This window comes from Apodemus sylvaticus, chromosome 10 (genome assembly GCF_947179515.1).
Source record: "Apodemus sylvaticus chromosome 10, mApoSyl1.1, whole genome shotgun sequence".
Classification (NCBI taxonomy): domain Eukaryota; kingdom Metazoa; phylum Chordata; class Mammalia; order Rodentia; family Muridae; genus Apodemus; species Apodemus sylvaticus.
The window spans coordinates 21,661,474-21,725,778 of record NC_067481.1 but is presented as its reverse complement, the minus strand read 5'-3'; the positions used below and the strand labels follow the sequence as shown (position 1 = coordinate 21,725,778).

At 48.1% G+C, this 64,305-nt stretch overlaps 6 protein-coding genes across 13 annotated transcripts; 4 read left to right on the top strand and 2 right to left on the bottom strand.

Moving 5' to 3' along the window:
• The first annotated feature begins 4,273 nt into the window (after window positions 1-4,273).
• Window positions 4,274-6,147, top strand: Ramp2 (receptor activity modifying protein 2). Its single transcript, XM_052196786.1, has 4 exons — window positions 4,274-4,488; window positions 4,977-5,042; window positions 5,482-5,584; window positions 5,693-6,147. The coding sequence occupies exons 1-4, from the start codon at window positions 4,368-4,370 to the stop codon at window positions 5,946-5,948; spliced, it is 546 nt and encodes a 181-aa protein (XP_052052746.1). The 5' UTR covers window positions 4,274-4,367; the 3' UTR covers window positions 5,949-6,147.
• A 4,901-nt stretch (window positions 6,148-11,048) lies between these two features.
• On the top strand, window positions 11,049-16,780 carry Vps25 (vacuolar protein sorting 25 homolog). Of its 2 annotated transcripts, none has more exons than XM_052196420.1 (6): window positions 11,049-11,149; window positions 11,374-11,519; window positions 12,268-12,321; window positions 13,095-13,183; window positions 13,949-14,024; window positions 16,158-16,780. In XM_052196420.1, the coding sequence occupies exons 1-6, from the start codon at window positions 11,097-11,099 to the stop codon at window positions 16,268-16,270; spliced, it is 531 nt and encodes a 176-aa protein (XP_052052380.1). In that variant the 5' UTR covers window positions 11,049-11,096; the 3' UTR covers window positions 16,271-16,780. The 2 variants fall into 2 exon arrangements, with proteins under 2 accessions (XP_052052380.1, XP_052052381.1); XM_052196421.1 differs by lacking the exon at window positions 16,158-16,780 and adding an exon at window positions 16,017-16,151.
• A 986-nt stretch (window positions 16,781-17,766) lies between these two features.
• On the top strand, window positions 17,767-35,567 carry Wnk4 (WNK lysine deficient protein kinase 4). 3 transcript variants are annotated; one of them, XM_052197769.1, is made up of 19 exons: window positions 17,767-18,481; window positions 19,906-20,078; window positions 21,130-21,350; window positions 21,637-21,794; window positions 22,402-22,490; window positions 22,581-22,797; window positions 25,738-26,002; window positions 26,183-26,304; window positions 26,544-26,602; window positions 26,701-26,815; window positions 27,081-27,197; window positions 32,052-32,189; window positions 33,158-33,200; window positions 33,302-33,867; window positions 33,951-34,011; window positions 34,111-34,516; window positions 34,606-34,805; window positions 34,972-35,069; window positions 35,177-35,567. In XM_052197769.1, the coding sequence occupies exons 1-19, from the start codon at window positions 17,873-17,875 to the stop codon at window positions 35,177-35,179; spliced, it is 3,660 nt and encodes a 1,219-aa protein (XP_052053729.1). In that variant the 5' UTR covers window positions 17,767-17,872; the 3' UTR covers window positions 35,180-35,567. The 3 variants fall into 3 exon arrangements, with proteins under 3 accessions (XP_052053729.1, XP_052053728.1, XP_052053731.1); XM_052197768.1 differs by having other exon boundaries at window positions 33,299-33,867; XM_052197771.1 differs by lacking the exon at window positions 35,177-35,567 and having other exon boundaries at window positions 33,299-33,867; window positions 34,606-34,864; window positions 34,972-35,052.
• Window positions 35,568-36,110: 543 nt separating this feature from the next.
• LOC127695547 (cytochrome c oxidase assembly factor 3 homolog, mitochondrial) lies at window positions 36,111-37,122 on the bottom strand. The gene is made up of 2 exons (XM_052197778.1): window positions 36,869-37,122; window positions 36,111-36,607 (listed from the first exon to the last, which is right to left on the bottom strand). Exons 1-2 carry the CDS (start codon window positions 37,080-37,082, stop codon window positions 36,495-36,497), a joined length of 327 nt encoding a protein of 108 aa, XP_052053738.1. The 5' UTR covers window positions 37,083-37,122; the 3' UTR covers window positions 36,111-36,494.
• Window positions 37,123-37,181: 59 nt separating this feature from the next.
• On the top strand, window positions 37,182-46,095 carry Cntd1 (cyclin N-terminal domain containing 1). Of its 3 annotated transcripts, none has more exons than XM_052197777.1 (7): window positions 37,182-37,632; window positions 41,023-41,098; window positions 41,351-41,522; window positions 42,400-42,562; window positions 43,288-43,432; window positions 44,263-44,359; window positions 44,814-46,095. In XM_052197777.1, exons 1-7 carry the CDS (start codon window positions 37,464-37,466, stop codon window positions 44,979-44,981), a joined length of 990 nt encoding a protein of 329 aa, XP_052053737.1. In that variant the 5' UTR covers window positions 37,182-37,463; the 3' UTR covers window positions 44,982-46,095. The 3 variants fall into 3 exon arrangements, with proteins under 3 accessions (XP_052053737.1, XP_052053735.1, XP_052053736.1); XM_052197775.1 differs by having other exon boundaries at window positions 37,368-37,632; window positions 42,436-42,562; XM_052197776.1 differs by having other exon boundaries at window positions 37,585-37,628.
• Window positions 45,565-59,128, bottom strand: Becn1 (beclin 1). 3 transcript variants are annotated; one of them, XM_052197772.1, is made up of 12 exons: window positions 58,991-59,128; window positions 58,597-58,725; window positions 55,901-55,968; window positions 52,973-53,031; window positions 52,239-52,329; window positions 52,011-52,147; window positions 51,712-51,906; window positions 50,742-50,888; window positions 48,829-48,978; window positions 47,868-47,928; window positions 47,215-47,357; window positions 45,565-46,282 (listed from the first exon to the last, which is right to left on the bottom strand). In XM_052197772.1, the coding sequence occupies exons 2-12, from the start codon at window positions 58,721-58,723 to the stop codon at window positions 46,114-46,116; spliced, it is 1,347 nt and encodes a 448-aa protein (XP_052053732.1). In that variant the 5' UTR covers window positions 58,724-58,725; window positions 58,991-59,128; the 3' UTR covers window positions 45,565-46,113. The 3 variants fall into 3 exon arrangements, with proteins under 3 accessions (XP_052053732.1, XP_052053733.1, XP_052053734.1); XM_052197773.1 differs by lacking the exons at window positions 55,901-55,968; window positions 58,991-59,128 and having other exon boundaries at window positions 58,597-58,693; XM_052197774.1 differs by lacking the exons at window positions 52,011-52,147; window positions 52,239-52,329; window positions 52,973-53,031; ... (1 more) ...; window positions 58,597-58,725; window positions 58,991-59,128 and having other exon boundaries at window positions 51,708-51,796.
• Between the last annotated feature and the right edge of the window lie 5,177 nt (window positions 59,129-64,305).

The window sequence follows — 64,305 nt, the reverse complement described above, 5'->3', positions numbered from 1 at the left end:
ATTTCCAGGGGCTGGAGAGATGAGTCCCTGGTTTAGAGTACATGTTGCTCTTGCAGAGGACCTAGGTTCGGTTCCCAGAACCTACATGGTGAATCCCAACCATCTATACCTCAAGTTCCAAGAGTTGAGACACCCTTTTCTGCTCCTTGTGGGCACCAGTCACACATGTTGTGCACATGCATACATGTAGACAAAATTTTCTTACACACACACATATATATATATATATTTGGTTTTGGTTATTTTCAAGACAGGGTTTCTCTGTATAGCCCTGGCTGTCCTGGAACTCACTCTGTAGACCAGGCGGGCCTTGAACTCAGAAATCTGCCTACCTCTGCCTCCCAGAGTGCTGGGATTACAGGCGTGCACCACCACCACCCGGCTATAAGTTTATATTTTTAAAAAGCTTTTCTTTAATTCTTATTTTATTTTTTATGTAGTCACCATTACTCTTCAGACACACCAAGAGGGCATCAGACCCCATTACGGATGGTTGTGAGCCACCATGTGGTTGCTGGGAATTGAACTCAGGACCTCTGGAAGAGCAGTCAGTACTCTTAACCACTGAGCCATCTCTCCAGAACACATTTTTTAAAATGCTTCTCTTTGTGTGTTTTGTTCCTGTGTCACCATTTTTGAGAGAGGGTTTAGTAGCTTTGCTGGCCGGGCACGTGTAGATCAGGCTAGCCTTGAACACACAACCATCTCCTTCCTCTGCCTTCTGAGTAAAGAATAACAGGCACGCGCCACCACAGAGCTGTCTCTCCAGCCCCAGGACAATATTCATAAAACCCATTATTTTTTTATGCTACCTTAAATCTTCAATCTAAAACAACAACAACAAAAAACAAACAAACAAATGTGAATTGCAGGCTGTGGTGGCGCATGTCTTTGATCCCAGCTCTCAAGGGGGATTTCTAGGCCAGCCTGGTCTACCTAGGGAGATCCAGGACAGTCAGGGCTATGTATACAGACTCTGTCTCAAAAACAAAACCCAACAAAAATGATCTGTGGAGATATCTTAATTTCTGAATGTCAGCGAGATATTATAGGCGATAAACATCTGCTTTCCCAAACACACTAAGTGCTTAAGTCTAGAAAAAACTCAAACCATCCTTTGAAGGGTCAACATCACAATGGAGATTTAACTCCAAGTCCAGTAAAAAATTGCCCTTAATACCAAGCTACCTGTATTTTTACCCCTTTGGTTCTAAGACCATTTTACTAATGAAGATGCTGAGGTCCAGAGATAGGAAAATGATATGTCCAAGATTCCACAGAGAGACAGAGGTTGGGACTGTTGCAAGATATTTCCTATCCATTCACATTGAGGCAGTGAGAGGCCAGTGATTGGTGGGGAGAGGAGGAGGAGCTAAAAGAAGTGAGGGGCGGAGAGAGTCTGGGCCGACTGGTCGAGCAAAGAAGAGGAGACACGGATATCCACGTGGCTTCAGATGTGTTTCTGGTGTTTTGGAGAGTTTAGAAATATTGGGATAATACTTTATCATTGTAAATTGGCACCATGAAATTGGGAGTTTCTTATACATAAATATATTTGGTTAACTATTCAAGTTTAAGAGTCATGCTTTACCGGACACATGGAAGGAGTGGGTGCTGGGCAGAAGCATGGGACTCCCACCATTTAACACTACACTGGACCCAGTCTGTGCCCTCCTCGGTGTTCGTGGTTTTATCATTATACAAATATATAAGGCCACATTTGCTTTTGTCACCTTTTTTTTTCTTTTTTGGGGGGGGTGGGGTGGGGTTCGAGACAGGGTTTCTCTGTGTAGCCCTAGTTGTCCTGGAACTCACCCTGTAGACCAGGCTGGCCTCGAACTCAGAAATCTGCCTGCTTCTGCCTCCCAAGTGCTGGGATTAAAGGCATGCGCCACGCACAGTAGGCTCTGGTCCCATACAGTGGAATTGTCTTCTATTTGCTTTCCGCTTCTCCGTTCTCACCTCTCAATCTTTCTTTCTTTCCTCCTGTCTTCCTCTGAATCTCATGGCCCAGACACCTCCTCCTCCTCCTTGGCCAAGGTTCCTTCTTGAAAAGGGCAGTCCTGGGCTGGGGAGGAGCTCGGTGGATGGAGAGCTTGTCTCGCAGGCTTAAGGTTCTGTCCTCTGTCCTCAGCACAGCATCAACTGGGTGTGGCTGCGAATGCTTGTGATCCTAATACTCAGAAAGTGGAGCAGGTAGACCAGGAATTCAAGGTCTTACTTGGCTGTGTTGAGGCAAGTTGGAGCCTTATGAGATACTGATCCGGAAGGAAGGAAGGAAGTAAAGAAGGAAGGAAGAAAAGCAGTCAAGCTATGGAGATCACTTAGTGGTTAAGAACATTTTCTGCTCTTGCAGGAAGGAGGCTCAGTTCCCAGCATTCATATCAGGTAGCTCACACTCCCTTGTAACCTCAGCTCCAGAGGACCCCCAGGACTCTACTCAGGCTTCTTCAGGCATCTGCACATCCATCCATCCATACATACATACATACATACATACATGTGCACCCACACACAGAGACATACGTTAAAAAGTATTTAAAATGTAAAGAACAAGCTGGGCATGGTGGCGCATGCCTGTAATCCCATCACTTGGGAGGCAGAGGCAGGCGAATTTCTGTGTTTGAGGCCGGCCTGGTCTACAGAGTGAGTTCCAGGACAGCCAGGGCTACACAGAGAAACCCTGTCTCAAAAAACAAAACAAAACAAAACAAAACAAAAATGTAAAGAATAAAAGGGAAATGCTTTGAAGAATGCTTCCATTCTTGGTCCCCAGTTTGAAGTGGCTCTGAGGCTACCTGGCTCTCTGCACCTTTGAAAGACTGATCCTTATCAACAGAACTTTGAGGTGTTCAAAGGGCCACCTCACACCATCACACCTCTTATAGCCTAGAATTAATACCAGCTGCCTGTGGCTGTGACGCAGCAGCAGCTGGAAGTCCTGAGTTTGTTTGTTTGTTTGTTTGTTTTTTAAGGAGCGACCATAAAGGATAACTTTGGTGGACAGGGATCAGTAAATGGGGACAACAGCAACAGCTGAGTTCAAGGGTCAATGTCTGGGAGTAATTGGGAAAGTTTTGTGCTGACAGCTGTGTGCCTGGAGTTGGAAAGTGGGCCCCAGCCCCTGGGCTAATTCAGGCTAATGGCTAGCTGGCTCAGTTTACGGCAACAGCTGAGTTGTGATAGCTGGCAGGGTCCCTGGGGGCTCACACTGAGCTTTGGGGCTTCCCAGTAAAATGTGACCTTAGGCAAGTCACGCAGGAAAGGAAGAAAGAAAGCCAGCTTCTGTGGAGTGGGTGCAGTCTCCTTCCATGAAGGAGAAGGAAGCAGCAGCAGAAGGAAGGTCCTGATAGTGCACGAGAGACCGGTGGTAACCGCAGACTCCAAGGCTCTATAGTCAAGAAGTGGGAAGATAGAGTTAGGAACAGAGCTTCTCCGTTGAGTCCTGGGGGGCTCCCCTTGAACTTTAGTTGCTTACCCCCTCCCCTATAAAACTGCTGATGGTGAGAATATGTTTGCTTGCCTTGGGGCTGGGGTTCCACCCAAAGCAGCAACAGCAATCACCACCACCGCGATAACGCACCTCAAATACTAAGAGGCACACATTTAGTATGTCTCGGAAAAACCAAAAAAAAAAAGGTCGTTCTAGTATCTCCCTTCGCGCTTGCAACCTGGGTGGTCATTTTCCTGGAAATGTAGTCATCTTACTTTTTGCACTCCATTATCAGGTTTGTGGGTGAAGGACCCAGAATTTACATTGAAGGGGGCTTATTTAGACTTTACCGCTTCTCTATCCTGCTTCTCAGACCTCCTCCCTTTCCCAGTAGGGCCAGCCCCCTCTCCTATCCGGATTTTGGCAGACATCAGTGGGTGTTCCCTGGGAAAAGAAAGTGGGCCGGGCGTAGCTCTTGACGCCGCTTCCCCCAAAACTCCCCTGCCTCAGATACCCTGGCATCGGAAGCCTTTGGAACTCCCAACCGCCTTCTTCTTCCCCAGGTCTGGGACACCAGCTGGTCCCCCACGCCTCTGGTGCGAGAAGGCGGGAGCTACCGGAATCCCTCGGTTGATGCTGGGAGATTTGAGCTAGTCCGGGGCGGGAAGAGTGGATATCGGTACCGGGGTACAGGGGGAGCTGTCCAGCCCTGCAGCCCGAGCTGGAAGCGAGAGTGGGCCAGGGCACTCCAGGCCGAGCGAGGCGCGGCTGCAGCAGTGACTCCCCCTGCAGCCCGCCCCCCACGTGGCCGCCGCCGTGCCAGCCCCTCCGAGGAAGCGGCGCGGCTTCCTGCGGCTCGGGCCGGGGATATAGGCGCCCCCGCCCGGGCCAGCTCAGCTCCGCCGCCCCTCCTCGCCATCTCGCCCAAGGCGTAATGGCTCCGCTCCGGGTAGAGCGCGCCCCGGGTGGATCTCCGCTCGGTGTGGTCCGCGCCCAGCGGTCGGCAGCGTTGCGCCTCCCTCTGCTGTTGCTGCTGCTGTTGCTGCTGCTGGGCGGTGAGCTCAGCGTCCGGCCCGGGTGGGAGATGCGGGAGGTCCGGGAGGGGAAGGGGCTTGGGCCATCGAGGCCAGCGCGGGACCACCCTGAGAGTACCAATCGACGTGCGGAGCAGCTCTGACCTGCAGATGGATCCTGAACACATCTCTGAGTTGGGGCGGCCGGCTACTTCCCACTTAAGCTGCTTCCTACTTAAGGGAAGTTGGGGTGCCTGCCCGAACCAGACGGAGAGGTCTTAGGAGGCTCAGGACTGACAAAGAGGGAAAGGGCTTTGGACCAGGGTGTGACTGGGATGCAGCTGGTACCAGCCGCTCCCTTTCCTCAATAGCATAATCCCACGGGGGCGGTGGGGAGATTATTCATTTTTATGTTCCAAAGCAGTGCTGACTTTCCAGGGCCTTGGTCACTACCCATAAACAGGCACCGCTGTTCAGAGCTCTCCCCTTGTCATCCCACCCTTCCCGTTCATGTTAATTTCTTTCTACAGCTGTCTCAACCACTCCGGAGTCCCTGAATCAATCTCATCCCACTGAGGACAGCCTTGAGTCAAAAGGTGAGTGCCTAGGTCTATGGGAGAACGACCTAGTGGGAAGGATAAACGCAGCACAGGGAGGAATCCTTTCACAAGACAACCCTAGGACCAACTGATGCCTGCTAACCTCTCTGGTGTCTCTGGGGGTTCCTATGGTCTCTCTCCCTATCACAGTCTAGTGTCACCCCGCAGTTGGGTAGGAAGGGCAAGACTAGGTGTGTGTGGTTATGCTTTCGGGGCTAGGAAAGGAAATACTACGCACAAGGTTGCCATTACAGGATTCCTGAGCCACAGAGTCCTGAGAGAGAAGGCTCCTCTCAGTCACAAGTGTCCGGCTGGGGAACTTTTCAGAGGGATTCCCTTCTCTGAAGGCAGAGGACTGTACTTTGGAAATACCTGGATAGGAAGGCTTGGAGGGAGGGCCAGGGGTGTGGTCATTGTGGAATCTCTGTCCCCACAGGGAAGATGGAAGACTACGAAACAAATGTCCTACCTTGCTGGTATTATTACAAGACTTCCATGGACTCTGTCAAGGACTGGTGCAACTGGACTTTGATTAGCAGGTAGGGGCAGTGCTGAAGCTGAAGGGGTTGGACCTGTTGCTTGTGGGCGGGACATCCTTCTCGCTGTACCCACCCCTTCCCTCACTCAGATCCCCTACGGCTCCCCAGGTATTACAGCAACCTGCAGTACTGCTTGGAGTACGAGGCAGACAAGTTCGGGCTGGGCTTCCCAAACCCTTTGGCAGAAAGCATCATCCTCGAGGCTCACCTGATACACTTTGCCAACTGCTCCGTGGTGCAGCCCACCTTCTCGGATCCCCCAGAGGATGTGCTCCTGGCCATGATCATAGCCCCCATCTGCCTCATCCCATTCCTCGTCACTCTTGTGGTGTGGAGGAGTAAAGACAGTGATGCCCAGGCCTAGGGTCCATTTCTCAGTAGCCATCTTTTCCCTTCCCCCCCCCACCCTACCTCCCCGCTGGAACCAGGAGTCTCTCCTTCCCTCCCTACCCACCTGTTCTCATCCTTCCCACAGACCTTTGGATTGGTGGAAATGGCAGCAAAGGGGATTCATGGCACAATGTCTGTAGTCTTTTAAATAAAATATGTTTTTGTACAATGTTCCCTTCCTAGTGGGGCCCGTGTTGATGATAGTCCTACAGAGGGCATCATTACTGGCCAACAGAGCTTAAACAATCTAGACTGCAGCCGGGCGGTGGTGGCGCACGCCTGTAATCCCAGCACTCTGGGAGGCAGAGGCAGGTGGATTTCTGAGTTCAAGGCCAGCCTGGTCTACAGAGTGAGTTCCAGGACAGCCAGGACTACACAGAGAAACCCTGTCTCGACAAAAACCAAATCCAAAAAAAAAAAAAAAAGAATCTAGACGGCCCTGCCTCCGTTCAGTTCACCTGCCCTTCGCCTCTGCATGAAGGCCATGTTCCTATACTCTTTCCTCCCAGGGAGGGGCCTTTCCTGCAGCTCCAAACCCAGCTCCAGGAAATGAGCAGGAAGAGACTCCCTTCCGGTTTGAACAGCAGCTGGGGGCCTGTGGTTGGGAAGGTGTGGGAGGAGGGGCAAGAAACCTCTATAGTAACCCCTGCAAGGAAAAAAGGCTACCCAGGAGCCCAGGTTTGCCCTTTCTTCATGCCTCAGTTTACTCTAGAGCCAGAAAGAAGAAATCTGATTACCAACAGGAATTTGTCCATAAGAACCTTAGGTTCGAGGCCCAAGGCAATGGGGGAGAGGGCTTCCTTTACAGGATTCCACTGTTCCCCCTCTATGTTCTTGGCCTTCATCCCACATTGTCTAAGAGATCCATCGTGGCCATACACTGCCCCCTGGTGTCCACTAACACCAACAAGACAATGTATAAAATCTGGAAGACTCCCAAACAATGGACCCAGGGGTTCAGAAATGTTATCTCTGTCACAACCTAGTTCTTAGCCAGGCCCTTCTATAAGCTTCTTGAGAAATATGGATACAATACTCTATTAACACACCTACTTCTCTGCAACCCACCATTTCTGTGTATGATCAGGGTTTCCCAGACAGGGAAGACCAGTTTTCCTCACAGGGGGTCTCCCATATCCAATCCTTCCTGGGCTACACTTGACAGGTCCCCCCAAACAGAGGCAAAGCAATTCCGCTTTCCGTGAAAATACCTGATTATCTCCTGCAGCACTCTTAGCCTCCTTGGAGGCTTCTGTTCTCCCTGCTGAAATATCTGTTTCCCAAAATACGTGCCTGCCTGTCTGTTTCCTGGCACGTGCTTATCTGTTTTGTAGATATATGCCTGAGTTTCTTGGAACCTTCCTATTTGTTGTCAAAGATATACTCCTCTCAGGCCACGGCTGTCACCAAAGGACTTTTCTTTTGTTTTTTGAGACAAGGTTTCTCTGTGTAGCTCTGGCTGTCCTGGAACTCAGAGATCTGCCTGTGTCTGCCTCACGAGAATTGGGATTACATTCATGTGCCACCACCAACCAGTAACCTAAGGATGGATGGATATATATGTGTATATGTATGTGTGTGTGTGTGTGTGTATATGTGTATATGTATATGTGTGTGTATATATATATATATATATATATATGTGTGTGTGTGTGTATATATATATATATATATATATATATATTCAAGATTCACATGGTTTCCCTGGATGTTCCAGAACTCACTCTGTAGACCAGGCTGGCCCCAAATTCAGAGATCCACCTGCCTCCCAGTGCTGGGATTAAAAGTGAGCATTACCACTGCCCAGCAACCTTAGCATATTTTAAATTTTCAACTGAGATAAATATTTGCTCTATTTCCATGAATGCATATGTGTCTTTATTCTTTTACTAATATGTACCAGGGACCTGCTGGTGTAAAATACTGTGTACAGAATAGTGTTGGAAAAGGCAGGTTAGAACAATTCTGGTTTCTACCCACAATGGCTTTCATCCCCTGAGACACTTAACATATACATATAAATAAGGGGGCTGGAGAGATGGCTCAGCGGTTAATAGCACTGACTGCTCTTCCACAGATCCTGAGTTCAAATCCCAGCAACCACATGGTGGCTCACAACCATCTGTAATGGGATCTTATGCCCTCTTCTGGTGTGTCTGAAGACAGCTACAGTGCACTCACATACATAAAATAAATAAAATCTCTTAAAAACAAATAAATAAGAAGCCAGAAACAGGGGTTGGGGATTTAGCTCAGTGGTAGAGCCCTGTGGCTCTACTTGCCTAGCAAGCGAAAGGCCCTGGGCTTGGTCCTCAGCTCTGGAAAAAAACAAAAGACAAAATAAGAAGCCAGAACAGACGATGGCAGTCCCCTGGTCACCTATTACTTCCCACCAGTCTCTAACATCTAATAGTCCACTCTGCAATGGACTCGTTAATGAATTACCTCTTGATAAAGTTAGATTCCTCGGGATCTGAGCACCCGCTGGAGCCCGAGCCTTCAACATATAAAAACCTTCAGAGAGACGTTTCATATCTAAACCATACATGTAATCATAAGAGGGTGGCTGCACTTGGTCCGTGGCAAGGCCTTAGGTGGAAAGTATTCCCCTGAGTGTGAATCGGGAAGTCATTGTAAGACTCCAGAAGTAAAGTCTAGCTTTGTGGCTCACACCTTTGACCCTAGCACTTAGGGGACAGAGGTAGGTGGGTCTCCGAGTTTGAGGCCACCTTTATCTATGTAGCAAGTTCCAGGCCAGTCAGGTTTACATAGTGAGATCCTGTCTCAAACAACAACAACCAAGGTATCCAGGAATGAGAAAATCATTAGCCAAGCTGATGAGGGGGGAGGTAAAAACTAATTATAAGCAGGAGTTATGATTAAAATCAATGAAGGGAATCTATAGGATCATCCGTCGTGAGGGGGTAAAGGAGAGGTGTTAGAGATAAGTCAGACTCTGACCTTCAGAACTAACACAAGGGGAAAAAAATGTAGGAGCTGAAAACAATAGCTCAGTGGTTAAGATCAGTCACCGCTCTTGCAAAGGACCACCAAAGTTCTGTTCCAAGTATCTATGTCAGGCAACTCACAGTCACCTGTAACCCCAACTCCAGAGAATACCCTTCTCATATACATATATATACACACACAAACATACATACAAATTAATACCTTCTTTATATACATATATATACACACACAAACATACATACAAATTAATACCTTCTTTAAAAAGAAAGAAAGGATGTTACCAGGTGTGGTAGTGCACACCTCTAAACTCTGCAATCAAGAGGTGGAGGCAGGAGGATCATCATCATTGGCTACAAAGAGAATTCCAGATGAGTTTGGGATACATGAGACCCTGTCTCAAGTTTAAAAAGGAAGAATGAAGAAGAAAAGAAAGAGTTGTATGACAGGAGGTTACAATGAGACGAGTTATTATGCCCCATAGAGAAAAGGTGAACATGGAAATATCATTTGGGGCCGGGTGGTGGTGGCACACGCCTGTAATCCCAGCACTCTGGGAGGCAGAGACAGGCGGACTTCTGAGTTCCAGGCCAGCCTGGTCTACAGAGTGAGTTCCAGAACAGCCAGAGCTATACAGAGAAACCCTGCCTCGAGAAAACCAAATCCAAAAAACCAAAAAACCAAAAAAAAAAAAAAACAAAAACAAACAAACAAACAAAAAAACAACCAGGACTGGAGAGATGGCTCATCTGTTAAGACAACTGACTGCTCTTCCAGAGGCCCTGAGTTCAATTCCCAGCAACCACATGGTGGCTCACAACCATTTGTAATGGAATTCAATGCCCTCTTCTGGGGTGTCTGTAGATAGCATACAGTGTATGCATAAAATAAATAAATAAATCTTTAAAAAAAAAAAACCAGACCATGGACATGGCACACATATGTAATCTCAGTTTTCAGAAGGTTGAGGCAGTAGATTAAAGGTTGAGCTCTGGGATTAAAGGCATGCTCAGCTAACATTACTCTTACAAAGTCTTATTAAGGAAGAACAGTTTTGAGTTCAAAAGGAAAAGGGAAAAAAAAAGGAAAAGGAAGAAAAATGGTGAGGAGCTTTGGAGCTATGAATTAAACATCGTGACAGAGAGATTACGGGATTCTCATAATCATTCTGCAGAGAACAGACAGATAGACACAGGCAGACTATCTTGAATGATGATAACAGGGAATCAATGAAAACAGCCCAGCGTCCCCTCGATCTTTAAAGGTGTGCATTTCCTAGCAGCTCAAGGTCAGCCTTCTTTTCAATAAACCTTTTGTTTAGCGCTCTCATCCCTCAAATGGGTTCATATTGCATGTCAGGTCAGAAGACTCCCAAACTTGTATTTCTAGATCCAACAAGCCTCCCCTGAGAGTCCAGTAGTGAGATTAGTCAGCGAGCCTGGGACTCAGTAAACATGTTCTGGTCTTCAGCAATTTTCCACAGCTCAGCAGTGAAAGTACTGTTGGGAGAATGGAAACAGTAATTCTGGTTTGGGAACTGACTGGTAGTTTAGGCAGGCAAAGGGACAGATCTGACTAGTGTCGGCTGGGTATGAGTCAGATGAAACCCAAGGCATTCCAAGTCTGGGGTCTAGAAAGGTGAGGTTGTGGGAAGAAGTTAAGAGCTAAATGATAGTTTTGATTCTTTGAAAAAAAAAAAAGCAAAAAATTTTGATTCTTTGAAAATCGCGTATAGTGATACAAACCACACAATACGCTCCCATGGACCTACAGGAAATGTAAGAGTTGAAGTGAATTCAACCTGGGTGGGAATACAGGAGATTTCGGAATCATGAGTTTAAATTGATTGGTAATCGACACCAAGGTAAAGAAGCCTCCAGATGTGGATTCTAACTTGCACTCGGCTGACCGCACAGTTTGTAGAAGTCACTACTTTTTCCTCTGTTTAAACAAGAAGTCTCCAGAGCTCTTTCTGCGCTTCTTGTTGAAGTTTTTCTTTAGACAGCAGCAGATTGACAGGTGACAAGGACCGCTCCCATCTCACCGCGCGCCTCCCGAGAGGAGTCCGGAACCTTTCTGCTGTGCTGTCGGCCCGGACATGCTGAGGCGGAAACCGGAAGCCCCCTGTCGGTTCCGGGTTTTCTGGGCTACTACGATGGCGATGAGTTTCGAGTGGCCGTGGCAGTACCGCTTCCCGCCCTTCTTTACGTGAGGCTCAGACCCTGAGAAGCCCAGTGTAGCTTCCTCCCGTCCCCGGGGCCCAGGGCTCAGCCCTGATGATTCACTTGGGGTTCCAGGGGAGAAAGGAGCCCCCGGCCGCCCTCTGTCCAGTCAGCCCCTCACTTTCTCCCCTAATGTGCTGCTGCTGGGCTGGTGCTGCTTCTGCCCTCTTACACTCGTTAATTCTGTGTCCCGCTCCCTTCACCCGGCAGGTTACAGCCGAACGTGGACACCCGGCAGAAGCAGCTGGCCGCCTGGTGCTCTCTGGTTCTGTCCTTCTGCCGCCTGCACAAACAGTCCAGCATGACGGTAATGGAAGCCCAGGAGAGCCCGCTCTTCAACAACGTCAAGCTACAGCGTATCCTCCCTCAGGCTCTTCCATAGCCCACACACACGCACTCCCACACTTTTCTACATGCCCAGACTGCATCTCCCCGCCTCTCTTTACCCACAGTAGGCAGGCTTCTATTCAAACTGGACTTGGGAAACAGCTAAAATACATGGCAGACAGTCATTTTATATGCACTTCTGCAGGCAGTGCAAGCTCCCCTTACCCTAGTTAGTGAGTACTGGGGTCTTTGAATCCCAAGCTTTACAAACTTTAAAACTATTTGAATCTCCTCTCTTTGAAGCTCAAATCCCAAACCATCTTGAATAATTTTCTGTTCTTGCTCCACCTCTCCCAGGAAGTGAGGGTCATTTATTTTTGCTGCCTGATTCATAGGTAAAATTTGTGGAGAAAAGGGCAGAGAATGAAGGAAAGAGTAACACCCTTTATTTTCTAAAACTCTTGCCTTTTTTTTAAAGAACTGATCGCTATAGCCCAGCCCGTCCTTTTACTGGTGATTCTCCTGTGTCCTTCTTATGAAAGTTGGTATTACAGGCCTCTGTACCACACTTTGCTAGTTCTTCCTTCTCACTGGAAGCTTCTTTTTACCTCCCTTTCTAAAGTATTGAGGAAATGAAAATTTATATCCTCTTCAAAAATTGCATGTGTGTATTACAGAGAAAGGAGGGGCTAGGTGATTCTTCCTCATGGGCCTAACTCCAAAAATTTTTTATTTAACCCATTTCACATGTAGGCCATCCCCTTAACCTTAAACCAGGGAAACTTCCCGTGGAATCGATTCAGATTGTATTAGAAGAACTGAGGAAGAAAGGTGGGTTCTGTTCTTCAAATACCTGGGGTTTTTTGTTTTGTTTTTTTAAGATTTATTTATTTGATGTATATGAGTACACCATTGCTCTCTTCAGACACACCAGAAGAGGGCATCAGACCCCATTACAGATGGTTGTGAGCCATCATGTGGTTGCTGGGAATTGAACTCAAGACCTCTGGAAGAGCAGTTAGTGCTCTTAACCGCTGAGCCATCTCTCTTGCCCCCCTGTTTTGTTTTGTTTTGTTTTATTTTTGTTAACACTGTTTTTTAAATGTACAGTGGTATTTGCCTTCTTATGTCTGTGTGAAGGTGTCAGATCCCCTGGAACTAGAGTTACAGACAGTTGTAAGCTGCCATGTGAGTGCTGGGAATTGAAGCTGGGTCCTTTGGAAAAATAGTCAGTGTTCTTAACCATTGAGCCATCTATCCACCCCACCCCTTCCTTTTCTTCTTCTTACTTGGGGTTTTGTCCTGAGGGCACAGCAGGGCAACTCTTTTCCTTTTAGTGACTTTTTTTTGTCTCCGCCCCCCAGCTTGAAGCTTTAAATATTCTGAGATGGCCTAGTTCTTCCCCCCCCTCCATTAGTATACAGAATTAAAATCCCTCTCTGGCCTCAGACTAAGGAGAACAGGATGCCTTATAAATAAGAATAGTAAAATAAATATTGTATCTCTTGTTCTGGAAGCAGAGTCTGGTCCGCTCTGTCCAGTGTTGGTATTTGCCTCTGTGCCTCTTTTAGAGCATGATGCCTTCACAAGTATCTGTCTTACAGGGAACCTCGAGTGGCTGGATAAGAGTAAGTCCAGCTTCCTGATCCTGTGGCGGAGGCCAGAAGAATGGGGGAAACTCATTTACCAATGGGTGAGGCCACCCTGCTAAGCACTAGGCAATGACCCATGGCAAAGAATTGTTGCCTGTGCCCAACAGATAGCTGGCGTCCTTAGATGCAAACCTGGCAGAGTGGGGAGTGGGCGAGAGAGGAAGCATGGGCCTCGCTGGCCACTGTCCTTGAGTGATGCAATGTTTCTCCTGCACAGAATCTCTCTTTCTTTGACTGTAGGAGGCCAGAGGCTACGTGAGGCCATGTTTGGAGAATGCAGCACTGGGAACCATGAGTGCTATTGTTGGCTGGAGCCTCTGGCCACAGGAGATAAATGGGGAAAGGAAGGGAGAGAAAAAAAAACCTGGGTTCCCTCTCCCACTGTGCGTTCATGGTGTTGTCTACATGAATGAGACCTTCTGAACCAGTGTGGGTGTGACGACAGAATACTCTGTCCCTCAAATTCCTACTTACCACCAACTCCAAACATTCCCAAGAGAGGAGGGGGGAAGGAAGCACCAGCAGCCTAAATATAACAAATGCACAACACCCATTCCTGAACAGAAAATAGCCAGAAGGAGAGGTCACTTCTGAGACACGTGAAAGACTGTGGTTTAGTGGTTTCAGATGTGTGTACACACATACAAATATAGCACCTGTGGGGTTTACAGGCTTAGGACACTGCAGAGGTGACAGTTCTCATTTGGGTGTAGGTACCATTCCTGGAGAAAAAGAGGGTAGAGCTGAAGTTCACCCTCCCAGGAGACTCTCAGTCCTTGCTCAGCCCGCATTATTTGTGCCCTCAGGTTTCCAGGAGTGGCCAGAATAACTCTGTGTTTACCCTGTATGAACTGACCAGTGGGGAGGACACGGAGGATGAAGGTAAGGCCTTTGTCTTCTTCCACTTCTTGCATCAGAATCCTCTTTTCTGCAGCGGTTTTTTTTTTTGTTTGTTTGTTTGTTTCTTTCTTTCTTTCTTTTTGGTTTTTTGGATTTGGTTTTTTCGAGACAGGGTTTCTCTGTATAGCCCTGGCTGTCCTGGAACTCACTCTGTAGACCAGGCTGGCCTACAACTCAGAAATCCACCTGCCTCTGCCTCCCAAGTGTTGGGATTACAGGCGTGCGCCACCACCGCCTGGCCAGTGTTTTTTTTTTTTTTTTTTTTTTTGGTTTGTTTTGGTTTGGTTTTTTGAGACATGGTTTCTCTGTGTAGCCCTGGCTGTCCTGGAACTCACTCTGTAGACCAGGTTGGCCTCGAACTCAGAAATCCTCCTGCCTCTGCCTCCCAAGTGCTGGGATTACAGGCGTGTGTCACCATCGCCCAGCCAGTGTTTTGTTTTTTAAAGACAGGATTTCTCTGTGTTACCCTGGTTGTCTAAAACTTTCTGTGTAGACCAGGCAGTCCTTGAACTAAGAGATCTGCCTGCCTCTGCCTCCCAGGTTCTGAGATGAAAGACATGTGCCATCAACTCCCAACCAGTATTAGTTTAATGCATCTTCAGACTAACCATTTCTGTCTCTGAATCGTTCCATAATGCAAAAGTTCTAAGGTTTTTTTTTTTAATTAAGATTTATTGTGTGTGTGTGTGTGTGTGTGTGTGTGTGTGAGTGTTTACTTGGATGTTTGTATATGCACCACACAATCCCTGGTGCCCATAGGGGCCAGAAGGGGTCATTGGGTGGGTCCCTTAGAACTATCATGAGCTGTCATGTAGGTGCTGAGAACCGAACCCTTTACCTCCATAAGAGTCGTGAGTATTCTTAACCACTGAGCCATTTCTCCAGCCCAGTGCAAAACTTTTAAACTCTCATCTAAACATTTCATACCACTTGAATTCACAAACAGAACAACTCTTTGTTGGTGTGGATGTCTGTGTATTTTATAAGATTTTTCAGGGAAATGTTCAGAATCGTTGCTGTAGAAGCCAGCTGAGGAACCAGCGTGGGGGATTAAGCTTGGAATCTCATTCCTTGCTGACTCAAGCTCTTTCACTGTTCCTTCTTATAGAGAGCTCAAGATTTGTGGGTGTCAGCTGCAGGTATTGGGCCAACACCCCCAGCCCCACCCCCAACCCATTTAAAACCTTTGGGTTTGTGCCAGGCAAGGATTTGTATGGTCTTTGATTTTCGAGTAGAGTAAACACCTTCTTAGCTCTTTTTTTCTATGACTCTTTATTCTGATCCCCAGGATCACCAAAGGTTTCAGTCTTTGCCAGGGTAAGGGGGGTGGGGGTTTCTGCCAGGCTGTGACTGCTCCAGTACTTTATACCTCTTGGCTGTCTCCCCTCCCCTGCAGGCCTCTGCTTGCTCTTCCCACTAGCAAGCACCGCATGAGTTCAGCATTGCAGCCTGGCCCGGCCCACCACTCAGCCTGTGCAAAGCTGGAGGCTTCCCCAGAATGCTCACTTCCTGACCCGAGCTGGGCTCCCTCAGGGGGTGAGGTGAGCAAGCCTGTCAAGGCTTGTCTGCTGCCTCTCACATCTCCAAGAGTATCATCCCATATCAGTGGTCTAGATACTCTGCTGGCCTTTGGCGCCCTTACAGTTCGGAAAGGACAGGTGTTAGCTCTGAACTTCAGCAGTCTCCTGACTTAGGGGCTACCGACTACACTTGTATGTATTAAGGCAGATCCTCCTGGTTTGTACAGATATGTTTGGATAGGGTCCCTGTCCAGTGCATGGGCACTGGCTTAGGTCTGATTATCAGGGTTACTTTGTGGTCCTAAAGGCAAAAGGTATCCCTGGTACATCAGATATTTGATGGGAACAAAGGGAAAGAGGGCTCAGAGGGCAGGTCCTTCAGAATTGAGAAGGGTGAGATGAGCCCGATTCATTTCATGCTGACACAGGCTGCCTTCTGTTCCCTACTCCCCAGGAATGCCCAGGAAGTGTGAGGTACAGCTGCAGCTGTGCAGACAGCATACAAATGGAGGATCCTGGCTTTGGAAGGTCTCAGGTTCTAGTTCAACCACCTTGAGAACTGAGTATCCCTGACTGACCATCTCTTCCTATCTAGAGTTCCACGGGCTGGATGAGGCGACCCTGCTGCGCGCTCTGCAGGCCCTGCAGCAAGAGCACAAGGCTGAGATTATCACTGTCAGCGATGGCCGAGGAGTCAAGTTCTTCTAGCAGAGACCTGTCTCCTTTACTTCTTACCTCCCACTTTTCCAGGGCTTTCAAAAGGAGACAGACCTAGTGTCCCCACAGACGGGATCTGTCACTCCACCAGACTCAAAGGGCTCAAGTCCTGAAAGCTAGACTTAGGGATGTTTCCCATGCAACCCACCATTTTTGTCCCTGGGATAGGGTAAGCCCACAGTGCCACGGAGAAAGGATGTTTCTTGCCCTACCTCCTTTCCCATCCTATCCTGTCCCTGTGCCAGGGTCTATAAACCTGACACTTTACATGTGTTCTCACACATAAGTACACACCCGCCTACATGCGCCTGCACTAGTTCTCTCCTCCCACTCCTTTAGCTGCTGTTGCCTCCTCCTCAGGCTGGTGCTGGATCCTCCCTAGGGATGGGGAAGCCCTGGCTGCAGGCAGCCTTCCAGGCAGTGTAAGATAGGAAGCCCCAGAAGGGCCGACGGGAGAGGCGGGCCCACTCTGATTTATGATATTAAAATCTCTACTCCCACTGTCTGCCTCTTACTACTGCTGAACTGGAACAAGGGAAGGCGGTGCGGAGTTCCACCTGACTGAGTCCCAGCCAAGGGAAGAGAAGAATCCTTTGGCCTTTGTACAGAAGGGCCTGGGGGGCTCCAGTGAGCCTGTGGTTTGCCATGTGCTGGGTGGGTTGTGTGGAGGAGTGCGGGTGGAACACAGCTTGGGGACAGACTGCTTGCTTTCTAAATCGGAGTCACTTATTGCTCTCCCATGGAAGTCCTGAACTATTCTGAAGCCCCTCCCTCCACCCCTGATGGTCTGGGTGGGGTAGTTGTGGCCAAGGGGAGCTTGGGGGGGTAAACCGGATGTGGACTTTGGTTTATTGAAGACTTTGGCAAACACAAGGAGAGGAAAGAGAGCCCACAGCAAAAACAACCTTTCTGGCCAGGGCCAGGCTCAGGCCCAGGTGGGGTGGAGCTGATGGGTGACAAGCTCTTGGTTGGGGCCAGGTGGTGGGGAAGGAGGATGACCAACCCATCCTTGTGCAGGCCAGGCACTGCTGAGCCAGGAAAGCCTTACCTTTCCAATGCTGTTAGGCCTGGGGCGCTACTTCTGATTGGGACTGTAACGCTGCCTTATCAAGGGTGTGCAGGCTGGTGGTGCACCTCCCCCTCATTGAGGCATAGGAGTGGCGGTCACTTTTCATCTCCTGTTCCAGTGTTCTCCAACTCCCCCACCCCAAACATGTTTGCCCTCTTGTGCGGGAGCGTCCCTGCTGCCGCCTCCCACTCACTCCGCTCTTGCCGGGAAGAAGGTTTAAAGGCGTGGACTCTGGAAAAAGCAGGGCACACAGTCGGGGGCTGAGCAGCGGTCGAGATGAGGGGCAGTACCCGCAGCTCCACACTGCAACACGCCAGGCTCACAAGGGGGCGGCCCTGGGTGGTGAGGACCGGTCTTGGTTGGGGGCGGGTCGGGGGTGGAGTCGGGGGCGGGTCGCCGGGCAGGCCAGCGGGGGCTGGGGCCCCAGCAGCTCAGCCGGAGTGCTGCGTACCCAGCGGGTCCGCCTGTCAAGGCTGCCGCCTCCAGCCGCCAGGCTTTCTGGTCTGCGGCGCCCGGCCCTTCCTATGCTAGCACCTCGAAATACGGAGACCGGGGTCCCCATGTCTCAAACCGAGGCTGACCTGGCTCTGCGGCCACCTCCAGCTCTCACCTCCACCGGGCCGACCCGCCTGGGGCCACCTCCTCGCCGAGTGCGCCGCTTCTCTGGAAAGGCTGAGCCCCGGCCGCGCTCTTCGAGACCCAGCCGCCGCAGCTCAGTCGATTTGGGACTGCTGAGCTCCTGGTCTCAACCAGCCTCACTCCTTCCTGAACCCCCGGATCCTCCGGACTCCGCTGGCCCCACGAGGAGCCCACCTTCAAGTTCTAAAGAACCCCCCGAGGGCGCATGGACTGGAGCAGCCCCCGTGAAGGCTGCAGACTCTGCGTGTCCTGAGCTTACGGGACCTTCAGGAGGTCCAGGGTCCCGAGAGCCACCGAGGGTTCCTGATGCTGCAGCCCGGGAACGGCGGCGGGAGCAGGAAGAAAAAGAGGACACAGAAACCCAGGCTGTGGCAACGTCTCCGGACGGCCGATACCTCAAGTTTGACATTGAGATTGGAAGAGGTTCCTTCAAGACCGTGTATCGAGGACTAGACACTGACACCACGGTAGAGGTGGCCTGGTGTGAGCTGCAGGTGTGGCTGGGTACCCCCTCGGTGGTACCTAGGGTTGGGGCCTTTGTGGGGGGGTCTTAGGTTGGGGACATTGGAGGACAATATCAAAGGAAGGATCACTTTTTTTTTTTTTTTGTCAGCTGTCCAGGCACTCTTGCTTTCCTTGCCGGCATGAGTTTACTGACTGGGTAGTTTCAGGAGAAACTGAGGCAGGTGGTATATAGTGGCTGCCAATGGGCCAGTGAGCATAGACAATGTCACTTTCAAACCTCTATACAAATCCGAGGGTTGGAAAACTGGGTGGGCAGCAGTAGCCCTCTAGTCTCTCCCGGGTACCGCTGCCCCTTCCTCTCTTGCTCCTCCAAGTCTTACTTTGGTCTTCCTCTGTGACTCTGGTTTTCTTTCTCCTCCTCCTCCTCCTCCCTGTTTACAAACTTAGTATGTGAGAGAGTCCAGGGGCTGAGGACAAGGCCCCCTCTACCTCCAGAAAGATTTAAGGTAGTTGTGGCAGAAGGGGGGGGTTCTCCAGGCCCTTTCTGGAGCTGTCAGCTTTACAAATAGACTTCTCAACAGCTTCAAGAAGCAATAGGAAGCTCTAGTTATAGCTGGAGTCCAGTCCAGTTTCTCATCCCTAAGCATACCTGGGGTTGCCCTTTCCATTGCCAAGGGCTCAGCCTTGCAGCTTTTGGACTTTAGGAAGATGTGGATTGGCAGTTTCTTCCTTCGTGGCTCCCACTCTAAGTGTGAGTGGTCCCGGAAATTTTTAGGGTATAAAAACAGGAGGAAGGGTCCTTCCACTTTGGCCCTGGCATAGGGCTCTCCCCTAGTGACTGCTAGTGCTGCGTCGGAGGCTCTAAGCCAGGCCAGGAAAATCAGCCAGACTCAGGAGAGGGGGAGGGAGAGGGAGAGGGAGAAGAGGGGTGGGGCAGCTCTAGCCATGGGGGGCAGGGAGCAGTCTCCTGGCCCTGGATCTTTTCTTTCTTGGTATCTTCCTCTGACTCTGTCTATTTGTAGTTCCTAGTTTTTAGGGCTAACCTCTTGATGGCCCCAATTCCCTGCGTGGTCTGCCTGCTGCCTGCCGGCTGCCACCCCTCCACACACCCCCTCACCCCACCCCGCCCCTTCCACGGTCTGCTCTGGCGGCCACAAAGACGCTATTGAGTGCATAGCTCCCAGACCTGGTTGCATAAAGGCGCTTGTGTCCAGCAGGGGGTCCAGAGTGCTGCCCCAGGCCCAGGGTGGATGTGTTTTAGAGCAATAAGAAGGGACCAACCAAAAGTTGGGGGTCTACAGCCCTTCTGGCTAGCAATTTCACCAACCATACCCTAACTATATGTTCCCGTCCTCATTTCTTCCCCCAGCTCTATCCCAAATATTCCATGTTTTTCTTGGGGGGGGGGGGCGGTGTCTGGAACTGACGTGACCCCCGTCACCCCATCCTACAGACTCGGAAACTCTCTCGGGCTGAACGGCAGCGTTTCTCCGAGGAAGTTGAGATGCTCAAGGGCCTGCAGCACCCCAACATCGTCCGCTTCTATGACTCGTGGAAGTCGGTGCTGAGGGGCCAGGTTTGCATCGTGCTGGTCACAGAACTCATGACCTCGGGCACGCTCAAGACGTGAGCTCTGGCCTGGGTGGGAGGGGGGAGGATGGAACACCACTCCGAGGCTCTAGGAACAACTCCCAGTCACTTCAAACTTATACACTTGAAACCATGCTCTCTCCCACTTTAGCAGTCTGTGTGAGGGTCAATGTGTACCGCGCACACAGGTCAAAACTTTAGGTGTCTTCGCTGTACCCTCATTCTCTACAGTGGCATTTCCTAAGTCCTTGTTTAACATCCTCCCACTGGGTTCCCCCTCCCCCGCCCATCTCATCTTTGCCCCTACCTTGCTGACACCCTCCCAACTCCCAGCAGCCCTCCTCAAGGGAGGGCCCTTCCAGTCTGCTCTCTCTTCAAGTTATACTATTTTCCTGCAACCCAGGGGAAACCTGACCCTCTGACTCTTTTGGTTCCCCATCCACCCACCCCCGGGACAGGGTTTCTCAGTATAGCCCTGGCTGTCCTGGGACTCACTCTGTAGACCAGGCTGGCCTCGAACTGAGAAATCCACTCTCCTCTGCCTCCCTAGTGCTGAGAAATCCACTCTCCTCTGCCTCCCTAGTGCTGGGATCAAAGGCATGCGCCACCTCTGCCCGCTGCTGCTCCTCCTCCTCCTCTTTTAAACCTCTTCAAGATTTCCCGCTGCCCTGGGGGTAAAGTCTGGTCAGTCCCTCCAACACACTCTCCTCTTGAGCGGAAGTTACAGACAAACCCAATTCTTTGTGATTCCACCCATTCTTAACAGTCACTTCAGCCTGGAAAGTCTCCATCCTTCCCTGTTTTCACCCTTCAAGACAAAAGTTAGTCCTCCCCACGCTTGGGACGGTTAGTCATTCCTTCCAGGCACCATCCTTGGCTGCAGCCCTATCTATGAATTTACCATCAGAATCATTTTGTAACCTGTTCACTGCACTCATTGACTCAGTTTCTTCCCGGCCCAGACGGGTCTAATTTAAAATAATGCTGGCAGAGAAGGCAGAGGTGGTGGCAAGGATGGGTTAGGAAGGAATTTTCCAGCCCCGGATAGATATCCCCACCCTGACCACGGTGACACACCCTCTCCCAGGTACCTGAGGCGGTTCCGCGAAATGAAACCCCGAGTCCTTCAGCGCTGGAGTCGCCAGATCCTACGGGGACTTCATTTTCTACATTCCCGAGTGCCCCCCATCCTGCACCGAGATCTCAAGTGTGACAACGTCTTCATTACTGGCCCCTCAGGCTCTGTCAAAATCGGAGATCTTGGACTGGCCACGCTCAAGCGCGCCTCCTTTGCCAAGAGCGTCATTGGTGCGTCTCTCCAGCAGGACCCTTGCCGTTACTAGTTCCTTTGCATCAGAAAAGAGCATGGGACCCCTCACTCCGCTCCAACAGAGCTACTGCACTAGGGAGACCCATTTTTTTCCTGCCCCCAGCATAGGCTTTGGGCACTAGTTGGTCAACCAACCAACACTCCAGAACTCCTGGGGTTGCTCTTGGGCTCTTAAGGCTCCCCACCCCCACCCCCGTGTGATATACTCAAGTGGAGGGAGGAAACCAGGAGGAAGAAGCCTGATCCTTTCTGTGGGTCCAATAGGGACCCCGGAATTCATGGCCCCTGAGATGTATGAGGAAAAGTACGACGAGGCTGTGGATGTGTACGCCTTTGGCATGTGTATGCTGGAGATGGCTACGTCTGAGTATCCCTACTCGGAGTGTCAGAACGCCGCACAAATCTACCGCAAGGTCACTTCGGTGAGAAGGGTGGGGTTCGGGGAAGAAGGGATCCCCAGTGCCTCTCCCACTCTTCTATCCTCTAACTAGCCTGTGTGTAGTACCCTTTATATACTCATATATTTGTATATAACATTAGCATATATTATATTAACATATATATTAAGAGTATATATTATATACATTAAATTATGTATATATGTGTGTATATACACACACACACACACACACACACATATCCTTAATAAAACCAGGCCAGACAGAAAGATGTTCTGACGAAGCAGAAATGTATGCACATAAACCTTCACACAAGCTGGTAAGAATATGTGTAATCCAAAGAGTTTACAGACAACTTCACATTTAGTCTCAGTAGATCTTTCTAGTTGCCCCACTAGGTGAGCCCGGCAAACGTTCTACCCTTTACAAATGAGAGAACAATCAGCCAGAAGCCTTGGGCAAGGTCACACCAACAATATATGGAGGGAATGGGATCTGAAATCAAGTCTTTCAGTACCAGCATCCTCCCCGACCCGAGCCTTGGCGCCCCCCACCCCCACCCCCGCCTGCACTGCAGACTTGCAGAGTGGGTCGCAGGCAGCCCGAGGCCTCATGAGATCCCTTCTCTCAGGGCACAAAGCCCAACAGCTTCTACAAGGTGAAGATGCCAGAGGTGAAGGAGATCATTGAAGGCTGCATCCGCACGGATAAGAACGAGAGGTGAGGTGGGGTCTGGGGCAGAGACGGGATGGAGCCGATGGGGCAGTCAGTGGTAGCGGTCTCCCGCGCTCACTGTTCCGCGCTCCCCAGGTTCACCATCCAGGATCTCTTGGCCCACGCATTCTTCCGCGAGGAACGGGGTGTGCACGTGGAGCTGGCAGAGGAAGATGACGGAGAGAAGCCGGGTCTCAAACTCTGGCTGCGCATGGAGGATGCACGGCGCGGGGGGCGCCCACGGGACAACCAGGCCATCGAGTTCCTGTTCCAGCTTGGCCGGGACGCTGCGGAGGAGGTGGCTCAGGAGATGGTGAGGAGGATATAGATAGATCCTGCTTTGGTTGAATGTGTACAGAGTTCAGCCATCCTGCCAGCAGTCAACAGGAGGGGCGGGGTGCGGCGCTACCTACCCAGAGCTGCAGCCCCTACAGGGGTCTGTCTCTCCAATCCACCTGCGCACGCGCACACCAGGGTTCTCCCCCCCCCCTGCCCCCAGAACAAATCCTGGAAACCCTAACCTCACTTCTTTGCCTTGCAGATTCATTTATCACAGAATGCCCTTCTTGGCAATTTATTTGTTATTTTTTCCTCTCCACCTTCTTTGTCTCTTTCCCGCTCTGTGCTTAGTATCAACGGTCACTCCTCCAGTGTAAAAGCTAAATGCTTCTTTTCAGATCCGTGGATGGGGATGTCTCAATACAACCGCAAATCTTGGGCTTTGTTTCATACCTGACTATTTCCCGTCTCTCTCCTCTGCTAGACTAGAAACAATCTGTGGTCAGATAATATTTTATTGATTTTTTTCACAGTCCTTTACTGTTAAGCAATAGTAGGTGCTCCTTAACATTACGTGTGGCTTAAAGAAAGAAAGAATTTTCATGCCTGGCAGTGGTGGCGCACGCCCCTTTAATCCCAACACTTCGGAGGCGGAGGCAGGTGGATTTCTGAGTTCGAGGCCAGCCTGGTCTACAGAGTGAGTTCCAGGACAGCCAGGGCTACACAGAGAAACCCTGTCTCGAAAAACCAAAAAAAAAAAAAAAAAAAAAAAAAGCATTGTCACTTGTCACGTGACCCTCTTGGGAGGACTATGGGGAGCATGCTCAGAGAGTTTGACTGTCTTGTCTAGACTCCTGAGAAAACAAATGACAAAGCGGGATGTAATCTCCAGCTGGTTTGAAATCTGGTGGCCCTTTCACTCACCCGGCAAAGCCCACAGCTAAACTGATTGAAAAGACGAGGGGAGGTGACAGGCAGAGATTAGTGGAGGAGAAAGTACGTGTGGGAGACAGACGATGCCAGGGCAGAACCCCGAAAGCTTGTTGAAGAGAACCCGAATGGATGGAGGCGTGAGAATATAGGATTCTCACTGAGACCATGCTGGCTCAGTGGGGCATGTCTTTTTTTTTTTTAAGATTTATTTATTTTATGTATGTGAGTACACGGTAGCTGTCTTCAGACACACCAGAAGAGGGCATCAGATCTCATTACAGATGGTTGTGAGCCACCATGTGGTTGCTGGGAATTGAACTCAGGGCCTCTGGAAGAGCAGTCAGTGCTCTTAACCACTGAGCCATCTCTCCAACCCCAGGGCATGTTTTTTGTTTTTTTGGGTTTTTTTTTTTTTTGTTGCTGTTGTTGTTGTTATTTTGTTTTTAATCCCAGCACCCAGGAGGCAGAGGTAGATGAATCTCTTAGGAGTCCAGCCAGTGAACTCCAGGCCAGCCAGAGATACAGGAGACTGTTTGGCACCAAAGCAGTCTCCAGAGCATGGCCCAGCTTGACTTGAGATTCAGCCTGTTTAGAGTAGCATCTTGTTTATGTTGCGTGTGACACTGTGCATATGTATGTGGGGGTCACATGTGCCACAGCATGCATGTAGAGGTCAGAGGACAACTGGTGGGAGTCAGTTCTCTCCTTCCATCATGTGGACCCTGGGGATCAAACCCAGACTGTTGGGTTTGGCAGTGGCCACCTTTATACACAGAGAACACAGAGACATTTTATCTGTCCTCAATATTAAATCTTGATCTATTATCTGTAAGGGAGCAAGGGATTCCTGTGTGTGTAATGTACTCTTTGTGTGTGTGGGTATGCACATGTATACATGTATGCACATGCTTTTACATGGACACTGGAGACCAAAATCAGATCTTTTTTTTCATTTATTCGTTCATTCATTCATTCCTTCTATGTATGTGAGTACATTGTGGTTCTCCTCAGACATACCAGAGGAGGGCATCGAATCCCATTACAGATGGTTGTGAGCCACCAGGTTGCTGGGAGCTGAACTCAGGACCTCTGGAAGAGCAGTCAGTGCTCTTAACTGCAGAGCCATCTCTCCAGCCACCAGAATTCAGGTCTTTTTTTTTGTTTTTTGTTTTTTTTGTAGACCAGGCTGGCCTCGAACTCAGAAATCTGCCTGCCTCTGCTGCCCAGAGTGCTGGAATTACAGGCGTGCGCCACCACCACCCAGCTTGGAATTCAGGTCTTTATGATTGCAGAATCATGTCCAAAACAACAGTGGCAAAATTTATCCCATAATGTTATTGAGAAGACTTAAGGATGATGAGTTCAGTTAACTTACATGGTTGTTAATTAATAAATAGTTCCCTCCTTATTTCTAGAGGCCTCAAAGAAGTGTCCTGATCAACCACCCTCCATTTACAGATGTGTGTGTGCAGATTTGTAAAGTCAGTTTAAAGGTGTCCTGATGGATCTGTCTGCTCCCTCTATCCTCTCTCCCCACCCCTGCTGTATACCGATGTGTGTGCGTATGCATGTGTGTGCGTATGCATGTGTGTGCGTATGGATGTGGAAGCCAGAAGTTAACTTTGGGTGTCATGTCTCAGAAACCAGCAACCTTGCTTTTTGAGACAGGGTTTCCCTGTGTAGCCCTGACTATCCTAGAACTCACTCTGTAGGCCAGGCTGGCCTCGAACTCAGAGATCTGCCTGCTTCTGCCTCCAGAGTTCTGGGGTTGATGGGCAGAGAGGGTTTCTCCCTAGGACCTGGGGCTTGCTAATTAGACTAGTCTGGCTGGCCAGCAAGCCCCGCCCACGGGCTCTGCTTTCCCCGCCTCCCCAGCACTGGGATTTCAGTCACACCTACCTACCTGAAGGTTTACACGAGCATTTGGAATTAGGCCCGTGCTTCATGCAGAGATCATTTTGCTAGCTTAGGTAGCTCCCCAGTCCCTCTTGGCCTGTGGGGGGAATCCGAAGCTGTGTCTCCCTTGCTATCCTGACTCCAGGTAGCCTTGGGCTTAGTCTGCGAAGCCGATTACCAGCCAGTGGCCTGTGCAGTTCGAGAGCGGGTTGCTGCCATCCAGCGGAAGCGGGAGAAGCTACGAAAAGCCAGGGAATTGGAGGTTCTCCCACCAGACTCAGGACCTCCTCCAGCAACTGTGAATATGGCTCCTGGTCCTCCCAGTGCCTTCCCGCCAGAGCCTGAGGAGCCAGAGGCTGACCAGCACCAATCCTTCCTCTTCCGCCATGCCAGCTGTTCATCTACGACGTGTAAGTCACCCCGACTTTGAGTTCTAGGTCCCAGAAGTCCAGAACCTTCCTTTGTGGACAAACGCTCCCACAATTCTCTCCTGGCTCCAGGCCCCTCTTTGCTCTGACAGGTCCCCCTCCCTTCCCACCACAGTCCTTTATTATTCTTATTGTTTTTTGATCCACTTCCTCCCCTACCAGCTGATTGCGAGACTGATGGCTACCTCAGCTCCTCCGGCTTCCTGGACACCTCAGACCCTGCCCTTCAGCCCCCTGGGGGGGTGCCATCCAGCCCCGCCGAGTCCCATCTCTGCTTGCCCTCGGTGAGAGGGGGTCTCCAGGCCAGGGAATTGGAGGTTCCAGCCATTCAAAGTCCAAGACCTATCCCTCTCTCCTGAATCCCACCCCCTAACCTGTTCCCTGGGCTCCCAAAACACACTATTCTTGCCCATATGCCTCCAATTCCCTAGTATTCTCCCCACAACCTGACACCGTTTCCCGGAGTCTCCACCATCATCATCAGCTATTATCCCCTGATCTCATGAATTCTGTCGTCTTTCAGGGTTTTGCCTTGTCCATCCCACGGTCTGGCCCTGGCAGTGACTTTTCTCCTGGGGACAGGTATGTTCTGGTTTAAGTTGGGGTAGCAGGGTGAGACACAGAATGTTCTGGGTTCCCACTGTCTACTGAAACCCTTCCATCTCCTTTCCCTGGTCCAGCTATGCCTCAGATGCGGCGTCAGGCCTCAGTGACATGGGAGAAGGGGGGCAAATGAGGAAAAACCCAGTGAAGACTCTTCGACGAAGACCCCGATCCCGGCTCCGGGTCACTAGTGTAAGGATAGCCCAGGAACTGAACAATAACCCACAGGACCAGTAGGGAACTGCCTGGGGCGGGGCTGGGCAGGGCGGGGCAGAAAAGTGGAGTTGTCCTGTGTGACTGGTGATGCTTTGAGGCATCTAGTCTAGTTTCAATGCCAGACTCTGGGCGTAGAATCTGTTCTCAAGCTCCACTCTGGCCAGAGTGTATCAGCTACAGCAGGGTGGAAAAACAAGGCAGAGGCATTGATTTCTTCCCTCTGCTGACTTTGAATCCGAAGGTCTCAGACCAGAACGACAGAGTTGTCGAGTGTCAGCTACAGACTCACAACAGCAAGATGGTGACGTTCCGATTTGATCTGGATGGGGACAGCCCAGAAGAAATCGCAGCTGCCATGGTGAGGGGGAGAGAGATGGTGACAGAGTGTTTGGATTCTATGTAAGCGCGCTTCCCTCCCTGTATCCACTGGTGCTGACATTTATACCCTGACCCTGCAGCAAGGGTGTATAAACACTGGTTGGCAGGGCGACGCTGAAGATGCTTTGGCCTTTGTGTGGGGGCAGAGGAGGTGGGGGGGCATTTCTGTGTATTTAGTCAGGTTGAGCACTTTGCTCTCTCTGTGGACTGGGGAGATAAGAGTTCCTGCTAGAGGTGCCACAGGCGACTGGAAGTAAAGGATGGACTGGAGCATCGTGGGAAGGAGTGGGATTCCCCTAGGCCCTGGCAGATGAGTAGGGGTGGTGCAGAAGCAGGGAAAGGGCATGACCTTCTGGAAGCATGGCATGAACAATGCCTTTAGTGCTGTGCTGAGTACTGAGAGGGTTTAGGGAGGAGACCACTGTCACTGGAGAAAAGGGATCCTACAGGAGTGTTCTGGGAAGTGAATTCAGAACATATCACTAGAGCTAAAGAAGGACCACTGTGAGCAGTGCATGCCTGTGATCTGAGCTCTTGGGAGGCTGTAGCCGGAAGATCAATGATTGGGGTCATCCTTGGCTGCACAACACTTCGGGGCTAACCCAGGCTATATGAGACTTTGAAGCAAACAAAGGAAGTCAGGCAAAGAGGGACATGATGAGAATGGGTAGTTTTTTGTTTGTTTGTTTGTTTGTTCATTTGTTTTTTTAGACTTTTTTTAAAAAATTATTTTATTTAATGTATGTGTGCTCTGCTGCGTGTACACCTGTATGCCAGAGTAAGGGCATCAGATCCCATTACAGATGGTTGTGAGCCACCGTGTGGGTCCTGGGGATTGAACTCAGGACCCCTGGAAGTACAGCCAGTGTTTTTAATCACAGAGCCATCTCTCCAGCATGAGAATGGGTTTTAAAGACCGTTCTGCTGTGAGATAGGGGAAGGTATTAGGAGTAAAGACTCTGATGGGGGTGGGGTGGGGGGTGAGGGGGTTTGGAGGGGTGGGGGGTGGAAACAGGAAGCCAGATAGGCAGGAAGGAAAAATGAAATATGGGAGAAGAAAGGTTGAAAGTAGGATTGTTTCAGGAAAATCGCCGTGCAGTCCAGTAAGCTCTTGATGTCCTACAGTGTGGGTGGTGGATGCCCAATAAATATTTGCTGAGTTGATATGCTAGGGAGGCAGGGGGAAGGGAGATCAAGGACAACCTGTGTCAGAGGACCGAAGAGGAGCGGGCTACTCAGAGAGAAGTCGGAAATGAGAGCAGGGTTTTGTTTTTGTTTTGTTTTGTTTTTAGTCATGATGAACTTGAGTAATAGCTGAGTTAAGGTTCTCCATGGCAACAGGAAATGGCCAGGCAGAGCTGGAGAGGGATGAGTTTGGGAATCCTCAGTCCAGAGCCGAAGGTGAAAATAGACCTGCAAGTGAGAGACCAGGAAGCTTTGAGGGAGTCTCCTGAAAACTTCCCGTTCTAGAACAAGAAGCAGATGACAAGGTCCTGAAAGACAGGACGTTGAAGCCCAAGAAGGAAAAGGATATTAGTGAGGACAAAATGAGTTCCAGCCGGGCGGTGGTGGTGCACGCCTGCAATCCCAGCACTCTGGGAGGCAGAGGCAGGCGGATTTCTGAGTTCAAGGCCAGCCTGGTGTACAGAGTGAGTTCCAGGACAGCCAGGGCTACACAGAGAAACCCTGTCTCGGAAAAAAAACAAATCCAAAAAACCAAAAAAAAAAAAAAAACCCAAAAACAAAAAAACAAAAATGAGTTCCAAGGAGGCAGCACAGAGGGGACCCTGCAGCAAGACCCGTACTGTATTTTGTTAGAAGTCTTGGTAGGAGACACTTTCAACAGAGCAGAGGGGCAGGGGTCAGGTGATGGAGAAACATCTGCTTTCAGGAATTCTTCCCTAAAGCCTCTGATGCCATCCACCTAGTCTCCAGAACAAAGAAAAGAATCACCTGGCCCGGCACCTAAGGCTTGTCATCTTCAGTCAAGTCTCTTGACCCTTCCAGCATCTTTATTAAGCTACACACATGTCTGAGTAGTTCCTTGAAATGTCTGGGTGCCTTCCTGCCTCTGCTTCTCTCTACTTGGGGATCCGTAGGTCTGAAAAACCCCCATGGTTGCCATGACCACCCAGAAGCCACACACTCCAAAGTGACTCACCCCTGAACTCAGATCCATTTTCCTTCGTCTCCCCACTAATCCACTCCTCTGTAGCAGTGTTTGAGACTTGGATCTAATCTTGCCGCATCGTCATCAAATATTTGTGACTCTGAAACTAGGAGGTGTGGCCTTTACACCATAGTCCGTCCAACTGCACCAGGTCCTGTCTTCAGACTGTTCTGCCTTTCATAAGGCTGTGTCTTGGCCTCAGCTGTTCTTCCTTCTCTTCTGATGGCTAGCGAGGGGAGACTGAAAGAAAGACTAGCTTAGCGATGGCCCTCAACCCTCCTCTTTTTTTTTTTTTTTAAATATTTTGTTTACACTTTTGACAAGGTGGTAGTGACTTCTGCCTTTATTTCTTTTTAAAGATTTATTTATTTATTATATGTAAGTACACTGTAGCTGTCTTCAGACACTCCAGAAGAGGGTGTCAGAACTCATAACGGATGGGATGGTTGTAAGCCACCATGTGGTTGCTGGGATTTGAAATCAGGACCTTCGGAAGAGCAGTCAGTGCTCTTAACCGCTGAGCCATCTCTCCAGCCCCAACCCTCAGTCTTCCTAATGCTGCAAGCCTTTAGTGCAGTTCCTTCTGTTGTGGTGCCTGCCAGCCATAAAAGTATTCTGATGTTATTCGTAACTGCAATTTTGCTCCTGTTTTGAATCATAATGGCAATATCTGCTATAGAGGATATCTGATATATGACCCTGAAGGGGTCGGGACCGGAAGGTTGAGAACTAGCTTGTCTCTGAGCTTTTCTCTAATACCTGAGTTCACATTTCATGTGCTGAAATTTGGTGAGCGTGGCCAGGCTCCATTTCTCCTCTATTCCCTCCTCTTCCCTTCTTTCTCCTCCTTCAGTTGTGCTGGAGATCAAACCCAGGGTCTTGTGGCAAGTGCCGACTCACTGAGCTACAACCCTGGCCCCTCATGACTGTTTCTTCATCTCTCCGAACCTCCGCTGTTTATTGATTACTGTGTGTTTTTCAAAGATGTGATCTAATATAGTGATGTGTGTAAATGGCTATAGACCCTCAGGGAAGGGTTGCTTTTCTGACTCCACATTTGTAAAGTTCTGCATCAAATGTTCATGGTGTGATGCTATCCCAGCTTCTCCCATCCCCAGAGGTACATGACCTGTTTCTTCATTGGAATAGCATTGGGGAGGGTGATTACAGACTTTTATTGCATTCATTTACTTGTGTCTGGAGGGCATAAGAAAACCAGTAACAATCATTTTCCTCCTTTCACCTTATGGTCACGTGACTGGGCTCATACATTTGAGCTTGGTGACAGACAGCTCTATCCATTTTGCTGCCCCAATTACAGATCATTAACATTTTTTAAATTGTGAAGTTTCCTGTTGTTGGTATTGGTGTTGTGTTTTCTTTTTGTTTTTTGTTTTTTTGTGATTTTTGAGACATGGTCTCATTGTGTAGTTCTGGCTGTCACTTTGTAGACCCTGCTGGACTCCAATTCACAGAGATCTGCCTGCCTCTGTCTCCCATGGGGCTGGGATTAAAGGCATGTATCACCATGTCTGGCTAAATTGTGGTTAAAAAAGAATCCAAATACATAGTAAATTGGACATAGTGGCATATACCAGCCCTGAGGAATGTGAGATAGGATTGCTACCAGTTCAAAGCCACCCTGGGTGATGTAGTGAGATCCTGGCTCCCAATCTCAGGTACTCAATGCTTATGGAGTGGAAAGTGACATTTACCATGGATGCTTGTTTTACTTAACTTTACTTGCCAGGTATGAATGGGATCCCATGTGGTGTACTTTATAATTGTTATGTGAGTGCAGACATTGTGTTCAAAAGCATGCAACTGTGAAAGAACTTGGACTCTTTCAGTGAACCTGAGTTCAAATAGTGTGGCATTGGGCCAGCTGAAATTTTCAAATAACATTTATTTACTTACTTACTTACTTACTTACTTATTTACTTACTGTTTTTTTTTGAGACAGGGCTTCTCTGTGTAGCCCTGGCTGTCCTGGAACTCACTCTGTAGACCAGGCTGGCCTCAAACTCAGACATCTGCCTGCCTCTGCCTCCAAGTGCTGGGATTAAAGGCGTATGCCACCACTGCCTGGCCAAATAACATTTTTAAATTATTTATTTATTTATTTTATGTGCATTACTGTTTTGTCTGCATGTATATCTGTGTGAGGATGTCAGGTCTTTTGGAACTGGAATTATGGACAGTTGTGAGCTGCCACGTGGGTACGGGAAACTGAACTCAGTTCCTCTGGAAGAGTAGCCACTGCTCTTAACTCCTGAGCCATCTCTCCAGCCCTGGGCCATCTGAACTTCACTGAGATGTCATCTCAGGAAGATGACATCTGAGCATGCCTGAGCATTAGTTATCTTTACTGCAAAGGGAGATTTTAATAGACCATAGTCAGTTGTTGGTGTTAACTGTGATGATACATGACAGCATTGGTGCATACAGCACATGCACCCTAAGAATGTTAACTCCTTTCCTCCTGGTCTACATTTCTCATTGACCATAAGTGTCTGACAGAAGACACACACTTAGCAGTTGATGCAGTGGTGCATGCATGTACTTAGCAAATGATGCAGTGGTGTCACCAGTTGGGTTTAAACATCGGGAGCAAGGTAGTAGTGGGGACATGACACCTTCCTCCCACACCATAACCCCTTCCAGGTGTATAATGAGTTCATTCTGCCCTCGGAGCGAGATGGATTCCTGAGCCGGATCCGGGAGATCATCCAGCGAGTGGAGAGCCTGCTGAAGAGGGATGCTGGTCCCCCCGAGGCCGCTGAAGATGCCCTGAGCCCTCAGGTCAGGCCTCTAGACATCTTCAGCAGGAGCAGAGTCTACCTTCAGAGTTCTCCTTGGGTTAACTTCCCTTGAGTTTGAGGGCCTTAGAAATGTCTCTTACAGCGGGCAGTGGTGGTGGCACACACTTTTAATCCCAGCACTCTGGGAGGCAGAGGCTGGCGGATTTCTGAGTTTGAGGCCAGCCTGGTCTACAGAGTGAGTTCCAGGACAGCCAGGGCCATACAGAGAAACCCCGTCTCGAAAAAACCAAATCCAAAAAAACCGAAAAAAAAAAAAAGTCTCTTACTTTGCGAGTATGATGAAAGCAGCAGATTTGTTCTAGGAAACTGTGAATGAAGATTTTCAACTTGCTATTTTGAAATAAGTACAGACTCACAGAGTTACAAGAACTGTAGAGCACATTCCTAGATGCCCTTAGCCCAGATTTGTTGGTTGCTAATATATTTTTTAAGCTTTATTCTATTTATTTTATGTATATAAGTACACTGTAGCTGTACTGATGGTTGTGAGCCATCACGTGGTTGCTGGGAATGAAGGTTGCCTGCTCCAGTCAGCCCCACTTGCTCCCACCCAAAGATTTATTTATTAGTATATCGAAGTACACTGTAGCTGTCTTCAGACACTCCAGAAGAGGGCATCAGATCTCAGTACGGATGGTTGTGAGCCACCATGTGGGTCCTGGGATTTGAACTCAGGATCTTTGGGAAAGCCATCTCTCCAGCCCACTAATATTTTTTTTTTAACTAGCTTTCCTATCCTTCCTGTTTTATATGTTATGTTCTTTTGAACCACTTGAGAACATGTTGGCAGATCTCATGCCTCTTTATCTCTAAATATTTTAGTTAGCACATACACTTTCGAATCCCAAGAAACTCGTGTCTTGATTCCTAGAGGCTCATGGGTTGTATCTTAAGAATCCCAAGTCTGCAACTTCCCCTCTGTGACTAAGGGCCCCTTTTCTCCCTCAGGAAGAGCCTGCAGCTCTGCCTGCCTTCCCAGGCCCATCCAATGGTAGGTTCTATGTCTGTACCAGCTCACCCCCAACCTCTGGGTTGATCTTGTGGAGGGTATGGGCTTGGTGGTCTCCAATCTCAACCCTTCGTCTTCAGCAGAGCTCCAGAGAAGCATCTCCCCAGAACAGAGGAGCTGGGCAGCCTTCTCCACCTCTCCGTCTTCTCCTGGCACCCCCTTGTCCCCTGGAACCCCCTTTTCCCCTGGAACCCCTCCTGTCTTCCCATGCCCCATCTTTCCTATCACTTCACCCTCATGCCATCCCTGCCCGTTCTCCCAGGTCTCTTCAAACCCCTATCCACCGGCTCCCAGCTCCCTGCTTCCCTCCTGTGCCTCTCAGGTTCCACTCCCCTCCTCTTCTCTTCCCATCAACTCTGCCCTCCCATTCTCTCCTAGTTATTCCCAAGTCCCTCTCAGCCCCCCTTCTCTTCCTGTCTGCCCCTCCCCTCCCCCTCTTCCCTCCACCACAGCAGCCCCTCTCCTCTCTCTGGCTAGTGCCTTCTCTCTGGCTGTGATGACTGTGGCCCAGTCCCTGCTGTCCCCGTCCCCTGGGCTTCTTTCTCAGTCTCCTCCAGCCCCTCCAGGTCCTCTGCCTAGCCTGCCCCTTTCCCTTGCTTCTTGTGACCAGGAGAGCCTTTCAGCCCAAACAGCTGAGCCAGAGAATGAGGTAAGTGGGGTAGGAAGAGGGCTAGGATAACAAGGCGGGCTTCTGGATCCTTCCCTTCCTCATGGTAACACACACTTCTGCAGGCTTCGGGAAATCCTGCTCATCCACTACTGGGTGATGCTAGACTGGCACCCATATCTGAAGGTGAGGCCTCTAATCCCTGACGTCGCCCCCACCCCCACCCCCTAACATTCTGTTAGGTTTCTTTTATCCTCTTCACCTCCCTCCTTATCTTCCCCGCAGAGGGAAAGCCCCAGCTTGTTGGCCGTTTCCAAGTGACTTCATCCAAGGAACCAGCAGAGCCTCCCCTGCAACCAGCATCCCCAACTCTCTCCAGATCCCTAAAGCTGCCACGCCCTCAGCTGACCTCAGAGAGCTCGGACACGGAGGACAGTGCCTCAGGAGGACCAGAGACCAGGGAGGCTCTGGCAGAGAGCGACCGCGCAGCCGAGGGCCTGGGGGTTGCGCTCGATGAGGAAAAGGATGAAGGGAAGGAACCCCAACTTGGGGGCAGTTCCCCAATCTTGAGCCAGCCCAGCCCGGTGTGGATGAACTACTCCTACAGCAGCCTGTGTCTGAGCAGCGAGGAGTCAGAGAGCAGCGGGGAGGACGAGGAGTTCTGGGCTGAGCTGCAGAACCTTCGGCAGAAGTGAGTCTGGGGAAGATGGCAGAGCGAGAGGGGGACCTGAGAGAACATAGGGTCTGACTAGCCTTTTCCTGCCCTCGGTGCATCCTCAGGCACTTGTCAGAAGTGGAGGCACTACAGACGCTCCAGAAGAAGGAAATCGAGGACTTGTACAGCCGGCTTGGAAAGCAGCCCCCGCCTGGTATCGTAGCTCCTGCTGCCATGCTGTCCTGCCGCCAGCGCCGCCTCTCCAAGGGGAGCTTTCCCAGCTCCCGCCGCAACAGCCTGCAGCGCTCTGATCCCCCTGGCCCGGGTGAGATGGCAGCCACCCAGCTTTCATCTTTCCCTTGAGACTCCTTCCCCATTGGCAAGGTCTTCTTCCAGGCCCTGGCGGTCTACCCTTGGTGCTGGGGGGCGATCCCCCCTCCTCGCTGCCCCTCCCTCCACTTAGTGTTTTCCCTCCCTCATCCTGCTCCCAGGCATCATGCGAAGGAACTCTCTGAGTGGCAGCAGCACCGGCTCCCAGGAGCAGCGGGCAAGCAAGGGGGTGACATTCGCCGGGGATATTGGCAGGATGGTGAGGGGCGGGCCCACGGGAGGGAGAGCTGAGGGAATGGTGGTTGGCAGAAGCTCTGCCTTCCTCTTCTTTGGACATTTCTTCAGCGTTTTTCTTTTCCCCTTCAGTGAATTCAGACCAGAAGTCCTATGTCTCCCCAACACCAGGGCCCCACCATGGCCCGTGGCCTCTCAGAATCTGATGTTTTTTTGTGACCAACTCAACTCAGCAAAGAACACCCCAGCACTGAGGGGGTAGAAAGAAGGCCTATATGGGCACGGAGAATGCGTTGTGTTCTCCTGAAGAGTCCAAATGTACGGGTTCTCTTTGCTGTGTGGAAATCTCATTTCTGTAGCCTACCCCACCTGCATCTTCTGCTCCTCCCCAGGCAACGGCTGACCACTACGCAATCCAAGTCCAGATGCTTGTAGACGGACAGCTTCCAACTGGGAGAGTGTGGGAGCTGTGTTCATGCTACCAAAGTTAACAGCAACCAATAAAAATACTGAGGAGAAAGACTGTGGGTCTGTGTCCTCCATGCCTTAGGGACGGGAGGCAAAGATTTGTGAGGCGGGTAAGAAGGGCGAGGAACCGAAGCCATTCTCCTCTCACAATGGGAGGCAAGTGGCCATGCTTTCTGGCTTTTTGCCACCAGCTCATGAGGAAACTACACGACCAATGATCCAATGGCCAAGCTATGACTCCCCTCCAGACCCCACCCTAGGCCTGTATATGTTACCAGTCAATGTTAAAAGAATAAAATTACTCCTGTTTATACTTTACCCACCAAGCTAGACACAGGAAAAGGCCGTGACATTAAGAGTCTGTTCTTAGAGGCAGAGAACAGAAGAGTGACCTTCTTCCCTCCAAGACCTGGTTCGGTCTCAAACAGTCCAGTAATCTCTCCCTTAAATCAGGTGGAAAGATCTCACGGAAAAAGTAATTCTAGTTAAACATTTACAAGTCCCTGGGGCAATGCCACCGCTGTGGCTAGAGCCAGGGAGCTCTCCAGCGTGAAGTGCCATGTGTGTGTCTCTCTCAGCCCCCACACACTAGCTTGGCTTCGGGAGAGATGACTCATTTTATTACTCTTAACTTGACCCTATCTTTCCCACTTTAGGTTCCAACTCTGTAGTTAGGCCACACCCTCCCCCTTAACAGTTGGGCCCCAGGGAGGTGAATGGGGGAAACCACAAAGTTTGGGGAAAGGCAAGGTCGCATACCTCTCAAACAAGGAAATAAAAAGGGCTGAGTAACTGTACAAACTGCATGTGGAGTAAGCAATCCTCCCCCAGCCCCCCACACACTGGCAGTGGCCAAACGCATAGTCTCTGGCTTCTTGAGCTCAATCATAGCCTGAAGTTAGCATGCCAGCGATGCTGCGAGACCACCAGGCATCATTCAACATATACAGGGGCTCCAGCAGTTTGAAGATGGTCGGTACAGTTAGGGTCCTGACGCTCTCTCTCTCTCAAGAGCGCGGGCTCGGGCAGCTTTGGCTTCATCTTCCAGCTCATCAAGGAAACGCTCCTGGGCCACCGAGTAGAAGGTGTAACCATCTGGCAGGGTGGGTTCAGGAAATCACAGAGTATTTGGGCATTCCTTTCTTCTACACCCTTGCTATTTCCCCAAATTAAATGATTTTGGAGTGCCGCCCTTTTGCTCTTTTTGAACCCTTAACCAACTGTTATTACTAAGCCAGTTAGCGCAGCGTAAATATAGTAAGATTAGGTATGAACCCCATTTTGCCCACACACTAAAAGCTACACGTCTTGTTCCCTTTTCCCTAACCCCACATGCCGTATAGCCAGGACGGATACAAATTGCTAACACCAGGGCCCCGATGCCCAGGCCGGTCATGATGTTCCGGGTTCGCCGCTGTGGCAGTGTTTTCTGCCACTGGGCAAGTTGGACCTGCCGCATAAACTGCAACTGCGCAGGGGTCAATTTCTCCCGCGACGGGTCGATGCGCTGAGCGAATGGAGCATTTCCATTCTTAGCATTCAGAGGGTCACCAGCTCCCGGAGCTGCCATGTTGCGGCTCCGCCCTAAGCCGTCGATCCCGGAACTCGCCGGGAATTGTAGTCTTTGACTTCCGCGAGGGATTCTGGGAGCTGTAGTCCACGTGGAGTTTTCTGGGTAGAGGCAGGGTTTCTCGGCCCTAGAGGAGGGACAGGAAAGGTGAGAAGCGCCCTGTTTTCTGATTGGCTGAGCTTTCCGTGGCAGTTGGGGCGCGAAAAGCTGTTGACAGTTCGAGGCCGTGATGGACATTACGTTTTCCTCATATTCGAGGCGAGGACAAACATAGACAGGAAAGGAAGAATCCAAGGTGTGGCAGAAGATTCTGGAAATAAGCTAAGGAAGCCAGTTTATGGATCCCGCGAACTGTACAAGTGCTCCAAAAGACTTCTGAATATGGAAGGACCCTTGAGGTCAAGACTGGTTAACTGCAGTGACTTTCAGTTTGGAGTGGTTGCCACAGAGACCATCGAAAACGCTCTGCTTCACTTGGCCCAGCAGAATGAGCAAGCCGTGAAGGAGGCCGCGGGACGGACGGGCAGCTTCCGGGAGACCCGGATCGTGGGTGTGGATGCAGAGTGGGGAGTCGGGTTTACGGGAGTCACGGGAGCACTGACCTTTGTTTTTCACTCAAATATTTTGCTAGTGCTTTTGTTAGGCGAGGTCGTGGGGCTTATACGTGATGAAGGAGGCTTACCAGCTCTCTTTCCCCCTCCTCCCTGCCACTACCCCCGGCTTTTTTTTTTTTTTTTTTTTTTTAGACAAAGTCTCACTGTGGAGCCCTGGCCTGGAACACTCTCTGTAGCCTAGACTGGCCTGGAATTCACAGAAATACAGCTGCCTCTGGCTCCCAGATGCTGGGATTAAAAGCGCATGGTATCATGGGGAGACCCCCTCCTTTTTTTTTTTTTTTTAATAAGTGAATGTCTGTGTGAGGGTGACCAGTCATCTGGAACTGAGGTTATAGACAGCTGTGAGCTGCCACGTGGGTGCTGGAAATTGAACCCTGGTCCTCTAGAAGAGTAGCGTGTGTTCCTAACTGATTGAGCCATCTCTCCACCACCACCCTCACTCTTCTTTCCGTAAACGTGTTTAGAGAGCGTATCATTTACACTGCCAGGGTATAAAAAGAGGAAACTACAACCTAGCCTTTGCTCTCAAACTATGTAGTCTTTAGGTGGGAACTGTTAACATATGAGCAAGTAGATACAAATATGGGTAGAGTAATTGACATAGAGAATACAAGCTTTTATGAGAATGTGAAGGAGTGGTAAGCTGAGGCCCAGGGATTGAATGATACCATGAATAAAGCTTTGGAAGGCAAGAGGGAGGAGGGGAGTGAAGGGTAAAATTGTAGCCCAGGTTGGCCAGATCATATGGAAAAACAATAGAAATTAAGACCAGGAAAGTAGTTTGGAATAAACAAGAGTTTGAATGTCTGTCAGGGGGGGAGGACTTTATACTTAATTTAGCAGGATATAAGATACTAAAATTTGGGTTTTTTTTTTTTCCCTTTTTGGTTTTTCGAGACAGGGTTTCTCTGTGTAGCCCTGGCTGTTCTGGAACTCATTCTGTAGACCAGGCTGGCCTTGAACTCAGAAATCTGCCTGCCTCTACCTCCCAAGTGCTGGGATTAAAGGCATGCACCCCACTGCCCAGCTCAAAATTTGTTCTTTTTTATTTAACATTTTGTATGTGTGTGGGAATTTTACCTGAATGTTATGTCTATGTACCACATGTGTGATTGATGCTGGAAGTCATTAGAAGAGGGTGTCAGATTTCCCAAAACTGGAATTATAGGCAGTTGTGAGCAACATGATGTGGGTGCTGGGAATTGTATCCAGGTCTTCAGAAGAGCAGCCAGTGCTCTTAACTGCTAAGCTATCTCTGCCAAGTGAAGAAGACACTGAAATGTAAATGAGGGAACATTGTGGCTATAATTTCCCTTCGGTAAAGAAGGTTTTGGCTGGGCGGTGGTGGTGCACGCCTGTAATCCTAGCACTCTGGGAGGCAGAGGCAGGCAGATTTCTGAGTTCGAGGCCAGCCTGGTCTACAGAGTGAGTTCCAGAACAGCCAGGGCTACACAGAGAAACCCTGTCTCGAAAAAAAAAAACAAATCCAAAAATCACAAAAAAAAAAAGAAAAAGAAAACAAACAAACAAACAAAACCCCACCAACAAATAGTAGTTGGAGAGACATTTTTGAAGCTGGAGAGACATTTTTGAAGCCAACAGGAGAGTTCTGTAAGGACAGCGGTCAGCAGGTTCCAATGCTTCCAGGGTATCCACAGAAGTGATACTTTGGAAGAGGATTGTGCTGTTTAACAGTCTGGAATAGTCTCTGACTTTTGATGCAATTGTTTTAGCAAATCAGGAGCAGTGTGGAAGGCAAACTGGGGAACATCAGGGAGAGAGGTGTGAAATGGAAGGAAAGCACAGGCAAGTGTTAGGTTCAGCAGCCATGATGTGGAGAGGGTAGCGGTGTCTCAGAGGCTGAAAGATCTCGTATGCAGTCGTCCATTTTTATTTGCAGTAGACATGTAGCAGCAGAGAAACCGAGAGCAGGGTGTCCATGGTCCCTTTGGCCTAAACCAAACTCAGGTTCCTCGAGAAACTAAAACCTGGGTGAGTCCCAACAAATCCAAACAAAATCAAGGATCTGGGAACATGCATCCCCGGACTAGGAAATGCAGCCTAAGGTCCAGCAAATGAAAGGTCAAAGGTCTGGCATAAACACGGGGTTGCGTTTTAATTCTTTTCCTCGGTGGAAATTATCAGCCAGGGCTGTGGTCTTTGTAAGAAGGCTTTAAGTATAAAACTATTTGTAATTTGTGTTAAGTGTATTGCTAAAGTATCTTATGATAGCTTGATTTTAGGTTTTTTGTAGACTTAAATTTTTTTTTTTGAGACTGGGTCTCATGTAGCTCAAGATGACCTTCCGTTACTGCGTGAGAATGTCCTTGAACTGATCCTCCTGCCTCCACCTGCTACAACTATAGGCATTGCCAATTATGGGCATGTCCAATAGTTTGTTTTTCTTCTAAGAAAGTCCAGGTTTTTTTCTTGGAAGACATATGACAATATGATTGTGTGCATACAGGCTGGGGTAAGGATCCCCACTCTAATTCTTTGCTGATCAATGATAAAGGTTCTTAGGTCTTTGGTTTTCTTTACCGAGAACTGACATTTACCCTCGTTTCCACCCTCTAATGATATTGCAAGCTAAATAGAATTTTATCTGGGGCTGTTCTTTCAAAGGGAAACAGAAGCAGGATAAAATCTTGCCAAGGTATCTCACACTCCCCACCTCCTAGGGATTCTTTCCATCTAAATTGGGCTATGATTTTTGAGTTAGGGGGTGTTTCTTCAAAACAAGTCAGTTCACAGTAACACTAGAGATTTACCCAACAAACTGGTGGAGGGGAGCTGGTGACCAGCTGCAAGGTGAATTGTGTTTGTAAAGCAATAGGAGTTCTGCAGAGGGTGGTTACTAAACAAACAGTGTCATAAAGACTATGGACGCTCCAGGAGGGACCTTTCTGTTCCTGCCAACATTCCACTGAAAACAGAATATAGGGGTTAGGGTTCTTATCCATTCAAGAATCCTCTTGGAGCTAGGGGTTCCCAGCAGGAGGTGGAGACCAACTAGGCCAGCTGGTATATGTGTGTGTGTAACTGACCAAACCTTTGTCAGCTGAGACTCAAAGGAAGGCTCAAGGGTCACGAGGGGCTTGGTAAGCCTTGGCTTTGGTACAGAATCAGCCTCCTTTCCATGCCTCTGATCTGCCTGTTGGCAGCAAAGGCAGCTAAGCTTAGCTTTGCTTGTCCCAGGCTCCTCTTTCCACCTCTTGACCCTCCGCTCTCAGCTCCATCATGGCTTTTACCCGATGCCAAGAGTTCACAGCGTGGCTTGGGTTGCATCTTGTGAATTAAGTGCTTCTTTCCTGTTTTGGCAGAGTTTGTTTTTCTCCTGTCTGAACAATGGTGTCTGGAGAAATCGGTGAGCTACCAGGCTGTAGAAATCCTGGAAAGGTAAGGCTTTTGCATGAGGCCTTTGTGCTGGTGCCCCTCAGAATGGCTGGCGTCCCTGGATCTTCACCCAGCACCAGTCACCCCTTTACCTAGAGGCTGGCTGGGCTCGCACCCTCCTTTTCACTTGCAAATGTAGTTATCCTCGCCTGTATTTGATACCCAGCGGGATAAGATGCAGCGCGTCTACAACACAAAGTCCCTGTAATCAGTGTCACTGTGAGTTTCCCTCTTCTTTTTCTTTACCCCTTACAGGTTCATGGTGAAGCAGGCAGAGTACATCTGTCGGCAAGCCACGCTCCAGCTGAGAAGTAAGGAGACAGAGCTGCAGAACTGGAGGGCTCTGAAAGAGCAGCTTTTCAACAAGTTCATCCTCCGGCTGGTGTCGTGCGTTCAGCTGGCCAGCAAACTGTCTTTCCACTACAAAGTAAGGAGCTGGGTGGCTTACGGGCACCGAGCGTCAGTGAGAAAGCAGCTCATTGAAGGTGTCTGTGAGAAACCCACTGCTAAGCTAGGTGATACTTACTACTCATGTGGAAATTCCAGAGTGTAATTATGCGTCCTAAGCATGCCTCCTGAATACACACACAGTCACACAGAGGCAGTTATTAAATAGCCTGAAGTTCTGTTCCCAAAGTATAATTGCTGGACAGGCGCCATCATTCATACAGGTCACCTTCCCTCCCCTTGGACTTAAGGGCAGTTTACATAAGGTCTCTGAACTACCAACATGCCTATCAGCATTAAAGGCCAGTGGTTACACCTAAAAAGGATAAAATGTTTCCACATCACTATCCAGTGCCTGTACAGTAAAATCATTCATTCAGCAAATATTTATCGAGTCTCCTCTATGGCCCGGTGCTTCCGTAGATACCATGGGTTGGCTACCACAGTAAGAAACATTATCTGTACTCTCAAGGGATCCCTTACCTGATGGGAAAGGCCTAGGTATAAACAGAGTGGAAAGTAAGTAAAATAAAAAATAGTGTGAATCGAGGGATGAGAGTGGATCTCTCTTGATCAGCCTTCCTGAATCGAGGAAGTTAAAGAAAATGAATTATTGGAACTGGTAGATGGGATCTCATGGCTACAAAGAAAATCAAAACAAAATTAGGGAGGGCAGGGAGGAAGGACCAGACAGAGGGAAGGGAATCCAGCATGCACCATGACTTGAAGGGAGAACACGGGCTTAACTACAAGTAATCCTGCTTGCATAGCGCAGTGGGCTTGGAGTGCTTTGCTGCAAGGCAGGCATGTGGCCCGCACCCTGACCCTCCTCTGCCTCGGCTCTCTTCTTTGCTCAGATTGTCAGCAACATTACAGTCCTGAATTTCCTCCAGGCTCTGGGTTATGCACACACCAAAGAAGAACTGCTGGCATCAGAGCTTGATATTTTGAAATCCCTGAACTTCCAAATAAATCTGCCCACTCCTCTGGCATATGTGGAGATGCTCCTTGAAGTTCTAGGTACTTTATTAAATGTATCAGATGTGGGTTGCATACTTCCACAGCAGGCAAAAAACAACAAATGTGCCCAGGGATTTGGGAACAGGAGACACAGCCTACCAATGAGGAGCAGCAGGAAGGAAGCCTGTGTTTCTGGATGACTGACATGTTCCTTTAGCACTAGTGAGGGGAGGCACTCAGAGGTCTAGCACCCGGGTTCAATTTGGATTCATTAGACACTCTTTTCTTCTTTGTAACAGCCAGCTGTTTTGGAACTCAATTTGTAGACCAGGCTGGCCTCCCAAGTGCTGGGATTAAAGGTGTGCATCACTACATCCAATCATTAGGCATTTTCTTATTGCAGGATCTAAGGGTTTGTGGAGAAGCATATGACAGAACAATGGTGCTGTAATTGTATGTATGTATTTCAGATGGAGATCTATCCTTTATAATTAACCTTCTGGCCAGACACATGCCTTTAATCCCAACAGCTGGGAGGCAGAGACAGGTGGATCTCTAAGTTTGAGGCTAGCCTGGTCTACACAACATTCCAGGTCAGCAAGGGCTACAAAGTGAGACCCTGCCTCAACAACAACAACAGCAAAACAAAAACAAACCCCAACCTTCTGCTAACATTGTGGAGCAAAACAATCAGGAAAAACATTAGCAACTCAACAGCTTTATGTCGTGAGATTATGATCAGAGAACAAGATTCATGTTTCCTTCCATGTGCGCACTCCATGTAGGGTACAATGGCTGTTTGGTCCCTGCCACACAACTACATGCAACTTGTCTGACCCTCCTCGACCTGGTCTATCTTCTGCATGAACCCATCTATGAGAGCCTATTGAGAGCTTCAATTGAGAATTCTACACCCAGTCAGCTGCAGGGGTAAGACACGTTTCTTGGGTAGGCTCCTTCTGGGCACAGATCATATGAATAGTTTGGGGTTTGGACCTCAGGGGTAGAGTATTTGCCTAGAAAGTCCAGTAAGTGCCTAGCACTGAAAACCAACACAGGTTAATTGGTTTTTATTAACTTCCATTATGTAGTTCAGATACAGATGAGTTAGCCCAGGAAAATTTAAGAGGTTTTTACTATTAAATGTAAATTACTTCAAATAATTAACATTCCTTTCTAGTTCTTCCTTTGCAACTACTTACAAATTAAAAATGCTAGATTGTGTTTTATAGTCACCTGAGTGGGGAGAAAAAGCTTGTCACATGGCTGCAAGTTGGTCAAAAGTATTTGATTACTGTAAAGTCAGACTGGCCAAAGCATCACAATTACATTTGTTAGGAAGGCAGATGGAACAACAAAAGACCTATCGGCCACTTGAGACACAAGGTGTTTTAACCCCAGGTGAGCTGGGGGACATGGGGACAGCAGATCAGCTATTACCTGACAATTGTTTTTTGCTGTGTTTAAACGTACATGATTGGGCCTGGAGAGATGGCTCAGTGGTTAAGAGCATTGTCTGCTCTTCCAGAGGAGCTGAGTTCAATTCCCAGCAACTACACAGTGGCTCACAATCTGTATGGGATCCAGTGCCCTCTTCTGGTGTGTCTGTAGACAGCTAGTGTAGTCACATACATAAGTCAATCGTTAAAAACAAAAAGTACTTGATTAACATGAACAACTCATAGTCGACGTTCTACAACCCTAGAGTTTAGGATCACATTTCCTACTCATTCCAAATTAATATGGTTTTAATTGTTCAGGGAAAAGTTTCTCTCTGTGAAGGAAGACTTCATGCTGTTGGCAGTTGGAATCATTGCAGCAAGTGCCTTCATCCAAAACCATGAGTGCTGGAGCCAGGTATGCACCACTGAGCTGGAGCAGTGTGACTGGAAAGCATCCCCATCAGCTAAAGGAACAGACAGTGCATTAGAGGCGCCAGGACCCAGGGCCTGGATGGTCCATCAAGGAGGGAGGGGTGGAAAACCAGGGTAGGATGCAAATGTTTCCATTTTATGAAGTTGGAAATAGAGGCCCACGTTCCATCTCCATTTACAGTTATGACCCACTGTTCTGTCCTTTATGGGGGAAAACAAGTAACTAGCAGAAAGAGTACACAGTAGCACTATCAGGGAAATAACACTTGGCCAGCAACATAGGAATCTGGATTTAATTTCCCCTCTACATTCAGAGAAATGAAAGCTTGTCGGGCTTGAGAGAACATCTCAAGCAAGTATGTTTGTGTGTATGTGCCCAAGTGCTTGTGTACTAAAATGTTGAGATTATTTAGTAATAAGAAATGTCTTTTTTGAAGGTTATAGGGCATTTGCAGAGCATCACTGGCATTGCCTCAGAAAGCATTGCTGAGTTCTCTTACGCAATCCTGACTCACAGCGTGGGAGCAAACACTCCTGGGCAACAGCAGCCTGTTCCCCACAAGGCAGCCAGAGCTCTGAGGACTGCTGCTTCCTCTAACACGTGAGGCTAGCTGACCTGCACCACCTTCTGTCACTGGACCCCCTTTTCCTTGTTTACTTTCATACTCGGGTACAAAAATTCCTAGTTTCCTTTGAACAGTGTTTTGTATTCCAATTTCAGGCATGTTATTTTTTTCTACATCAGAGATAGTTATGGGAGACAAACATATCTGTTGTCTCACAGCAGGCTAAAAAACATCAAAGGATTGGATAGAGTTAGATTATGAAATTGGTTCATTTTTGTTTGACGAGACTTTTAATTTCTCCTAATTTAATCTAAGAGGTAATATCAAAGAGTATTTCTGAACACTTTTTGATGACCTTGACTAGATTTCTTGTTTTTTGAGACAGGGTCTTACTATTCAGCCCTGGCTGCCTGGCAACTTACTATACACACCAGACTGGGCTGGAATTCAGAGGTCCCCTTGCCTCTGAGTGCTGGGGCTAAATGCCATCATTCTGGTGGTTTTTTTTCTCTTTAAACTAAGACATGTTTCAACAGAATTTCTACTGAACTGGCCGAAACTCAATTGTTCCAGAATACAAAATACTTAATTTTAAGGAAAAACATACTGGCGCACCACTTGGTAATTAACAGACCATAGCAAATCCTTTATTACAAATAATTAAATCTCTCCATGTCTCAAACAGTATCAAACAGCATTTTGTAATTCCAATAGATAGCACAGTAGGCATTCAATGCTAGAAGTGAGGATGGAGTTAAACTTGCAACTCCTAACCTGGTGTCCTTTCCCCATATCACCCAATTGTGTGCCACAAACATCTCATTTCAAAACTCTTCTGTTTCATGTTTTAAGTGCAGGAAGTTGAGAGAGATAAAATCCAGTGAAAACACATTAATGTCAATTGTACTTAAAAAAGAAAACAAAGCAAAATTAAATTAGTTGTTTTCAGGAGAGGGAGAGGCCGGCATGGGGCTGAGTCAAAACTGTGGCAGGGGTATTTGCTCTACACGTCGTGTCAACTCTGGAAACTATCTGTCATATTTGAAAATAAAGTAGCTTTTGTGGATTTGGTATTGTAAACATGTGGTTTAATATTACCCAAATTTAATTTAAAGCATCTTTCCAAACCAAAGTGTTAAACCTTAAAGGCAAAGATCCCCTAAGGAGCAAGTCACTTGTTATAAAACTGTGAGGACACCCAGGCAAGACCCCACTTGAGATTCGTCAGCATGAACTTGAGCGCTTTCGTCCACTGCTCCTCCGAGTTAAACTGGGTTTTGATGGAATAGGAGCCGCCACTGCCTCCAGTGTCTTCAATCTTGCCTTTCTCCACGTCCATCCTGCAGGTGGACATAGCAGAGCTCATTAGTAACAGAGCCAACCTAAGTCAGTTCAGGCAAATGGGCAGGGACTTGATCATGAGACCATTCACGTCACTTTATCTAATGAAGAACACCTGGCAAAGAGTTACCGCTAGTGTACTTTGGATTTGCTTGAAAGCCTAAAATCAAAGGCTGTTACAAGAGCTTCATTGTCATGGCAGAGTACAGGACAGAAGAGGACACACCCACACAGGAGGGAGTGAAGGTTACAGCACTCCTCACTGTCTGCCTAGGCATCCCCAAACTCAAGGAGCAGAGAGCAAGGCAGAATTAAATAAAAGAGCCAGGACTACACTGACCCTGTCTTGAAAAAACGGGGGGGGGGGGGGGGGGGGGGGGAGGGGGAGAAACCAGGGGGGAAAAAAAGAAAATAAAAACTTTATATTGGGGTGTGATAAAATTCAACTTTCCCTGTCTTTCCTCACTCACTATAAAACAGATGATGTTTAAAATCCCACATTCTCCCTGCCTCAGCCCGAGTGCTGGGGTTATAGGTTTGCTGCATCTCATGGGGCTTCTGAACTAGTTAGTCTTGTACTAGTTTTGCTGGGCTGTGTCACTGTCTGAGAGAAGCATTCTTGTCTACTCCCAAAGGCTGCAGGAAAAGCCTTCTGACACAGACTGCAATCTTGAACACTCTGCCAAGGAAATCTCCATCAGTACCTAAGACAATATTCTTTTACTTGGGACCAGGGGGGGTCGCACTGTTCTGCTTGCAATACCACGGCAGTCCCTGCCCATTGACATCATGTGATTTCAGACTGTTCTTTTTTTTTCCTTTTTTTTTTTTTTGCCATTTTTACTGTCTGTCTTCATTCACTGGCCCTTAATTCAGCTAGTCCCTGTTACAAGTTTACTGAGCCCTCAGAGGATACAGGTCGGACACTTACCTGTACGGAAGACAAAATCGAGTTTCTCCTTTTTCCACCTCTTCTTTGAACTGCTGCACACAGTCCAGAAAAGCTACCATTGCATGGTCGAACTTGTTGTCCCAGAAAAACCGCAAACCCCCAGAACAGTATAATGGCAACTCCTGCCCAAGAAGAAAGAACTGGCTGTGGGCATGTCCCCAGTCATCCCCCGGCCTCCAAGCACCCAAGCTTTGTCTGTGCCCACCAGACAAACATGTTTTATAGTTGACCAATGACTTCCATAGCCCTCAACAACTCCAAAAGCAACAGGCAAACACCAGCTCTTGGCAGCTTCTGTCCCAGTGGAAATGTATTGAACTTGTGTCTATTCCTCATCCTCAAGTTCAAGCTCTCTCACCTGCCAGACTCTTTTTCATCAGGAGATTAAAAAACCCACGTTTTCTCTGTAAACCCCAAAGAGCTAAGTCTGAACAAGATGTTGGCTCCTCATGAGATAGTCCAAGAAAGACACTAAAAAGTGTCAGCTGATAGGAAAATTACGCCTTTTTAAAAACACAGGCCTTTTGAACTTAGGCAAGTACTCTATCTCTAAGCCTCATCCCGAGGCATCAGTGAACCCATTTTGTTAGGATAAGCCTGAACTCTGATGCAAACAGGACATCCCAAAGTACCTTAGATTTGTCTGTCAGAGACTCCAGATATGAATGATTTCCATAGGGAACAAGTCGGTACCTAAAGATGCAGAGAGACAGATAAAAGACTTTTCCTATAGCTATTATTGCAAAGTTGCAACCCAGTAACCTTTTTTTTTTTTTTTTTTTTTTTTTTAAAGAGACAGGGTTTCTCTGTGTGGTCCTGGCTGTCCTGGAACTCACTCTGTAGACCAGACTGGCCTTGAACTGAGAGATCCATCTGCCTCTGCCTCCCAAGTGTTTGGATAAAAATGTGAGCAACCACCGCTCAACTGCAACCCAGTAATTATCAATCTACATATAGATCTTACCCAAAGACTTTACTATTCCCACCCACTCCCAACTCCTATAGAGTCCATGTTTAAAGTCTGAAATGATTCCATCTATTATATAACAGTGGGGGAGGGGTTCACCAGTTAGTGTATATTGTAGCTTCCTTTTGCTTTACTTTTTAAATGACAGCCTCCCTATGTAGGCAGCTGACTTTGAACTTGTGAACCTCCTGCCTTAGTTTCTCCAACACTAGAATTCCAGTATGTGACACCATGCCTGGTATTTTTGGTTTAGAACATGCATATAACTTTCGGCCTGTAGTTGCCTTTGTCCCAGGACAGCTGTGAATGAGGCTCAACCAATTTGTAAACCACAATATCAAAAGGTTGGATACCCTGGTAGAGTTTTAAAAACAAAAACTGAAACTTTTTTTAGAGAAAAATTAGGTTCTGGAGACTGTTGGAGATCAAGGCTGGAGTTATACACACTGGTGATTGCTATATGGGTATCACAGGCAGAAGGGGACCACACAGAGGCCCTTCACCACAGTAAAGACAGTCTGTTGGCAGCAAGCCTTCTCCACAGTGGAGCAGTACCAGGTGTACAGACAGATTACGTTAAAAACACACCTCACGCAGGGTTCTATGGAAGAGCTGCATTTCCTCACCTCTGAAATTTCAGACCCATCTTATTGGCCAAAGCATGGAGCAGCAACACTGTCTGGCCCCAGGCGGCATTGATTTCATTCCATTCCACAGGAACACTGGGCAAGCGACCTAGTCTGAAATTATTGATTGTGCCAAATTGTCCACTGTGCCTACAGAAAAAGAAGGGTCAGGAGAACAAAGATTATAAAACTTGAGCTTTGCCACTCTCACCCAAGCCTAGACTGAAGCCCTCTCCTTTTCTTCAGATGCATACACCTGAGCCCCCCATGGCATTTTAAATGAGTGCCCCAAACCACCCAAGGCATCGCTTCTCCATCTGCTTCGAAGTCAGTAACTACTGAGTGTCGCTGTGTGGAAGGCACTGTGCTAACCACCAGGAGGGTCAAGCAAACAGTCCGAGTCAGTTTGCCAGTTACGATCTAGAAGGAATGCATACCTAGGTAGGTATGTTACAGTGTGATAATGAGAGGCCCAGGGTGAGAACAGGAGAGCTCTTTCCCGGTTTGGGGAGATGCATGGAAAATTCCCCTCAGAAGGCTGATGTGGCTGAGAGGTGAAGTAGATGTCTACAGAGAAGGAGTTGTTCCTGGCAGAGAACATCGTGTGCACAGCAACAGGAGCAAGGGAGTGGTGAATGAAAGAACTGAAAGGACCCTATTGTGACGGAGACTGAGGGTAAAGGGGCAACTGGCCGGATATGAAACTGGAGAGTTACCATTATTAAGGCATTTGGAATTGATCCCAAAGCAGAGGGAATGACCGAAGCGTTTCAGGGAAGTGACATAAATACATCTGCATTTGTGAGTGGTAGCTGTACTTACACGGTGAGAAATGATCACCATGTAAGGAGATACGATGCTGGGGATCTAAACTGGAAAAGAGCGGCAGTTTGGAGAAGGAGGGAAGTAGATGGAGTTTTGTTTTGTTCTGTTTGTGGGTTTTTTGAGAAAGGGTTCCTAACCATAACAGCGTTGGCTGACCTGGAACTCACTTTGCAGACCAAGCTGGCCTGGAACTCACAGAGATCTGCCTCCCAAGTGTTGGGGGGATTAAAGGCGTGCACCACTCGCCTGGCAGAAGTAGACAGATTTAAGACAAGTAGAAAGGTGCTAGAGATGGGGCTGGAGGGATGGCTCAGCAGTGGTTAAGAGTGCTTGTTGCTCTCTTGTTGTAAGGGATTTGTTCAATTTTTAGCACACAGTGGCTTACAACCATGCATAACCGCAGCTCCAGGGAATCCAGTAGGCATGTGTTGGTGCACGTTCACACATGAAGGCAAGCACGCACACAAATGATTCTAAAAGAGAGGAGGCAGGAGGCAGACTCACTGGGGCTTGGTGACTTTGATATTTGTTTGTCTGTATGTCAGGGGAGGAGCATGAGAGAATTCAGTGACTCAGGCTTCCACATCGGCTTCGAAGCAGATGGAGAAGCGATGCCTTGGGTGGCTTGGGGCATTCATTTAAAATGCCATGGGGGGCTCAGGTGTATGCATCTGAAGAAAAGGAGAGGGCTTCAGGCTAGGCTTGGGTGAGAGTGGCAAGGCTCAAGTTTTATAATTTTTGTTCCCCTGACCTTTTCTGCTTTTCTCTGTAGGCACAGTGGACAATTTGGTCTGGTTAATAAAATAATTTAAAAGAAACACGAGGGACCAGGATTTCCTGAGCAGATACAAACACTAAACTCTAGAATCCTAGTTGTGTGTGCATGCACATTCTCATGCAGACATGCACACACACAGCCCACATTATACCTATCCTTTAAAAGGAATGACAGGAACCTGCCGTAAACCTAGCATAGGTGAAGTGCCTCTTCTATGCGGAGGTGGCCACCCTGGTATGCTGCTAACACAGCTCAGACCAAGATATGCAGTGCTTCCCCATGCACCCTCTGCACACACTGCCCTCCTCACCAGATATGGAAGGTTGCATTGAAGACGTTGGTCTTCTTGAGCTTGTCCAGCTGCACCTGGGCGTACCGCATCTGGTTCTCCACGCTCCTGAGTTCGTCGTCCAGCTCCAGCTGCTGCCTCTTAAATTCACTGTATTCCCGCTGGTACCTGGGAGTAGCCAAGAGGGCAGAAAAGGCAGACTGTGGAGGGCAGCTCCTATCTCCTCGTTCTTCTGAAGGATTCATGCTAGTGATGTAGTTACATCTAATTACATGACTCTCTACATTTGGCATTGATTTCTCTCAGAGGAATGTTTTGAGTACAGTATAAAAATGCCTCAAATTCTAGATGTCCATATTTTAAAATATAGAAAAAAGAATTCTTGTGAACTATGACCTAAAAAAACTTCTGTATTTTTGGTTTATTTTTTTTCAGAAGAGAAAGTCTCTCAGCCAGGCTTGGTGGTGCATGCCTTTAAACCCAGCACTCAGGAGGCAGAGGCAGGTGGATCCCTGAGTTCTAGACTAGTCGTGGTCTACAAAGCGAGTTCTAGGACAGCTAGGGGCTACACAGAGAAACCCTGTCTTGAAAAGCCAATAGTGGGTCTCTCGTTGCATTTATTTATTTGCGTATGGGCAGAGTTGGATCTCTCCTGGCCTGTAAGACTCAGGGATGCAGAGTTGGATCTCTCCTGGCCTGTAAGACTCAGGGATTGAACTGAAATCATCAGACTTGACAGAAAGTTCTTTAACTCACTGACCCAGGCAAGCCTGTTTTCAGAGCCCTGGTGCCATCACTCCACCCAGCTAACATCCTTGCTTTACCTCTCATGGGACGTTTTCCTCTGGCTCTCCCAGCTGGCTTCTGGAAACAGGCCCAGAAACAACATGCAGCTTTGCAGCGGACATTATACTGACTGACAGCTGACCTAATCAGACATAAGCTAGGGCCCACTCCCTCTGCCTGTCCGTGCTGAAGGGCGGGCACTCACTGAGCTTCCTCCTGGTCCAGCCTCTCCGCCTCAGCCTGGACCTTCTCCAGGTTCTCTGCCACCACCTTGCGGTTTTTTTCCACATCTTCCAGCTCCTGGATCAGCCTCTCCTCCTCCAAGGCCAGCTCCTTCAGCTCCCTCTGGAGCTGCTCACTGTCGTCCTCATTCATTTGCTCCAGGATCTCTAAACAGCGTCTGCCAAGGGCACAACAGTCCACTGACTAGAGGGTGCCTGAGGGAGGCAGAGCTCCGACGTCCCGAGGGCCAAGCAGTCCCCGGTCCACCCTGCTGGTACTCACTTGTAGTTCTGACATTCATTTTCAGTGACATTGAGCTGAGTGTCCAGCTGGTCTAAAAGAGTATCTGTGCATTCCTCACACAGTGGGTGATCCACATCTGTCTGGCCCGACATGATGTCAAAAAGGTCTCCAGTGACCTGGAAGCATGGGACAATCAGGAGAGGGCTCCCTGCCAGGCCGCCCTTGTACAACCACACAATTGTCCACAGTGAGATAAGACCCACTTACCTTGAGCCTCCGGCTAAGGTTCTCCATGGTGCCTCCATCAGATGCCTCCCCGATCAGAGTGAAGCTATTAGCACTTTCTGTAGACATCATCCTGCAGACAGCCCCCCGCCCATGGGCCACATGAGGGAGCAGAGAGGCCTCCTCCACCTACTGAGCTGCCAGTGGCAGAGACTCTCAAGCACCAGCTGAGGGGCTTCAGGGTGCGTACCCATTCCTAGCCCGTGCGGGCCTCCCAGGGGCTCCCTTTCTCCCAAAGGAAGGCCATGCTGGTCTTCACAGGGGTTCTACTCAGCACCAGGTTAGCCTGGGTGAGCTAAGGAGGGAGGGGTGGGGCATCAAAAATGGATATGTATGTCTACAGCAAAAAGGAAGGAGAATCAAGAAAGATCATTTTTTAATATTACACTCCTTGACAGCACCTTTTACCTGCTACATCAACACAAGCTAAGAACCTAAACATATAACAAGTGCTACTGAAAAACTTCTCAAGAACCCGTCTCAGTGATTCCCTCAGCAGCCCTCACGTCTTCAACATTACAGCACTAACCCGTCTCACTGTGGAAAGGACTAGAGAAAAAAGAATGCTGAAACGATGGGTCAGGTATAAGGGAACACGGCTTTCCTAAAAAGAGCCAAAGGTTAGATGATAATTCATCACCTAGTCCATGTCCTAACTCCCAGGTTTAACTGAAATTCCTTTGGCAAGAAACAGGGGACTGAGGAATAGTAAGCACCTGGCTGGGGGGATGAATCTTCGAGAGACACCATCCTGGCGAGTTTCAATAAATGGCTCCTGAGAAAGAAATAGAGTGTTTTAGAATTCTGGCAACTTAGGAGTGGAGCTTATTTCCCCCAAATCCTGAGAACTATTTGACTTTAGCCTAGATTGATAACCACAAAACTTGATAAGCAAGAGCAACTTAAGAAGTGGGTAGTTATCTGGGCTGGGAGATGGCTAAGTAGATAATATTCTTTCTCTTCAAGAACAGGACCAGAAGGCCATGGTTCAACACACACACACACACACACACACACACACACACACACACACACACACACACACACGCCGTGGTAGGACATGCCTTTGATCCCTCTGGGAGACAGCGGAGACAGATAGATCTCTGAGGGTTTTTTAAACAGCAGTCTGGTCTACAAAGCACAAGAACCAGGGTTATACAGAGACCCTGTCTCAACAACAACAAAACAAAATAAAGAATAACAACAATGAACTCCCCACAAAACAAAATCAAAACAAGCTTAAAAAAAAAGTGATCAGGGTGTGAACCTTCAATGGAAGAACTGGGAGAACCTTATGACCCTCCCTGTGTAAACAGCCAGCCTGATCTGTAAGCTTCGGGATCAGGTCCAAGATAGAGACTGTCTCAAAAAGTAAGGTGGAAACCTAGACACAGTCTGTGTACGTCTGGCTTAAGGCCTTGCAGCACAGACAACTCCCTAGCACCATCTGATGACTGCTTTCTTAGATGGGGAACAGCATTTCCTAAGGATACCAGACTTTATCTGTAGTTCAATTTGCATTTTCTCAACTTACCAGTTAGGGAAGCAAACACCCTAAATCAATCACAGCACAAGGAAAAAGGTAGAACAGACCACAGTGAAACTTATCATAGCACAAAGTTGACCACTTACACATTTTTAGGAAAAAAACAAAAAGCTGTTTCTTTAATGCTCTTTGCAGACATTGGTGGACCTGTCAGTCACAGAACTGCATGTCTATTATCAACAGTTCTACAACAGTTCTTTTACGTTCAACATTTTGTACATCACTGGCTTCAGATGCCTGCGTCTTTTGCCTCTCTGCAGGTTTTCTCTGGCCTTGAACCCTAGACTGCCTGAAGAGCAGAGGCCAGAACTAACAGCCCCAAACCAATTACCGTTTGCTTTTCCCAATGGCAATGGCCAGGTGGATAAATACTCCCTTATTAAGCAGGCAAGATAAATCTCAGGAGTGAGACCAGCGCCCTCCACAGGAGGGTGCTCCACTGCTGTGGGACCACGTCTCCCTCCTAGGCGTCCTCCCTTTCCATCTCTACCGCTTCTCTAGTTTGTACTAGGATCCTCTCCCAAATCAGTAACTTCTACCTAACAATGTTCTGCTCCCCACAGAAGAAAAGCTATGTCTGTCTTTGGTAATGAAAACACCTCTACTATCCTCGTCAACCATCATCACTGTGCAATCCGAGAGACTGAACCCAGGCCTTGCCCTTGCAGGAAAAGGGCTCTCCCTCTCAACTACACCCCGGCTTCCTCACCGACAGCAGAATTTAAAAACGACATATTCTGGGCTGGAGAGGTGGCTCAGCGGTTAAGAGCACTGACTGCTCTTCCGTAGGTCCTGAGTTCAAATCCCAGCAACCACATGGTGGCTCACAACCATCCATAATGAAATCCGACACGCCCTCTTCTGGAGTGTCTGAAGACAGCTACAGTGTACTAACATATGATAAATAAATAAATCTTAAAAAAAAAAAAGTTTAAAAAAAAACAAAAAAACCCGACATATTCTAACACTGCAATCCTTCATGTCTATGGTTAAATATTCAACCCACTGTCCAAACAAGATGTTTCTAAATGGAGAGAGACAGTTACTCTAGGGAATAAAAGATATAACCAAGAATGCCCCGAAGTAACCTGAACACATAGGTCATCTCATCTCTGACCTTAGTCATTTATTTTTTAAGTTACATTCATTTATTTATGCGTGGATGCACGCGCATGCCAAAATGCAAAGACCAACTTATAGGAGTCTGTTGTCTTTCCATTGTGTGGGTTCCAGGGTCTGACCTCAGATGGATAGGCTCTGAGCCCAGGCTGGCTGGAAACTTACAACAATCTTTCTGCTTTAGTCTTCCAAGTACCTAGAATTCCAGGCCTGAGCCACTATGCTGGTCTATAATCACATCTTGAAACACATTTCTAAAATATTTATCTACTTATAGGTGTGTGGTCAGGACGCGTGGCAAGCACCCTCACCCACCGAGCTGTCTCGATGGCCTCATCACCCCACGTTTTGATTGACACTTTACTCAGTAATCCTGTGCCTTGGTACGTCCAACGATCTGCAGCGGGCTACGTGAACAACTTTTTTTCTTTCTTTTTCTAGGGTGCTGGGGATTGAATCTAGGAGCTTGCACCTGCTGGGCAAGCACCATCCCTGAGCTACGACCCAGCCCTCAACTTAATTTCTCCTATTGGCTGTTTGTCTTTAGAGGTCGGGTCTCATGTATAGCAGGCTAATATCAAACCTGCTATGCATGTACAGATGACCTTGAACTTCTGATCCTCCTGCCTCCACGCCTAGTTTAATGTGATGCTAGGGATAAAAAAGCAAACACTCCACTAACTAAACTACAACCCTAGCTCTATTTTTTTTTTTCCAGATATGTATCTCAGGCTGGTCTGGAACTCACCATGTAGCTCAGGCTAGCCTCAAATCTGTCATCTTTCAGGCCTCTGCCTCCTGTGGGCAACAGTGGGCAACAGTGTCTGGCTAGAGTATCTCTTATAAATCACTATGATTAACTCCCAGAGCCTCGAGGCATCCAACACTCTGCAGAAATCCAGTCTGTATGCTGGTGTTTTCATGTCAAGCCTCCCGTTTAGGTATTATGAGGAGGATGGGGAGAGGGCACTTCTTTTACCTCTCCTGAGTTAGCCTCTTCCTCCTGGGTCTCTCCTGGTTTCGCCTGGGCTGTGGTAAGTAATGGAGCTAAGGGCAAGGAAAATCCTGAGTCAGAAACAGTCTCATCAAAGCAGGAAGGCTTAGCAGAGCATGGGGAAGAATCAGAAAGCGCCTCATTACCAGCCCCAACCCTACCACAACTGCGCGTGCGCTCTTTCTCTCTCCCTCCAGGTTCTTACTGTGTAGCCCTGGCTAGCTTGGAAGTCACTAGACAGACCAGACAGGCCTTGAACTCCCAGATACACGTGTCTGTCTCCTGAGCACTGGGATTAATGATTTGTGCCACCGCTCCTGCCCCATCCCCCCTTTAAAATTCTTTATATAACAAAAATCTGTCTTTCTCTCTTCCTGTTACTATAATGTTAAAATCCTAAAAGCACAATACAATGGGTACCCTGACTTTTAGAGCCATACAAAATGAGTTAGTTTTCCCGCCCTAGGCATTTTACTTCAAGGTATTTCAGAGCCAGAGCCCCCCACCCCCACTCCCACCCCCGCCTGGGTCCAGCCCCGGAGCTACTGAACATGGGCTGGTAATTGTTGAAGCTGGGTGAGTACACAGGGACTCATTACATACTTAAAACCTTTTAAAAATTTTTTAGAACTTTTTAAAAAAAATTCTATGTATATGTGGTATTTCTGTGTGTGGGCTGTCCACACGGGAACAGGAAGAAGGTGTTGGATTACCTAGAGCTGGAGTTACAGGCAGCTGTGAATGACCCGATGTGCCTACTGGGAGCTAAACTCGGTCCTGTGGAAGAGCAATAAATGTTCCTTCCTAACCAGTGAACCCTCCTCTCCAGCCCTATACTTTTAAGTTTTTTCGTCACAAAAGTTAGCATCCCTTTTCCCTAGAATAACTGGGAAGGAATAAAAGAATTTTCTGGGAAGCTGTAATCTAACTGTACCCATGTATCAAGGATGCAGGGTTGGGGATGTGGCCAAGTGATACAACACTTGTCTAACCTGAACAAGGCCCTCATCTCAAACCCTGGCACTGGGAGAGGGCAGAGGAGAGCCAGGCACAGTGGTGCATGACTATAATCTTAGCACTTTGGAGTCTGAAGAAATTCAATCATGTGTTTAAAGCCAGCCTCTGTTATATAAAACTCTGCCTCAAAGACAAAACATCACTAACAAAGACACTGCTAATATACACACACTGATAATCTATTCAGCATTTGTTTTTAAAGCATGAACGCCTGTCATTTAAGACTGAAAGACATACATTAAGTGAAATTGTCCAGGCCCAGAAAAATCACGCCCTGACCGGTGTCACTCATATGTGGTGCATCTCATGCTATACTCAACAGACCGGTTACAGGAGAGCAAAGTTCTGCTGCCCCACTGTGCAGTGTCCACTGTGGGTACCAAGGGTGGACCGCACAGTCCCCAAAAGCCAGCAGGGATGATTAGAAATATTTCTACCAGGAGGTAACAGAAAATGTTGGAAGGGACAAATGTGCCAACCCTTATTTGAGCATTATTATATGTGTATTCAAACATCAAGTGGAACCCCCTAAATGTATCAGATTTTTAAAATATATGAAAATAGGTTTAAAAATCTGTCTAGCTGTGCATGGAAGTACACAGACCTCCTTTACTCCAACACTTTGGAGATGAAGGATGGGTCCTGTTTCACCATTTTTACACTTTCAACACATTTAACCTTTAAAAATGTGAAAAATAGCTGGGTGGTGGTGGTATACGACTTTAATCCCAGCACTTGGGTGGCAGAGGCAGGCGGATTTCTGAGTTCGAGCCCAGCCTGGTCTACAGAGTAAGTTCCACGACAGCCAGGGCTATACAGAGAAACCCTGTCTCGAAAAAAACAAAAAGAAAACAACAAAGAATAATATACTAAAATAAATAAATAAATAAATGTTTTTAAAAAGAAGAAAAATAAGAGCTGGCCAGATTATTCAACAGTTTAGAGCACCTGTTGCTCCCGCAAAGGACCTAGGTTCAATTCCCAGCCCTCAAACCGAGCTCACAACCACATGTTAACTCCCGTCCAGGGATCTGACACCCTCTTCTGGCCTCTTCCGGCATCAGGCATTGATGTGGTGGCCATACATGCACGTAAGCTACCCACTCACACACATAATACTAATAATGAATAAAAATAAATCAAGGTCTAGAGAGATATGTACAGCAAAGCCAAGGTTTATATGCTAACGCCAGGCCCTGAACTTATTTAAACTTGCTAGTTACCTGTCTCACTTCTTTAGGCTTCCAGACTCTCCTACACTTAAGTGGACCTCAGGTAAGTACATTCACTGACGTCTCTAAACCTCAATTCTTCACCTGTAAGAGGGTGCAACGTGGTGCTTCTCTTGTTCTTTTTATTTCTGGAAACAGGGTCTCATTCTGTAGCCCAGGCTGGCCTGGAACTTGAGGCAGGTCTGGCTTCAGCCTCCTGAGTACTGCAATTATAGATGTGAGCCACCAACCCCGGTTTCCACGGGGGCTGTTACGGGGTAACTGGTTAAGTCCTTAAAACATTCTGGTATATGTGGATACTCCTTCACCCTGAAGACAATGTCAGAACTCTATTCCTGATGAGGAAACCGAAAGCCAGAGACCTCCGCCACAATGTTTGCAAAGTCCATTTCCCACCTTCTCGACCACCCTCTTCCCTCGGATCCTGCTGACCTGTGAGTTCCTGGATGGTGACCCGGTCCAAGATCTTGAAGCTCGTGTCCAGTTTTAGAGGCTGGCTACAGCGCTGGCACACGAAGCTCACCTGCATGGTGCTGCTGGACGCCTTAGACCCCTCCATGCCTGCAACAGCGGAGAAAAGACGATGTTAAGAAGAATCGGCGCCTTGGAACCTCGAGGCTCCCGGCTGCCTCTTTGGTGGAGATGAAGAGGAAAATCCCGGTCCGCGCCGTTCCCTCTGGGAATTGTATGACAACAAGAGGACCGGTTTCCGGGGCAGAGCCGGGCTAAGGCAGTTTGGACTCCAGGGCGGGGTAAGGGGCCACCAAAGTGGCCGCCAGGGATATTAGGCTTCTAAGGTTTCACTTAAGGCCCCGACGCTCTTCACCTCAGGACCCCGTAGCCCGCCACCCAGGCTCGTTCTACCGCGGGGGCACGGTGGCCTCGGGTCCGCCCCGGAGCGAGACCTCCAGAGTTCCCATCGCCCGGTCTTCAGCTACTTCCCGGTCGGCTAGCTGAAGACTTCCGCCTGGGACCAGAAGTGACGTCTTGACGGGAGCTGACGCAAGGACCCCTGTCCAGATCACTGCTTACCCGGCTCGGGGCGCCATCCAGAGGCCGAGTGGGGAAGCGCAGCAGGCGCCCGCAGGTGGGCCTAAGCTGTCCATGCTCTTTTCTGATTTAAAGAGTTCGCTCAAGATTTGTTACTGCCAAGTGGAGCCACATCCATATTCCTTCGGTATCAGGGTGTTGTTTGTTTTTTGGGTGGTTTTCTGAGACAGGGTTTCTCTGTGTAGCCCTGGCTGTCCTGGAACTTGCCCAAGCTGGCATCCAATTCACAGGCATCCACTTGCCCAAGTTTCCCAAGTGCGGTGATTAAAGGCGTCCTGTCCTGCAGGTGTCAGTTTTTGTTTTTGTTTGTTTGTTTGGTTGGTTGGTTTTTGGTGTTTTTCGAGACAGGGTTTCTCTGTGTAGTTCTGGCTGTCCTGGAACTCACTCTGTAGAGGAGGCCAGCCTCAAACTCAAAAATCTGTCTGCCTCTGCTTGTTTTTGTTTTTATTTTTGTTTTTGGAGACAGGGTTTCTCTGTATAGCCCTGGCTGTCCTGGAACTCCTCTAGACCAGGCTGGCCTCGAACTAAGAAATCTGTCTGCCTCTGCCTCCCAAGTGCTAGAATTAAAGGTGTGCACCACTACTGCCCAGTCGGGTGTCAGTTTTTAAAGTGTATTTTTGGGAAACTCAAATTGTCTAAACCCTTCTTCTGAGGGAGTGCATTCACTGGGATGATAAATTTTATTGCTACATGTATGTGTGAATGTGTATATATAATATGTGTGTGTATATATATTTATATATATATGTATATGTATAGTAAAATGTAAATAAATAAAGGGGTGACAGTAGGAGCTGGAGAAATGGCTCAGTGGTTAAAAGCACTGACTGCCCTTCTAGATCTCCTGGATTCAAATACACACACACACATGGCAGCTCCAACTGTCTGAAACTCCAAAAACCGACATTCACACAGACATACATGCAGGCAATACATGTAATGCACACACCAATGCATGTAATACACACACACACACACACACACACAGACGGCATCCTGTTTCTAGAGATTAGGCAAACTTTGTTTTAAAATTCAATTGTTAGCTGGGCGGTGGTGGTGCACTCCTGTAATCCCAGCACTTGGGAGGCAGAGGCAGGCAGATTTCTGAGTTCGAGGCTAGCCTGGTCTACAGAGTGAGTTCCACGACAGCCAGAGCTACACAGAGAAACCCTGTCTCGAAAAAAAACAAAAACAAAACAAAACAAAAAGAAATATTCTAGGCATTAGAGATTTAGCAGCAACAAAAAGACAACTATCAATACCATCAGGGCTTAATTCTAGTGGAAAAGAAGGACATTAAATAAGGTAAATAGAGGCTAAGTATTTTAATTTTTATTTTTTAATTTATTTTTATTTTATGTGCACAAGTGCTTGGTCTGAGTGTATGTATGTGCACCATATTCCTATCTGTGCTTTGGAAGCCAGAAGATCCCTGGAAGTGGAGTTATATATGGTTGTGAGCTGCTATGTGGGTGCTAGAAACAGAAATTGGGTTCCTCTAGAAGAACAACAAATACTCCTAACTAACTCTCCAATCCAAAGTATGTAAGAATAAAATAATGAACTATGTAGAGATAAGTTCTTTTTTTTTCCTTGACATTAATGGGGACTGAACTGGAGCTTCTCCCATGTGAGGCGAATAAACAGAGGCAGTGCTGTGACTGCACCGGCTCACATTTCCACCAGGAAGTGTGTGTGTGTGTGTGTGTGCATACGTGTGCGTGTGCGCGCACGCGTGTGTGCATGTGCGTGTGTGTGCGTGTGTGTGTGTGCGCGCGCGTGTGTGCGTGTGTGTGCGCGTGTGTGTGTGTGTGTGTGTGTGTGTGTGTGTGTGTGTATGTGTGTGTGTGAGAGAGAGAGAGGGAGGGAGAGAGAGGGAGAGAGAGGGGGGGAGGGTAGGGGAGAGAGAGAGAGAGAGAGAGCAAGCGCACTAGCAAGCTGGCTCCTGTGAGTATGTGTATATTTGGAATCATATCCAAGGCCTCTCATATAGTAAGCAGGTACTCCACTGATGAGCTGTGTGTCCAGCCCTGCTTTCTAAGTTTAACATATGTGAGCTGTCGAGATGGCTCCACCTGTAAAAGTCTGTGCCACCAAACCTGAGACCCTAAGGTCAATTCCTAAGGACCTGAGTAGGAGGAGACTATCAGTTTTATAAAGTTGACCTCCAAAGGTGTTCCAGGGTCTGCACAGCCCTCCACCAACTCTAAGCATAATAAAAATAATTCAACATTTTCTTGTTGCTCCAGTTTTGGGAATTAACATTCTTATTGCTGCAACATATCACAGCAGAAACACATAGATTACAGTGTATTTCTTTATTGATGGAAATGTCCATGGCTTCCACTTTGGGTGGATACAATAATAGCACAATGAAGAATTGGCCTCCGCCTAGGACAGGACCTTGTCATTGAAGGACTGGAGACTCAGGAACCTTCTCTTTAAGTTGGCAGTTGTTTTTGAAACAATCACTCATATCGTATTCTGCCTCTAGTAATCCATTAAATGGCCCATTTTATGATGCCTTGCCCAGTATTGGATAAGATATATTTGAGGGACAATAGCAGAGACTGGCAGTTCTCCATTTTTTTTCCCCCGAGACAGGGTTTCTCTGTGTAGCCCTGGCTGTCCTGGAACTCACTCTGTAGACCAGGCTGGCCTCAAATTTAGAAATCTGCCTGCCTCTGCCTCCCAGAGTGCTGGGATTACAGGCCTGTGCCACCACCGCCCGGCTCATTTTTTTAATTGATATCACTGATTACTGATAAGGTTGAAGAATTTGTCTCCCCCTCTCCCCGAGACAGGTTTTCTCTGTGTAGCCCTGGCTGTCCTGGAACTCACTCTGTAAACCAGGCTGGCCTCGAACTCAGAAATCCACCTTCCTCTGCCTCCCAAGTGCTGGGATTAAAGGTGTGCGCCACCAACGCCAGGCAGGTTGAAGAGTTTGTCATGTGGTTGCCCATTATAGTTCTTCTTACAAATTATGTTCACATATTTGTATTTATTTATTGGATTCTAAATGTCTTTCTCGGATTTTAAAATAAAATCTTTTTTTTTTTTTTTTTTTTTTGAGACAGGGTTTCTCTGTATAGCCCTGGCTGGCCTTGAACTCACTCAGTAGACCAGGCTGGCCTCGAACTCAGAAAATCCGCTTGCCTCTGCCTCCCAGAGTGCTGGGATTACAGGTGTGTGCCACCATAAATTCTTATGGTCGGGTATGGTGGTGAATGCCTTTAATCTCAGCACAATGGCACACTCATCTTAACAGTGGCCAGCCTGATCTTCACTGTGAGCTCCAGGCCAGGGTTACATGGTCTTTGTCAGACAGATATACACACACATACACATGCAGACATACATGTATACACATACAAACACAGACATACATGTATAAACATACACAGACACAGACAGACACACAGACGTATATGTATATACATACACACAGACACAAACACATAGATATACACAGAGAGACACACACAGAAATACATATCACACACATATACACACATATACACAGACACAAGAAAATAAATTCTCATGAATGGTCTACCTAGCTAATCTTCCTTTCTTCCTACCTTCCTTCCTTCCTTCCTTCCTTCCTTCCTTCCTTCCTTCCTTTCACACTTTTTTTCCAAAAGGGGGTCTCATGGATCCCAAGAATGACTTCAGACTCACTAGGCAGCTGAGAATGACCTTGAACTTCTGACCCTCCTGCTTCTCTACCTTCTGAGTGCTGGATTAACAATTACATGACCCAAGCTTCCATACACTCAACCAGCTGAGATGCATCCACAGCCCCTAAGATACTTTCTAAATGTGCAGAAAATTTTCATGTTTGGTTTGGTTTGTGAGACAAGATCTCATGTTCCTCAGGTTATTCTCAAAATTGCTCTCTGGGGCTAGGGAGATGTCTCAGCAGTTCAGAGCATAATAAGATGGTTATTCTCGAAGAGAGAGGGCCCAGGTTTAATTCCCACCACAATCTGTAACTCCCGTTCCAGGGGATTCAGTGGCCTTTTCTGGACACTAGGCACAAAGTGGTGCACATACATCGATGCAGGCAAAATAGCCATGCAAAAATAAAATCAATAAACATAACAGTAGAATTGCTTTGTTTTTGGAGACAGGATTTTTTGTTTGTTTGTTTTTAGGTTTTTTGGATTTTGGTTTTTTTTTTGAGACAGGGGTTTCTTTGTATAGCCCTGGCTGTCCTGGAACTCACTCTGTAGACCAGGCTGGCCTTGAACTCAGAAATCCACCTGCCTCTGCCTCCCAGAGTGCTGGGATTACAGGTGTGCGCCCCCACCGCCTGGCTTGGAGACAGGATTTTGCTGTGGAGCCCTGAATGTCTTCAAACTCACTCTGTAAATGAGGCTAGCCTTGAACTCACAGAGATCGGTCTGCCTCTGCCTTCCAAGTTCTGTGCCATGCACACCTCATGAAAAAAATGTTTTATTTTGTTTTTAATTTTTATTCTTGTATTTTATGTATGGATGCTTTAGCTGCATATAAACTGCATGCCAGAAGTGGGCAACAGATCCTATAACAGAAGTTTATGAGCCTCTATGTGGTTGCCGGGAATTGAACTCAGGACCTCTAGGAAGCAGCATTAACCACAAAGCCATCTCTCCAGCCCTAAATTTTTTTTAGCTTTATTTATATTTATGTTTATGAATGTTTTGCATGCATGCATGCACACCACAAGTGTGCCTGGTGTCCACAGAGGTCAGAAAAGTGTGTCAGATTCTAGGGAACTAGAGTCACAGAAAATTGCTCAGCAGGGTGTGGGAGCTGGGAATCAAGCCCTGCTCCACTGGGGCACAGCCAGTGCTCTTTTCTTACTGAACTATCTCTCCAGCCTCTGAAAAACAGTTTCATAAGTTGCCATGTTGGGCTGGAGAGATGGCTCAGCTGTTAAGAGCACCAACTGCTCTTTCAGAGGTCCTAAGTTCAAATCCCAGCAACCACATGGTGGCTCACAGCCATCCATAATGAGATCCGATGCCCTCTTCTGGGGTGTCTGAAGATATCAAAAGTGTACTTATATGATAAATAAGTAAATCTTTATAAGTTGCCATGTTACTG

What these genes read in the sequence shown, in the direction of transcription:
- Becn1 (XM_052197772.1), bottom strand. Translation starts at nt 58,723, where the DNA reads ATGGAGGGGTCTAAGGCGTCCAGCAGCACCATGCAGGTGAGCTTCGTG. An exon ending in ACCTTAGCCGGAGGCTCAAG is followed by an intron (nt 52,148 to 52,238) that starts GTAAGTGGGTCT and finishes CCATGCTTCCAG; the next exon opens with GTCACTGGAGACCTTTTTGA. An exon ending in CGATTTTGTCTTCCGTACAG is followed by an intron (nt 46,283 to 47,214) that starts GTAAGTGTCCGA and finishes GTCCACCTGCAG; the next exon opens with GATGGACGTGGAGAAAGGCA.
- Vps25 (XM_052196421.1), top strand. Translation starts at nt 11,097, where the DNA reads ATGGCGATGAGTTTCGAGTGGCCGTGGCAGTACCGCTTCCCGCCCTTC. An exon ending in AGAAGAACTGAGGAAGAAAG is followed by an intron (nt 12,322 to 13,094) that starts GTGGGTTCTGTT and finishes TCTGTCTTACAG; the next exon opens with GGAACCTCGAGTGGCTGGAT. An exon ending in GGAGGACACGGAGGATGAAG is followed by an intron (nt 14,025 to 16,016) that starts GTAAGGCCTTTG and finishes CCTACTCCCCAG; the next exon opens with GAATGCCCAGGAAGTGTGAG.
- Cntd1 (XM_052197777.1), top strand. Translation starts at nt 37,464, where the DNA reads ATGGAAGGACCCTTGAGGTCAAGACTGGTTAACTGCAGTGACTTTCAG. An exon ending in GCTGTAGAAATCCTGGAAAG is followed by an intron (nt 41,099 to 41,350) that starts GTAAGGCTTTTG and finishes TACCCCTTACAG; the next exon opens with GTTCATGGTGAAGCAGGCAG. An exon ending in AACTGTCTTTCCACTACAAA is followed by an intron (nt 41,523 to 42,399) that starts GTAAGGAGCTGG and finishes TTCTTTGCTCAG; the next exon opens with ATTGTCAGCAACATTACAGT.
- Ramp2 (XM_052196786.1), top strand. Translation starts at nt 4,368, where the DNA reads ATGGCTCCGCTCCGGGTAGAGCGCGCCCCGGGTGGATCTCCGCTCGGT. An exon ending in GGACAGCCTTGAGTCAAAAG is followed by an intron (nt 5,043 to 5,481) that starts GTGAGTGCCTAG and finishes CTGTCCCCACAG; the next exon opens with GGAAGATGGAAGACTACGAA. An exon ending in AACTGGACTTTGATTAGCAG is followed by an intron (nt 5,585 to 5,692) that starts GTAGGGGCAGTG and finishes ACGGCTCCCCAG; the next exon opens with GTATTACAGCAACCTGCAGT.
- LOC127695547 (XM_052197778.1), bottom strand. Translation starts at nt 37,082, where the DNA reads ATGGCAGCTCCGGGAGCTGGTGACCCTCTGAATGCTAAGAATGGAAAT. An exon ending in GGCCCTGGTGTTAGCAATTT is followed by an intron (nt 36,608 to 36,868) that starts GTATCCGTCCTG and finishes CCACCCTGCCAG; the next exon opens with ATGGTTACACCTTCTACTCG.
- Wnk4 (XM_052197768.1), top strand. Translation starts at nt 17,873, where the DNA reads ATGCTAGCACCTCGAAATACGGAGACCGGGGTCCCCATGTCTCAAACC. An exon ending in CCCATCTCTGCTTGCCCTCG is followed by an intron (nt 26,305 to 26,543) that starts GTGAGAGGGGGT and finishes GTCGTCTTTCAG; the next exon opens with GGTTTTGCCTTGTCCATCCC. An exon ending in ACTGGCACCCATATCTGAAG is followed by an intron (nt 34,012 to 34,110) that starts GTGAGGCCTCTA and finishes TCTTCCCCGCAG; the next exon opens with AGGGAAAGCCCCAGCTTGTT.